The sequence below is a fragment of the Mastacembelus armatus genome, chromosome 11 (assembly GCF_900324485.2).
Source record: "Mastacembelus armatus chromosome 11, fMasArm1.2, whole genome shotgun sequence".
In the NCBI taxonomy this organism is placed as follows: Eukaryota; Metazoa; Chordata; class Actinopteri; order Synbranchiformes; family Mastacembelidae; genus Mastacembelus; species Mastacembelus armatus.
Genome location: NC_046643.1, coordinates 2,780,794 through 2,852,418, shown reverse-complemented (window position 1 = coordinate 2,852,418; position 71,625 = coordinate 2,780,794). Strand labels below are relative to the sequence as shown.

The 71,625-nt window shown below is 39.8% G+C and overlaps 4 protein-coding genes across 10 annotated transcripts in view; all 4 read left to right on the top strand.

The window, feature by feature from the left end:
* septin7a (septin 7a) overlaps nt 1-23,346 on the top strand; it is a 35,138-nt gene extending 11,792 nt beyond the window's left edge. For 3 of the 4 annotated variants that reach the window (XM_026299763.2, XM_026299760.2, XM_026299761.1), the window contains 12 exons: nt 1,136-1,242; nt 13,304-13,404; nt 13,490-13,624; nt 15,427-15,544; nt 17,249-17,341; nt 17,526-17,622; nt 19,682-19,733; nt 20,052-20,177; nt 20,611-20,631; nt 21,917-22,052; nt 22,143-22,288; nt 22,417-23,346. In XM_026299763.2, the coding sequence (XP_026155548.1) occupies nt 1,136-1,242; nt 13,304-13,404; nt 13,490-13,624; nt 15,427-15,544; nt 17,249-17,341; nt 17,526-17,622; nt 19,682-19,733; nt 20,052-20,177; nt 20,611-20,631; nt 21,917-22,052; nt 22,143-22,288; nt 22,417-22,453 (1,169 nt within the window). In that variant the 3' untranslated portion in view covers nt 22,454-23,346. The remainder of the gene's footprint in view (nt 1-1,135; nt 1,243-13,303; nt 13,405-13,489; nt 13,625-15,426; nt 15,545-17,248; nt 17,342-17,525; nt 17,623-19,681; nt 19,734-20,051; nt 20,178-20,610; nt 20,632-21,916; nt 22,053-22,142; nt 22,289-22,416) is intronic. The other variant, XM_026299762.2, reaches the window with a different exon arrangement.
* A 3,193-nt stretch (nt 23,347-26,539) lies between these two features.
* On the top strand, nt 26,540-48,832 carry eepd1 (endonuclease/exonuclease/phosphatase family domain containing 1). 2 transcript variants are annotated; one of them, XM_026300731.1, is made up of 8 exons: nt 26,540-26,818; nt 26,947-27,817; nt 37,072-37,123; nt 45,132-45,242; nt 45,717-45,851; nt 46,586-46,724; nt 46,947-47,141; nt 48,352-48,832. In XM_026300731.1, exons 2-8 carry the CDS (start codon nt 26,970-26,972, stop codon nt 48,540-48,542), a joined length of 1,671 nt encoding a protein of 556 aa, XP_026156516.1. In that variant the 5' UTR covers nt 26,540-26,818; nt 26,947-26,969; the 3' UTR covers nt 48,543-48,832. The 2 variants fall into 2 exon arrangements, with proteins under 2 accessions (XP_026156516.1, XP_026156515.1); XM_026300730.1 differs by having other exon boundaries at nt 26,540-27,817.
* Nucleotides 48,833-51,654: 2,822 nt separating this feature from the next.
* On the top strand, nt 51,655-55,355 carry LOC113126324 (tRNA selenocysteine 1-associated protein 1). Of its 3 annotated transcripts, none has more exons than XM_026300290.2 (9): nt 51,655-51,846; nt 52,380-52,477; nt 52,556-52,655; nt 52,738-52,787; nt 52,977-53,108; nt 53,989-54,105; nt 54,222-54,444; nt 54,533-54,566; nt 54,951-55,355. In XM_026300290.2, exons 1-9 carry the CDS (start codon nt 51,823-51,825, stop codon nt 55,106-55,108), a joined length of 936 nt encoding a protein of 311 aa, XP_026156075.1. In that variant the 5' UTR covers nt 51,655-51,822; the 3' UTR covers nt 55,109-55,355. The 3 variants fall into 3 exon arrangements, with proteins under 3 accessions (XP_026156075.1, XP_026156074.1, XP_026156073.1); XM_026300289.2 differs by having other exon boundaries at nt 52,541-52,655; nt 54,228-54,444; XM_026300288.2 differs by having other exon boundaries at nt 52,541-52,655.
* Nucleotides 55,356-68,425: 13,070 nt separating this feature from the next.
* On the top strand, nt 68,426-69,954 carry tmem200b (transmembrane protein 200B). Its single transcript, XM_026300710.1, has one exon. The coding sequence runs from the start codon at nt 68,426-68,428 to the stop codon at nt 69,677-69,679; it is 1,254 nt and encodes a 417-aa protein (XP_026156495.1). The 3' UTR covers nt 69,680-69,954.
* The last annotated feature ends 1,671 nt before the right edge of the window (nt 69,955-71,625 follow it).

Here is a 71,625-nt window from a genome sequence, read left to right as displayed (position 1 = left end):
TTGGACAGTTGAAATAATTGTACAGCAAAACTTGTTTGTTTCAGCCACTTGTAAAGGTCAAGAGCAGCTCTTTTTGGCTTCAGTGCAAAGTCGGCATATGACTGCCTCTTCTCTCACACTGAAGTTTTTGTTCAGCAACTCCTTGTTGCCCTCCACTCACCCAAACAGACACACTGCTGGTGGTTTTAGGTTACCACAGCAAGGGCTCTGGTTCTTAAAGAGTTTTTGTTGTTTTGGCTCCAAAGGCTTGAAAAACATTGGACTAAACTTTGTGACCATTTCTGCTTTTCACAATACAGCTTAACAATTTCAAATTGATGGCTTTATAAAACTAATAGTCCAAAAGCCCAGCACGAGCAACGTAAAATGATGTAAAACCGAGGTAAGGGAACCAGCAGATGTTTAGTATTTTAGTATTTTTGATTTATATACTGATTAAATGATTATTAAAATTATTTTCTCAATTGATTTTTTTATTTATTTATTTATTTTTTTATAATATAAATTTGGAACAAGCGTCTTTAATTTAAACTCCTAATTGAGTCGGTGCTTCTTGCTGTATAGTATAGCACTGATGACAAGCTCCATGAGCAGTTTTTAAATTAAAGTTAAATTATTTGTGCGTGTGTGTTAAATCAAATTTATATGGTCAAAGATAAAGCCAACAACATCATGAATATGGGTGGAGATATGATACCCAATATTTGATCTGACTTTTACTGTTACTGTGAGAATTCATGACTATAGAGAGTTAAACTGTTTTTTCCCCCTCTCCTCCCTTTCCATGATTCTGTGATTAGGTTCCTGAAATGCAGACAGGAAAAGAATTTGGGAGGACAGAACTTCCACCCTGCTTGTCTCTTCCTTTCTCTCATCTTAATGCTTGCCTCTTAAAAAATAAAAAGTGTGTGTGTGTGAGTGCATGCATATGTGTGTGCTTGCGTGTGTGTTGGGGGAGGCAGTCCTGTGCTGAAAAACATTTTGAATCACAAACACATTGCAATAGTAATGTTGATAATCATCTGGAAATTACTTTATGTTCCGCCTCAGTCTGGTCTGAAAAGGAGGATGGTGTGAAAGGCATCTCTTGAGTTCACTCCCACCCACACACTCTGGCTTTGTCTTTGTCTTTCAGGGGAATCTGGGCTGGGGAAGTCGACACTGATCAACTCCCTTTTTCTGACAGACCTGTACTCTCCTGAATACCCAGGTCCTTCACATAGAATTAAGAAAACTGTACAGGTAATTTTTTATTTTTATTTATTTATTTTTTTTTCCCGGTAGAAGTACACACTTTTAGCAATTTTATCCATTGACACATTGGTACTTTTCTGTGTTCACTGTGAATTTAACCTTTGTATTGATTTCCCTCACCTGCTAACTGAATTTTAATGCCTTAAAAGCCAAGCATTTCTCTATTAGCTGAAACATGATAGGCTACCTTCACCCCGACGCTGTCCGGTTAAAGTGGCACAGCCTGAGGCTGCTGTAACACAGATGTGTCCCAACCTTTTCTTCTCTTAGCATTACAACAAGCAGCTGAATAGTTGCTGTGTGAGATCTTGTTTTGTGAGCTTGCTCCTCCTAGCTGTTGCCACCCATGTGTTTAGACAATGAAACCAGTCTATCTGCTTTAAAAGCAAGCTAGTTTGGTTGCAGAGGATAGAGATGTCTTATAATTTCAAACTAGGCAATGTTACTATATTGTCGTTAGGATTTACAGTTGGAACATATTTAAATGGGAGACCCTAAATGTTTAATGGCATCAACAGAATTCCTGAGGCTAATAACTGGATAAGTTAGTAACCATATTCAACATTAATACATATCTTTCCACCAAAGGTGGAAAGGATTTGGTTATTTTTCAGCTGATAATTTTAATATTTTAAAGATATATTTTTATATCTGGGACCATTTTAGAATTTGATATTGTCCCAGAGTACTCTTGTACACTATAAAATATATGTATATTTGTGTATCTGAATCTGTGTGTCCATCTTTCATTATACATTTACTCCAGTTCAGGGTGGCAGGGGCGCTTGAGCCAATCCCAGCTGGCAGTGGGCGAGAGCTGGGGTACGTCCTGGACAGATTGTCATTTTATCACAGCGGACACACAGAGACAAGCACTCATACTCATATTTGCACCTACAGCAATTAAGTGGTTTGTGTCCAGGATGTGAGCAGTATGCAGAAATCTTTTTTGCCATGAACTCTTTGTGTCATTGCAGCCATTTGCCAAAATCAAAAAAGGTCATTTTATTTCTCATTAATGTACACTCAGAAATATGAAATATCACATGGTCATAAGTATTCAGACCCTGTGTTCAGTATTGAGTAGAAGCACCCTTTTGAGCTAGTACAGCCATGAGTCTTCTTGGGAATGATGCAACAAGTTTTTCATGCCTGGATTTGGGGATCCTCTGCCATTCTTCCTTGCAGATCCTCTCCAGTTCTGTCAGGTTGGATGGTGAACGTTGGTGGACAGCCATTTTCAGGTCTCTCCAGAGATGCTCAATTGGGTTTAGGTCAGGGCTCTGGCTGGGCCAGTCAAGAACGGTCACAGAGTTGTTCCGAAGCCACTCCTTTGTTATTTTAGCTGTGTGCTTAGGGTCATTGTCCTGTTGAAAGGTGAACCTTCGGCCCAGTCTGAGGTCCTGAGCACTCTGGAAGAGGTTTTCTTCCAGGATATCTCTGTACTTGGCCACATTCATCTTTCCTTCAATTGCAACCAGTCGTCCTGTCCCTGCAGCTGAAAAACACCCCCACAACATGATGCTCCCACCACCATGTTTCACTGTAGGGATTGTATTGGGCAGGTGATGAGCAGTGCCTGGTTTTCTCCACACATACCGCTTAGAATTAACGCCAAAAAGTTCAATCTTGGTCTCATCAGACCAGAGAATCTTATTTCTCATAGTCTGGGAGTCCTTCATGTGTTTTTTTGGCAAACTCTATGTGGACTTTCATGTGTCTTGCACTGAGGAGAGGCTTCCGTCGGGCCACTCTGCCATAAAGCCCCGACTGGTGGAGGGCTGCAGTGATAGTTGACTTTGTGGAACTTTCTCCCATCTCCCTACTGCATCTCTGGAGCTCAGCCACAGTGATCTTTGGGTTCTTCTTTACCTCTCTCACCAAGGCTCTTCTCCCACGATTGCTCAGTTTGGCTGGACGGCCAGGTCTAGGAAGAGTTCTGGTCGTCCCTAACTTTTTCCATTTGAGGATTATGGAGGCCATTGTGCTCTTAGGATTCTTGAGTGCTGCAGAAATTCTTTTGTAACCTTGGCCAGATCTGTGCCTTGCCACAATTCTGTCTCTGAGCTCCTTGGGCAGTTCCTTTAACCTCATGATTCTCATTTGCTCTGACATGCACTGTGAGCTGTAAGGTCTTATATAGACAGGTGTGTGCCTTTCCTAATCAAGTCCAATCAGTTTAATCAAACACAGCTGGACTCCAATGAAGGAGCAGAACCATCTCAAGGAGGATCAGAAGAAATGGACAGCATGTGAGTTAAAAATGAGTGTCACTGCAAAGGGTCTGAATACTTATGACCATGTGATATTTCAGTTTTTCTTTTTTAATAAATTTGCAAAAATTTCTACATTTCTGTTTTTTTCTGTCAAGATGGGGTGCTGAGTGTAAATTAATGAGAAATGAAATGAACTTTTTTGATTTTGGCAAATGGCTGCAATGACACAAAGAGTGAAAAATTTAAAGGGGTCTGAATACTTTCCGTACCCACTGTATGTGAGGTGTACAGGCCCTCTATCAAATGTAGATTGGCATGTATAACTCTTTCTGCAGTCTGACGTGTTCCTTTGGAGTCTATCCCTGATGTTTTTGGTTGCTGAACCAAACCACACAGAAGAATGAGCATAGAACGGATTTCGTGATTCCTGAATCTAACACAGTGTTGAGGTTAATGGGTTCTAATTTCCTTAACTAGGACTTTCCTGTATTTAACATGCCACAATCAAATAGATCATTTCACTAGAGATTTCCATTCTGTTGAGCTGTTGAAAAAATGTTTACTTGTGGTTGTGGTGTGATAGTACAGTGTCTTTGGTATAGTACAGTTAGTGTACACTCACGAACAGACAAAGGTGTCATTGTCATTGTTGCAGAATAAAATTAATTAATAAAAAACACAAAACATTCATTAGTTTCTGAGCTTAACAGATCCAGGTAGGTTGCTGACTATGTCAGGTTTCTGGAGAAAAAAAAATCTTCTATAGTATGTAGGCTGGGCTATGGAAATGCATAATGGAGGACATGCAATTTGTGGAGAGCAAAAAACAGTGAAAATGAAACTGTAAAATAAGATCTAGCACAACTGGATCTGATAGTTGAATCTGTTTGGGCTCCTTCTGCTGCTTTATGAATGAATGAGGTTGTGCTGATGGCAGAATGAGGTAATTGCATTTTTAGAACATTTTATCCTTTATTAGTTGATCTGCAGCAATATCTTGTGTTGCAAAGAAGTCCTGTGTGTGTGCGTGTATGCGTGCATGTAAGATATGTAAACAGCATACTGGAAAGGCATGCCAGCTGGAGAGTTTAGTCTAGCTTTTTTTTTTTAATTGACAGCCTCGCTGGTTATTCAAAGTGATCTGAAAGATAAATTACACATTTTTTGTATTATCTGTGCTAGCGAGAACAGACTGCAGTAACTTGCAGAACCTTAACTCTGAATGTGTAGACATCATTAGACTGGCCTTCAACATGATATTAATATTGCTGAAACACTGACATTCCTATCTGTCCATTACGATGTTCAGTGTGGCAATAGAAGCAAGGTCCTATTCTGAATACGCCACTGTATGGCACAACTAGACATGTAAAGATTGTAGCTACCAGCAAATGTGTGACAATTTTCTCTTTTAAGTAAGTCGATGATTAAGTGATTCGATTACCAAAATAGTTGCTGATTAAGTTTTAATGGACTAGTTAAACAGCTGACTGTTGCAGCTTTTAAGCCAAGCATGCAACTTTAGCGCTGTTGTTGAGAGAAGCTGTCTCCTCTCTAACTTGTATGCTTTATAGCTTACAAATTGAAATCTAACCAATTTGCATTTTCAAAAGCATGTAAGCATTTAAGCTGCCTATATTGACTCTCAATTACCATGCTGCTACTATGGAAAAATGTTATGTCATGGTTGGGTTATTGAGTATAGTGTGATGGGCAAAATGGCAATTTTATCAATTTAAAATTAAATGTACATCATAAACTGTTGTGTGTTGCATGAATAGGTGTTCTTAATCAGGGATGGAAACTGATAGAAATCCATATACCTTGAAGAAGTTTAGCTAAAAGATTCCCTGTAAATAACTACACAAAATTCCCCATATAATTTAGAAATACATTATATATATGCAAAGATATATGGTAGGCCTCAGAGCAGTTGCTTGAATTTAAGAGATTAAATTGAAGCAGTCTGCTAACTGGCACTTCATTTCCTGTGTCTCAGTGATAGTAGATCTCATACATAAAAGGGTGTACTGTACGAAGCCCCAAACAAACTTTGATGTACTGATAAAGAGGCACGCGCCTTGGTATATAGTACACTGCCCATCCCCATTCCAAGACATGAAGCTTCCTTTTAACTACATGACAAATCTGTTTAACCTCTGACCACACCTAGCTTCAAAGTTTGTTGCAGTAGTCAGCTACCCAGCACACTTATCCAGATGTCACACAGTGGATCAAACCACAGACATCTAACAGATTTTTTTACAGGCTATTGGTTAGGGCTGTGATAGTCTACATTAAAATCACTTACCTGTATTTGTCTTCGTGTTATGACTTTAAAATGCCTAATAAATGGTACTGGTGGAACTTACTGAAATTTTTGATGAAGATAGAATATCAATGCTAGAGCTAATGCTAAAGCTTTTTTCTTTTATACTGCATGACCATTGCTACTTTATAGTTCACTAGTTACTGTGATTTGAAAATAATTAGTTACATTATAATATTACTGTCTCTGAATTATAATGCGCTACACTACTTGAGTTACTTTTGAGCTACTTTCACCAAAATGACCACAGAAGTATGACTAGGGATTCTAAAATGCTAAAATATATTCATCTATTATTTACCCAGTGGAGGTCGTGCTTTATCTTGATGTAGAGAGTTCCTTCGGTGCCGCACATAGATTGTGATTATTATGTTCTTGTCCTTTTTTGTGACAAACTTAAAATAATGGGACTATATCCATGTTGCTAATGTAGAACCTGTCTCTGAGGTGATCTCAACGGTGAGATGCATGCAGTAAGACATGTTTTGCTCCACTTCTGTATGCATTTTAAATTGAGATTGTCCTCATCCATAACAACTTGCACAGGAGTTTTAACACCCAAATTCATATAAGGCTCAAGCGGACAAATCATCTAAAATTACCCACTTCTATTTATAAATCCCTGTATTAAAAATAAACAGTAAGAACAGTGAATAAAATCATCTGTGACCTCACTAATGGTTCACCTTTAAACATAATGGCTAAAGTCTGATAACACTGTAATCAGCACAAACTGGGCTACAATAATATGTGAGCAGCAAGTTTATACATGGTTGTGTTTTTGAGAAAACAGTGTTTATGCATGGTTAGTGAAAAAAAAATTTAAGCCACTGAAATAAGGCCATAAAACACATACAGAACATTGGTTCACAAGACTTTTGAGAACTGGATCTTGTAGCTTTGTGTTTTTGCTTCAAAATGATGTGAAAATCATCTTGTTCACTCATTCACAGAAAACAATATACTGATTTAAATTTTCTAAGGCACTTTTTGTTTCAAAAGTGCTTCTTCACCCATATAGTGCCTATGATGAAGGTTTTATGCCATTTCTCAGGAGCCTGTACATAATTACCTGGCTCACCTCAGATCATTTTCATATGAACAGTGCACTCAGTGCAAGACGGGATCACATTAGCTATAATGAGGTGAGACAGGAGAAACTGTGCAGCTCCTTATGTTCATACAAATTACATAAAAAGATGATTTGTTTTCGACTTGAATTGTTTCATTTCAAAGGGGACATTTCGGGGGTTCTATACATATATTTCTCATGTCTTTGAGGCAAGTATTTGCTGAGATTCAGATTGTTTTATTTATGTGTCTGTGAAGGAAGAGGTGACGAAGACAGAGCGCACCTTGTCTGCTTTCTTTAGTTTAAAGAAGCACAGGGTTTTGTTGTTATTATGGGTGTATACAAATAAAACTAGACCCTTTACAGATTCGAATGATGTATTGCTTTTATCTGTCAATCAAAACTGACAGAGTAATTTAAGTTCTTTTCTGCAGAATGCAATGATTTGCAAATCTCATAAACTCATACTTGCTCATACACGTCTCAAAAAGTTGGTACACGCCCATATTTACCACAGTGTAGCATCCCCTCTTCTATTAGCAACAGTCAGTAAACATCTGGGAACAGGGAAACCAGTTGAGGGGGTTTGGGAAAAGGAATGTTATCCCATTCTTGTCTGGTATAGGACTCTGACAGTCCTGGGTTTTCTTTGTCATATTTTTTATTTCAAGATGTGCAAAATATTTTCAGTTGGTGAAAGGTCTGGACTGCAGGCAGGCCAGTTCAGCAACTGGGCTCTCTATGAAGCCATGCTTACGATGGCCAACAAGGGCAAACGCGCTACAACAGCTGAATGTTTATAAAAGTACAATATTGTAAAAGACTAAACAGCCAAGTGTTTAAGAAGAAATAAAAGGAAAACATACCTTTTTTATGTCACCTCTCTAAAAGTTAGCCAAACTTTGTTCATTGCATCTCTCGTTTCATGGTCCCCTTAGACGCTTGGCGCATTTCTGTTCCATGAATATGCAGCATTTCTCTTTTGCATGTGTTCTTGGTATTTGCAGCATTTCTGTATTTGCAGCTTTTGGCTATCGCAGCATTTCTCTTAAAGCATTTCTGTATTTGCCGCATTTTGCTGTTGCAGCTTTTCTGGATTTGCAGCGTTTGGCTGTTGTGGCGCGTTTGCCTTGTCGGCCACCGTACATGCTGTTGCCATAAATGCAGTAAACAGTTTAACATTGTCCTGCTGAAATATGCAAGGCCTTCTTTGAAAAATTATGTCATCTGGATGGGAGCACATGCTGCTCTAAAACCTGGAAATATCTTTCAGCATTGATGGTGCCTTTCCAGATGTGCAAGCTGCCCATTGCATAGACACTAATTAACACCCATACTATCAGAGATGCAGGTTTTGTTTTTTTTTTTTTTGTTTTTTTGGAATACTTCCAAAAATCACTGTTTTTAGTGCAGATGCCCAAAGACCCTGGACATCCAGTATTGTGTTTCAGCCTTGTCCCTTGCACAGATTTCCCCAGATTCTCTGAATCTTTTGATGACAATATGTACTGTAGATGATGATACATTTAAAGTCTTTGCAATTTTACATTGAGGAACATTATTCTGAAATGGTTTGACAATTTGTAGATGCAGCTTTTCACAGATTGGTGAACCTCTGCCCATCTTTACTTCTGAAAGACTGACTCTTTTTATAAACAATCATGCTACTGACCTGTTGCCAACCAGCAGTGAATTTTTGTCATTGGAGCTAAGTTTGTCTGCCTACCATTTGGTGCAATATTAGTGTACAGTGGGTTTACCATGGCTATTTTACTCAAAACACCTGTTGGGATTTAACAAAACAAACAAACTTGGTGCTGTAAAACCAAAACAATGAACCAATAAATGCTAAAACACTGTAGAGCTGAGGGAAACAGCAGTTGGTGCTAATTCTCTGTGGGTTTGTCTGTATGAGAAACACCTTTTACATTAGATATAGTCAGTTCATCTGTTGTTTTTATAAATATATTGTATAATGCATTGAATTATTGACAACAGTATACCAAAACTAGTTATTTAATTCAACTACCTTTGCCACTAGTAATTCCCAACTATATGCAGCCATACTAGTTTTCTCTGTGTATTAACAAATCAAAAATGTAGAACACATCACACTGTTTGTGAGGTTGTTTTTCTACCAGACATCTGTTAATTGCACATGTGAAGGCATTCTTGGATCCTCTTGATTGTTGAATCATTGTCATGTTAAATTAAAACAATAGTATGCAAGTAGTGAATCAAACTATCCCCAGCATGAGACTCAAAAGCAGAGCAGTGTGCTCCTCACACACCTCCCTCTCCGTTATACTCCACACATCCCTTTGCCTACATCCTCGCTGTTCGAACAGCTCATGCTGCCTTGAAGCCTCAGTATGTGGGGAGTAGTTGACCAGTAACATTTTGATTGACAGTTATGTGTGCCCATCCTTGACTTGCCTTCTCTGATTGGTCTGATTGGTTATTTTAAAAAAAAATAAATAAAAGAATGGGAATACATATATATTTTTTTTTTTTTTTTTTTTTTAATGAAGGTTGATCTCAGAACTGTCTCACATTAAAAATTATATCCTGAAATGTATTACAGCTAAAACATGGAAAAAAAGTTGCAGACTGTAGCTTTAACTGTATCAAGAATGAAGTTGCTACAAGGACTGATACTGAACGCGAGGCATGTGGTGCATGTCTTTGATGCTGTTTGCACTGACTCTGACTATGCAGAGGATAAGGCTTAGGCAGTTTTCTCAAATATAGCTCACAGCTGCGTAGTTTTACTTAAACTTCCTTTTGAAGAGTGAAAGATGATACTGTTAGTGTGTAGGAGCTCCAGCAGGTTTCTCTCTCCTGTGCTCTGCCAGTTGTACAAGTATTCAGTATGGTTTTGTGTACAGTAGATCAGCTGTATGTTGAGGATCTTGTCTTGTGATCTTTTGCTCTGCTCTAAATCTCCTCTAATCCCTAGCAACACACTGAGGAGGTTGGTCTGCCCTTACTCCCTGCTGCTTCCAATTTGTTTACCTGTCTATTACACTACCTTAGCTCTAGAAGTTTAAATGAATTTAAACCGAATTTTAGTCCATGTCTGTTGCTTCCAGATTACATGTTTGAGGATTCCTCAAGGTTTGCAGTCCCAGGGGAGAATGTACTGTATGTGTGTGTGATTAAATGTATCCTTGAAATAAATACAACAGTATGTGAATGTGCATTACTTGTTGTTTCTCCTTGCAAGGGCCAAAGTGATAAATATGGAGAACACAGAGCCCTTTTTCTCTCTCTCCAGGAACCACACAATAATTACATTTCAAATAATTGTGGCCATGTTTTTTCCTGGTCATGCCAAAGAATGTGATGCAACCTAGAAGAATGCTGTGTGTAATAGAATCCAGTTCATTAAAAGCAAACACAAAGGGAAGATGACCAGGCAGACCAATGGAGTCGGTATTAAATGTTTGAGGCAAGGCAAGGGCAGATGTCTCTGGTGTTCCTGGTTAGTGAAGCTCATGAGGCTGCAGTGTGTGCAAGAACAGGGACTTGGTGACTAGCCAATGAAAGTGCCATGTACACAGGGCTCAGTCTTGTCTTGTTAATGCACAGACATGTCTGGCTTTCTTTATCAGGCACTTGCACTTGCCTATTTGAGCAGAACTTGAAGACTAAAATAAAACAATATAATTGATACGAATGGCAGAAGCAGTATCTCGTTCTCATTCAAGGCTCTACTGAAGTGATCTCATCACTTCATCTAGATTAGTATTTTTGTGACCAAAAGCACTTTTATTTTTCCTAGTAGTGAGAAAAGTGTGTGAAGATACAAAGTGCAGTATACAAATTAAAACAATTTTCAGTCATTCAAATATACAGACTAAAGGTAAATGAAGGCGACCTATGAGCATGCAAGCTGGAGATTGCATCTGAATTGGAAATTGTTGGGTTTGGCAGTCATTTAGGTTGCAGCTGAAGTAAATGAGATAATGTGCAAATATTCACAGGACAAGGTTGCAGTAGCTCTTACAGACTCCATCATTTGTAGTTTGTTTTTCCACTATACATTCATAGTATATTACGTTCAAGTAAGCTTGTAATCCTGTGGTCCAGTCACACACCATCAGTGACAATAGTCACATTTTTGTACATGTGCGATATGATATAGATGGTGGTGTTGTTCCTTTCCCCATGAGATCTCTGTTGTGGGCAGCCTGTGTGATTAATAGGCATGTCTGTATGTTGATTCATCTTGTTATGCAATAGAAGAGACACTGCAGAACCCTTCAGTGTTGTCAACAAAGTAGTCTAACACATTTAACTTAAACTTTGTTGTATAATCTGTATAGTCTTTGACTATCTCAAATAAAAGAGCATTTCACCCATCTGGTTATTATATTGCTGTTTGAGATTGGCATTTCTAATATGACATGACATATTGCAGTATATTCTTCAAACATACTCAGCAAGTTTCAGTGTTGCTAAAATGTGTGCAAAATATTTTGTTTCAAATGGCATTTAAAGCATAATATATGAGTTACACTGGTGATACTGTATGATAGTCATTTGTTAGTGTCAGTGTAAAGTCAGCCAGTCTGTGATTGATTACAGTACCTTATAGGAACCAGTAAGTCATCAGGGGAAGTCACATACAATTTTGTAATGTAGCCATTCAAGTGAAAAATAATATACAGCAAAAATAATACCATGTCTGGCTAATCAAGATGATTACATTCATCCCACTGATAGATAAATAAATCAATCAAAAAAGTGCAGTTGTTTCTCTGAGGAGACAGAGTGCAACATCAAGGGCATGATTCCTTAACCCCACAAACACTAGCAATTGTGTTTGTGTCACTCCCACTGCCAAGCATTGGCACAGTTAGATGAGCAAGTTGGACATGAAATGTGTTTTTGTTAACTCTATTGTTCTAAGAACAATTCATCATTTTTAGTTTGCTGTCTATATGTTCTGCATTATTCCAAAATAATGAAAACTTTCTTTTAATTGAAAAGCCAGACAAAATGCTTTCAATTGACAGAACAGCTTTCAGGGGTGGCCCTCATATCCTTAGAGAGAGTTTACCCCAAGTCAAAGAATTGTACATGTTCTTAATTACATCCTTGTTTAATTTCTTTATTCTTTGTTTAATTTTTATGTAATTTATGTAGTTCTTCTTATTATTATTATAAAAAAACAGATTGAACATCTACGATCGAAAAATCCAGGATAATGATACTGTTTAACTCAACTGGTGCCCAGCATTTTGCACAGTACTGAAACATATTGATATTTAAGAAAAATAAGATTCAAAATTAAAAATCAGATTATGATAAACCAGGTAATATTCATTATTTCACTTAAACACATAAGCATTTCATATAAGGAACTTTTAAAATCTGGTCAATTTTTCAGCTTACCCCTTACATGGAGAAGTGGAATCAAACTAGGCTCAAATGACTATGTTTGAGGTTCAGATAACAGTCTGCAGGTGAATATCACTCTGCACGCACCTTAGGCTTATGTGGCATCTCTGTTGTACTTTTACCGTTGCTTTCAGAGCTCCCTCATATTCAACATCCTGCTTGTTGAGGAGTGTTGTCTGCTGTGGCTACCCAGAGAAACTCCTTATCTTGCTCTATGACTCACTTTTCCTTGTTGGAGGACTTTGTTGTACTATGAAAGCATTGAACGAGCAGTCCAGGCACTCTGTGGTGCTGCTTCTGTGTAAGGTATCACCTCAGGCAAGCTGAGGTTAAACTCAAATGTGGCCTATCCTCAGGAATACTAACTGTCCTCCTTCACTCATTGACTACTAGTATAAAGGCTGTCACTTCTAATTCATATCTTATATCATCACAAAAATATGTGTTCAGACTGCAGTCAAGGAATTACATTGCATGTGTGTTTGCAGTGTCTGTATTTGCCTGGTAATGGCTGTATGGTCTGACCTCCTGAACCTTACTGTTTCTCTTCACTCACCCAGTCTGTAAAACGTCTGCGTCTCTGAAATGTGAGGATGGCAGAAAAGGTCTGGTTTAGATCTTCTGATTAAGTCAAAATTTAATCTGCTCATCAAGGTTCTGCCTCAGCGTCACGTTGCTCAAAGCACTCTCTTTCTCCTTCAAGGGTCCACACAGATCTTTAGTTGTATGTTTAGTGCCTGGAAAATATTGAGACTGACTGGAATGAATTGGTTCTGAAGAGTGGTGTTAATTCTAGGCATTTGTGTTTGAAACATAAACATAATCTTAACAAAAACATGTATTTCTTTCTTCAACCCAACCTCACCATTAATTGATATCTGTGCTGAAATTTTATGATGAGATTCTGTTTTACATATTTTTTTTTTCTATACAATTAGAACATTGAACTTCTCAAGGGGGCCATAGTCTTAATAATTAATCTTGTCATTTCTCAGCTGATTTCTGTACCAACCTTGGTGTTTGCAGGTGGAACAGTCAAAGGTTCTGGTAAAGGAAGGAGGAGTGCAGCTTCTGCTCACCATCGTTGACACGCCTGGCTTTGGTGATGCTGTTGATAACAGTAACTGGTGAGCTCAGCCATCTTTCACTGGCTGTTGAAAGTTACACTGTAACCATAACGCTGTAATGATGTGAATAATGTGTGGTCCTCAGCTGGCAGCCAGTCATTGATTACATCGACAGCAAGTTTGAGGATTACCTCAATGCAGAGTCACGGGTCAACAGAAGACAAATGCCAGACAACAGAGTGCACTGCTGCCTATATTTCATTGCCCCATCTGGACATGGGTAAGTACTAAAGAGATAAGTTGATAATTAAGTTTGTGGACAAGTCATTCTAATGTTTAAGTTGTTCAAACACGTAGTTTTATAAATGAACAATATAGCTTCCTTCACATGTTGTGATTACGTTGGATGCATTGCAATGGATGTTCATTGTAGCTGACTTTGAGTGGAGGAATTTTAACTTGTTCTAGAAACAAAAACAGAAATACTAAATTATTTTTTGAATGATCAAATAATTTCTTATATACTGTCAAAATAAAACTGTCCACACCTCCACAATATTCAAAAGGATCAAATTGAAAATGCTTGTTTTGTTCAACCAAACATTAAACCCAAAGGCTCTCAGTTCACCATTGTCAAGGCTAAGGAAAGCACCAACGTCTCACTGTTGGGCATAGTGTCTGACATACCCAGCCAAGTTTTGGGGCATTGTAATGGTTGCATCTTGAAGGCCAGTAATAACAGTCTCAGACTCTGCTTTGTTCAGCTGGAGGAAGTTTGCTGGCATTCAGTTTGATGAAAGGAAAATCTGTTTTTATGAATGATTTCTCCAAGAGGATGCAAGACCTGGAAAACAAACATGGTCTAGGATGCTTCTATGAGGAACCACACTGTAAAATTGAACCAAACATACACCTAGTCATATGGAAAAAAGCGATATGGAAAAAAATCTTATAATTTTTTTCATATTGGTCAATATTGATATAACCCAAAGCACTATTTTATTCAAACTTAAAGTTTTATTTTTACTCCTAAGTGACATGTAAAGATATAAGGTTAATTTTGACTTATTTATTTTTTAAACTGAACATGGCAACCCCTAACATCGTCATGTGAGCTGCTGCTGGCTGCTCTTCCATGCTGTGTGCTGTGTGCATCAACCTAACTGATGCTCGAACTCACTTCCATCCACATGATTGGTTCAGCGTGGCACTATTTTCATTGTCTTTGACTGTTCATGCTTTCTGTCAAAGCAATAACGGAATGAGTTGTCAGAGCAAAATTATATCACAAGTGGCTGGTAGCTATAAACACGTGCTAAACTTGTGCCTTGCTGCGCAGTCTTACATTTCTGCTGCGTGATTGGCTGGAAGACCTGTCCGTATCGAATAAAAAATGGACACCTCTTATTATCCAGATCAACCTTAATCTTACCACGATGCAACATAAAATTCAGTGTTTGGCACAGCCCTACTAGTCATTGACTTGGAATATTAGGTTATGAAGAAATTTTCCCTTTGTCTCATGTTGGTTCAGCTATTGCATTCTAACTGGTCCAAATCCAGCGTGCTCTGTCTGTGGCATCCTACCAGCCTACCAGGCAGGAATAACATGGTGTAATCTGTCTTGAGTTCACTGACCTGGAGACCTTTTTTCTATCTGTGTCTTGGCTGCGGCTGCTGAAAAGCGTACAAACAAACAAAGACACACAGCTAGACTGGTTTGTGTTCACTTAATAGGCCACACTGCAAGTGTGCTTTTGGATTTGTTATCCTCTCTATCAATAATTCTATCTTGTTTGAATAAAGATTCCTCACTATCCTGCTTTTTGTAATATGACTGATGTTTAGCAAGACTTATTTTGATACCCTGGCAGGCAACAATGTACACAAACTAAATACACACACTCGCACACCAGTAAAACAATGATACACCTCAGATTTACAGTGCTGTCTTGCTCTCCAGATATTCAGTTTGAGGGCAGCTAAGCCCTGAAACATGACTTTCAGTGCAGCATACTATATGACATCATCTCAGTCACACTCTAACCTTTAAATGGTTTCCTCTCTACTTTTTTTTCTCAGACTCAAGCCGCTCGATATTGAATTTATGAAACGGTTACATGAAAAAGTCAACATCATCCCCCTCATCGCCAAAGCAGACACAATGACTCCTGAGGAGTGTCAGCAGTTCAAGAAACAGGTGTGTGTCACTTCTGAGTTAATGTATAATTTTCTATTTTAATGATTTGTTCCAATTATATTAATTGATCAAGACTTGTATTCCAATAATGTGGTTAAATGATTCAATGACAGGTTTCTTTTCCTTTTCCTCCACTGTAAATTATAGTCAGCATTCTGCTCTGCTAAATACAAGTAGTTTCCTGCTCCAGGTGCCCCATCTCTAGCTGTAGCCAATGTTTTTAATATATTGTTGTGAGACTGTGGGGCTGTTTCTGAATAGGTTCCAGTGCCTATATTTAATGAAATGAAGAACTACATCACCCAGTTTAACAGTGTAACTCACTGATGTGTTTTAAGAAGAAGCTAATATACCAGCAATGTTGGCTTATACAATAACAGTGACAGTCGAATAATGACAAGATACACAAAAAGTGAGTACACCTCTGGGCACTTGCATTCAAAATTGCATTACTTCTCAATAAGTGCATAATTTCTAAGTTGACAGAGTATGAACAATAAAAAACAAAAACTTAGACTACGATGAAAATCCAGGCTCCAAAGTAGAAACGTGCAATAAAAGTGAATACACCTGTGATTACTGAAACCAAAGTGAGTACACTTGTGATTTTCCAGTTAGTCTAACTGCATGAACAGGATTATAAAATTACCCGTGAGAACACCAGAACTTTGTCAATTTTGGATCTGTGGAGCTGTGTGTATCTAAGTCTGCACGATGGCCCCACATGGAAACGCAAATTCCAGAGGACTGAAAAATCTGATTGAGAGACTTCCCAAAAGTAGAAAAGCATACAGGGAGACCAGTGACCACCTAAAGATCAATGCACAAGGTCTATTGAGATACAGAACAAGCCTTAATAGCAATAAGCAGAACTGCAGTGGCCATCCTCCTAAAATGATGTTTGCACAGTCCATCTCTACAGAACAGAGGGCAACTGTTGCCTATTCAGGGCAAAACTGCAAAGGTAAATTTTGCTAAAGAACATGAAAAGAGGCCTGATGAATGTTGAGAGCAGGTTCTTTGGTCTGATGAGACAAGACACATTTGTTTGAGTCAGATGGGGCGCAGCATTTTTGGCATAAATCTGGCCAGGGCCACCACAGTGAAAACATACTGGCTGACAAGATGGAGAATATTTCAGCATGGTAATAATCCTCAACTCATTGCCAAAATTATATGAGAATTTCTAAAGAAGAAGAAGTGAAAACTGTGATCTGGCCAAGTATGTCACCTAACTAGAATCTAACACCTCAGGGATATTTCAAAGCGGAAGAGCAACATATAACCCCTTATGCAAAGAGCAGCTGAGAAGAAGAATGGCAGAAAATCTCTCGAGGAATTTATGATCATGAATTATTCATACATACCCCATAAGCCTAATAAACAGAATGCAGAACATTCAAACTAGATTATCCAGCAGTATAGATGACTATTTACTTGCTGTTTGCTTACTTACCTTACTGTAGCTCTAGAAACTGTATAGCAGACTTTATTCATGCAGAAATCAATACTGTCTGCTATACTGTCTGAGCATATGTTATTTTATGGTAGATAAATAGGTTCCTGCTTCTGTCTATATTGATTAACCTCCAGTGTTACTATTGATGTTTTATGACACATAGCACACTCCACTACATTTCCTCTCATGTTGATTTTTCCCTGTTTTAACTTGCCTTTGGCCTGTTTCACATCTGCTTTGTGCAGATCATGAAAGAAATCCAAGAACACAAAATCAAAATCTACGAGTTCCCAGAGACAGACGACGAGGAGGAGATGAAGATGGTCAGGAAAATCAAGGTCTGTTTTTCTAAAGTAATCCTCCATTAAACCTTAAATAAAGTATGAGTATTTATTGGTTTCTTTAATTCAGTGTCTTTTGATTTGTGTCGTACGTTACTGCCCATAGACACAGCCCACAGTGTATTTTTAGCCATTATGCGTGAGCAATGCAACAGTTGTGGCCCCTCCCTCCTCTCTGCAGGATCGTTTACCCTTGGCTGTAGTTGGCAGTAACACTATCATTGAGGTCAACGGAAAGCGAGTGCGGGGAAGGCAGTACCCCTGGGGTGTGGCTGAAGGTGAGAGGTCATAGGTCAACTCATCTGAGCCTGTAAATTGATCAAGTGGAATCACTGTCTCACACACACCCAGTCACACATAAATACACCATTACTTCCACAAGTTTACTGGTTATACATGTCTAGATGGTTTGCAAAGCAGTAACACAGTCTATGGGTTCTTGTTTTGCTCTCATCCCAGGGTTGAGTCCACACATAAACAATGTATGACCATGTTACTGTCTAGCACTGTTTATGAAATAAAGGCTAGTATGCAAAAAAGAGATTGTGCCTGCTTGAGGAGCACTGGACCAAATCATTACACATGCTTATTTCATATTTTATATTGAATTCTGATAGATTTTATTCACGCAATTATCCTTTTGACGCAGAGCATCTTGTACTATAAGATACCAGGAAACATTCTGTATGACCTGTGAGCTGATTTGTTCTTTAAATTCTAAAGAGAACAAGCTTCTGGCTAAACATCAGTTTTTTGGAGTAAAGTCTGAGCTGCACAACTGTCTAATCAGAAGTGCTTCTGCTGCTTTGAAAGTATTTTTGCTTGTAGGTTTCAGTGAGAACATCTGAATTTAAACACAACTGTTTGATTACAAGAAAATTACTTCACAGGGAACCTTGAATACATCTACCTAATCATCCAGAATGACAAACAAAATGTCAACTAATGAACATAGTACAAGTTAATATAGTCTTTTGAGTCATATTGTGTAGGAATTTGTGGTTTCTGTTTGTTATATTGGTAATTGATTTAAAAAAATATGCATACTTGAACCTCCAGGGAGAAGGTAGACATTTTTCTCTTCAGTGCTGTTCCGTCCTCTTTGACCTTATACAGGAAGTTACTGTCACATTCTGGTGAGCCATAGGAAACATGACAACATGCTCAGCTTTCAGTGAGGACACCACCACTATGTGAATGTGGCTGACATATTACCTGTAGTCTAGCAAATCCACTGGAGGCAGTGAAGAGAACATTCCACATTATATAGATTCTGTTGTCTCATTGTAAAAACAACTGAGCACAGTCCAGCCTGGTGAGTTTTGAAATACCAGAAATGTTTTTGGCTTCATGTCAGCATAAATAGAGAGAGAAAAAAAAGCAAGGTCCCTGAGAAGGTATGCAAGTCACTTTTCAACAGCAACCCAAAGAAACCTCAGTGGAGTGTGGGGAAGTTTCACTATAGGACGGACTACAGTAAAGCAGCACACAATGCCGTCTGCTGATGGTTTCTGGTACTACAACCATCTGTACTCATGCTGCTTAAGTGTACGTGGGTCTGTTGATAAACCTGATGGAGTCTTGAGATAAATTAGATAAAAGTCCTTAATGTAAGGAAATTGGAAATATGGTAAGTAAGCAAATGCAGCATGGGAAAATTAGGGAAAAGAAAATAAATGTGTGCAAAGTCCAACACAGACTGTGCAAAATGGGGAAAAAATCCTTAAACCACTCAAAGGAAAAGGGAAAAAAGCCTCTTTTTCACCGACTAATTTGAAGTTAAGGGAAAAGAGTTAACTTTTATTTTATTCCATCACTAAACAGAGTCCAGAAGTCGAATAAGGTATGGCACATTCAGACAGAATGTTAACAAACCCCATGGTCAGTCAAATGTATTTGAAAGAGAGAGGAAAAAAAGGTTATTACTACCCAAATGCCCCACTGCAGGATTCTACTTTGACCTGCCATACTTCTAGTAGTTGTGAGCATACAGTTTTCCTGAGCACAATTGAATTGGTCTAGATCATCTGTCTGATAGCTTGTCTTAGCATAACTCCTAAAGATTGTTACTCAGTGTTACCTTGTTTTTAGTGCATTCTAAGATCTTAGCAATTAAAACTGTGTTATCATACCTTGTAAAACCAAACTTTTAAAAACCAAGAGGTTACAACTTGTCATTTTTCTTTCATCTGTAATTGAAGTTGTCCGCTGCATTGTTAAACACAACTTGCTATATGGTATTCTTTATTTTTCTTTGCTATGATTATAACTGCTACAGGGATTGTTTATGTGTTATGTTAGAATACAACTCACTCCTCCATTTGTCTTGTCATGCAGTGGAAAATGGAGAGCACTGTGACTTTACAATTCTGCGAAACATGCTCATCAGGTGAGCAAAAACACAGCACATCATGCTTAATATGGTCTTGGTTCCTTTAGGACTTTTACGTTGACATGTATTAAAGATTACCAGTATATGTCAGTTTTATTAGCTTTTATTGTTTTTGGTGAAACATTAGAAAAGTTGGTTGTGATATTGTGTCTGGTACTTATTTTATTTATTAAATTCTCTTTTTAAGTTTTTCTTTTTGTCCACAGAGTAAATATGTTTTTTGTCAAAAGTATAAAAGTATAATTTAACAATAACTCAAACGCACAAAAACTCGCTCACTCAAGTGACTCTTGTTTTATTGGCTTTGTTTTCCAGGACCCATATGCAGGACCTTAAGGATGTTACCAACAATGTCCACTATGAAAATTACCGCAGCAAGAAACTAGCAGCAGTCACCTACAATGGTGTGGACAACAATAAGAACAAAGGGCAGCTTACCAAGTGAGTTCATCAGTACAGTGTGCACTTTACAAACATCAATATAATAACCATTGTTATGTTGATGTTTGTAAAGTGCACATTACCTGTTACCTGATAGCATCACATTGCTGATGCCCATTGTACTGAGCATGGTATGACAGACTGTAGAGGAACCTGCAGTTTGGAGGTTGAAGTCTGCAGTGACTGAACTACAGATTAAAACTGGCAAGCTGTCACTGAAGCAGCCCAGGTCTTTAAACCCCAGACAAAGCAGCACTAACCCCCACTAACTGAAAACTAGTATCAGCTGTGTCTAATCTGACGACACTAACTGAGGCGCCATCTGACTCTTAATCCACTGGCTGCAGCCGTCAGTATTCACCAGCACACTCTCACAAGCTAATGCATGATTTATGGCAGCATGCTAAGTGTCTGTGCGTTTGTTTGTTTTTAGACCTGAGACGGCTGATGGCATGTAAGTGTTATCTCACTCCTCTTTCTGACCATTTTTATTTCCCTTGCCTCGTTTCTTTTCTCCTTTTAAACCTGCAACACTCTTCTTTGAAAGGTCATGGTAAATGCAGTGACTGCTTGGCCGCATATTTAGTGATTTTTTTTTTTTTTTAGAGATAGTAGTAGAATCAAAAATGGCATTGTTTTTAAACTTCTCTGACTTGTGTAATATATCGCAGCAATCTCCATCTGAAAAGCCTATTGGCGATCAGTTGGCTTGGCCTCTTGCTTTACCGTGTCATTACACATTTCTTCTTCACCACTGTTGAAGAATTTACTGTGCATCTCCTGCTCAGCTTACAGCTAAATGCAGCACAACTGCTTGCTAATCAATCTTTCAATTAGCTGGAAAGATGGCACTACAGAGGTGCCAAAAAACAGGTTGCTCATTGTATCTTGTATCTGTACTAATTGTATCTGTACTAATAATCAGTTAAGCTACTTCAAATTTAATTTAGTTGTTAGCTAACTGCCACAAAAACATAAGATGACTTTCCGTCTTTCAGTGAGGATAACCCTCAACAAAAAAGACTCAGTGACTTTGACTGTAGTACTAATTGTCTATGTGCTAACATAGTAACATTTGTCATGTTGGCAAACTAATGTTTGTAAATCATCATAGTTTAACCTTTTAGCATACTTTTATTCATTCTTGGTAGGTATTTGACGTTGGTGTCTCTAGACCCATGCAACTAGCATAGCTACTTTAGGCTGAAGCATAACTAAAAGCTCATGATAAAAGGGTTGCTATGTTCTTTCTGAGGACCTATAAACTGTTCCTCCATTAACCTGTTCCATGTCTACACAGCTAATGAGAACAAATGTAGCTTGCCAACGTAACAGGCTAACTTACTGTTAACATTGCATTGTTAAAAGTGTTTTTGTTTTTTTTCAGTTGGACAACAAGGTAGATTGTTAAGATATTAAAGCATGGGTTGTTTCATATTAAGGCTTTGTTCTCTCTCTCACTTGTTCTCCTGGCAAGCTGCTGTAACCTTCTTGCTGCAGCCCTCGCTGGGAGCCGTCCATTCCAGATGGCTTCCAGGGAAGGCAAGCAAGCCAGCCTTTTCCTCCTTCCCTGGCCTACTTCTTTTATTCATTACTCTACAATCAGAAATATTTTTATAGATGTGAGAGGGGCACATTTCTACTTAACACTGACAGGAAATGTTTGCCTGGGATGTCACGAATGTGTGACTACCTATGTACATGCCACTGTTTGTGTGAACATGGTTTGTGGCCCTCAGGAGTCCTCTAGCCCAGATGGAGGAGGAGCGACGGGAGCACGTGGCCAAGATGAAGAAGATGGAACAAGAAATGGAACAAGTATTTGAGATGAAAGTCAAGGAGAAGCTCCAAAAGCTCAGAGACTCTGAGGCTGAGGTAAACTAATGAGGCTTTTTTTTAATATATTTATATATTTGGTTTGTAGTTTATCAGCAGACCTTTGACTGTACATCTGTGCCCCTGCAGCTCCAGAGGCGTCATGAGCAAATGAAAAAGAACCTTGAGGCCCAGCACAGAGAACTGGAGGAGAAACGTCACCAACATGAGGAAGAAAAGGCCGGCTGGGAGGCTCAACAGAGGATTCTGGAACAGCAGAAACTAGATGCCTCCAGGTAAACACAGCTTCACACATGATGATTTTATAGATTTATTACAGCTGTAACCTAAAGATTTCATATAAGCTAGTAACTTGAGTTTGAACCCAATGCTTCATTATTCTTCTCTCCTCTTGTTTTAACAGGACCTTGGAAAAGAACAAAAAGAAGAAGATATTTTAATAGCTCCGGAGGACCTTTCTGATGTTACAGCTATTATTTTTGACAAACCTGCCAGCCTTTATTTTAAGGACACCTGTCAATCAACTGCATCCACAGTTTGAACATAGCACTGTGTAATAAGCAAATGAAAGCCAGGGGGCAGTATTGTCTGGATTTTGAATTTAACCGCTCTCGTCATCCCCTAGTCCCTCCCTAAACAGTTATTTCTGTGTTGATTCAGTTTACAGTCCATATTTTGGGGGCAGAGTTTGGACTCACTTTCCCACTGAAGTGAATGAGAAAGGATGTCCAGGCTTTTAACTAGTAGTTTCTATTCACATAGAAAATACAGCAAATGTTCTGTTCAGTCTTTCATTCCTCACGTTTGATTTCTCTCAAGTTGTTATGCTCCTCCTTTTCCTGTAATGTAAACTGTATAACGATTAACTGCAGTGTTTAACTTCAATTTTCTTACTTTTTCTTCTTCATGTTTTTTTCTTTTGTATTGGCCCTGCTACAGAAATGTGTTTCCAGTACCATATCCCATGTTTCCTAGCCGTGGTCTTGGAAACCAACTATATATTCCTGACCTCACTCATGCTGAGTGTAGCAAAGTAAAGAAACAGCTCATGAAATGCTTCTACGTGAATTCATGTCTGTAGATTCTAGATAAAATGTTTTCCCACAGATACAAATCTATCCAGGGGCATGATGGGGAAAGTCTGTTAGATGTTGGTGGATGGGAAAGTTGAAGCTGAGATACTTCAGTCAGACAACAGTCAACTCAGTAACTGTATCAAGTTGGCTTTCTTTACATGACATTTAGCATTGTTTGTATTTTGCATCTTTATTTTGTAATGTCTTGTTTTTACTGTACAAAGTCACATAATAAAGTTGTGATGGGGCTCTGTACAGGTCAGTCATGTTCTTTCACACCAAACTGGAGAAACCATCTGTGTGTAAAATATAATTTTGTGCATTTCTATTTTACCTTATTGGGGCCAAACATGTCCCAGTTTTTTACAATTTACCAAATCTAAGAAGGTTTTGAGTATGGTGTCATAGCAGAGGGAGCACTAGATAGAAAGATGCAGCTGCACCATGCTGCCTACAGGTGGCAGGCTCAGGACCAGCTTGTTCACCTCTGAACTTGAACATGACCCAGCAGTTTTTGTACTGATGTACTTACAGCCTCAGTTGTGGCATTAATTAATGCTGTGATAGTTTTTCTCTCATCTGCTGAACAGGCCTTCCTTTCAACTCTGCTGCATATTTAACTGAGATTCTGCTCAAGAAGGTTAGGTAATAGGTTTTATCAAGAGTCACACTATGTTTTACGGTGCATCTCTGTCTGAAAGTCAGTGAGGTAATATCTGCTCACTTGTCAGTCATGACTCTGAAGGTTTTAGTGTTAATGTGTTTGTTTTATTTCATTAAGGGTTTTAATACTTTGGAACTTAAAGCTGAGGATGCTGAGACCTCTGTAGAGTCTGTATGAGGTTCTGGCAGTCATTCAACCATGAAGTCCCAGAGGTTGTTTAGGGGATTCTAGAGGTCCTTGGGGGAGTGTCTGGGTTGGCAGCATAGGGCACGTTTTAAAAATGTTGGATTTGAATCAGACCAAACGCAGGCATTCCCACAGCTAATGTATTGATATCTTCCATAATACCTAATATCTAATTCATCAGTCTGTATTGTTTCCATTTCAGTATTTATGGATACAGCCTTATATTTATCTTCCCTGGCTTATTCAAATAAAAGCTGGACCCTTTGGACTCCCAGCTGCTGTGTGGAGTATAAAACACACAAAATGCTGTACTGCAGCATCACGCCACAGCCCTCCCAGCCTGACAGGTAGTCTGCTTTGCCTCTCTGCTTGCTGATTAGCTGGCTGCAATCTCAGGTCACCCAGGTGAAGAAACCCTCAGCCAACTGCTGTGGTGCATACTAAAACATGAAATATCAGCCCACATGACAATACCAGAACAGTCATAAATCTGTTTAGGGCCCCCACAAAGCCAAGAGCCAGCCTTCTCTGCATTACAAGAATCTGTACCCACATATGGTCATGCTGTTGCTCAACATTTTCAGACTGAATCTGCCAATATTTGGCCTGATATTTAAAGCCACCTTACATGTATGGGAGTGTGACCATTTTCATGCAAAAATAAGCCTACTTTTTTTCATACATATTTGGAGTAGATTTGCATCATGTAGAATATTAAGATAAGTGAAATTACTTTTAACACATTTGTCTGCTACTGCTATTATAACAAGTAATAATTACTGGACAGGGCCACCTTTAAATGAACCATTGAGCATGTCAGATGGTCATCAAACATATGTTTAAAAAAAGTTACCAGCCAGTCAGTTATTTTATTTTCCTGGAGCTTTCCAGGACTTTCCAGACTCAGGGTTAGTGATGTTAGACAACAGGCAGAATGACCAAAACCATCATTGTGTTCTTCAGCTTTATATCACTGTGAAGCCTACACCTCTTTAGGTTGTATTATTTTATTTGGATCACAGTAGATTCTTTGCTTATCTTTGTTGCCTAATTGGTGAGGCCAGGCAGCGTTGGCAATGCATGGTATTCATACCATGGGGCATCCTGGCTGTAAATAGAGCTGTGAAAGTGGCTTATCCTTTCACTACTAGAGAATCCTGTTACACAGCTGGCTGTGTGACATAACATGTTTGTCAGCGAGATCCATGTCACTGGATGCTAACTAAAGATTACACCTATTTCATGAGGCAAACAGAATGCCATGTGACAGAATTTGCATTTGGCAGATAAGAGCTTCCATATAACTGGAGCAGGAAACAATGCTGAGCATCCTTTTTGAGAGGCAGCCCTTTGTGGTTTAGTGTAAAACATTCAGATTAATAAAATCATATTGAAACAAACTTACAGAGGGACCAGCTTGATCAAACATGTTGCAATGTGCTTGTGTGGCATATTTACAATAACTAAGACTGTACTTTAGCACAAATTCAGGTATTCATTAGACTGATAATGGTGTGACTGATTCCTATTTCCCCTGGAATCAGTGCATTTAAAGCAATTGCATTTATGAGTGGTCAAAATTATATGAATGAATAATCAATGAATGGGTGCTTTTGGCACCATTACAGAAGAGAAAAGGCATAAGATCAATAGATAATCACAGGCTTTGTAGAAAAAGAATGAAACCAAAGCCTGGCCCTTATCAGAAATTATAATTCAATCAGGCAGGATCAGAGCAGAGGGAGTTGACCTGGAGGCTGCAGAGACACAGTGAATCTTTCGATCTGCTCCTTCACTTCATGTATGAACTTCTTGACATCTGTGTCAATGACAATGTCTTTAGTTTTTCCTAACACAAGAACATGTTTGTTATGATTCCACAGCACACTAAATACTGCGGTGGGAAGTTCCTCTTCCAAAGTCATGTTTTGAACTGGCTGAATAATGGGTGGATGACTGCAGAAGCCGCCTGTTACAACTTGTCCGTCCTGCTCCCTTTAAAAGTGAAATCGTCATGTCAAATGTTGTTCAGCTTATGAGTTAGTATTAAAGGACAAACCCACATACTGACAGGCACCCTGAGCATATGACCCAAACCCATGTCACCCTGGTTTACTCTAAATAATTTAGGGTCAGACATTAATGGACAATTATTTTATATATATATATATATATATAATAATTGTCCTGAGGACATTATATATATATATATATATATATATATATATATATACATGGCCTTTATAAAAATGTGCATTGTAGACCTATGTAATCAGCTCTGCTTCCCCAGGGTGAAGGAAACATTTGGTTCTCATGTCTGGAGCCACGCCTTCTGTTGCAAACAAAAAGGACAGTGCCTGGCTTCAAAATAAAAGACTACTTGACAAAGACACTTAATAACCCGTGATTGTGAATTCTCGTTATCTCTTCTTGAGGGCCAAAATAGACATTAGAAAAAAATATGCGCATTTATTTGTTCAGTTATCTGTGTGAATTGGTTCGCATGTTTAGATTTCGTCCTTAGTCTACTTTTATTGTGAAGATAAATGCTAAAATTTCCGGGTCTGGCTGTTTGAACTTGTGCGTCTTGACGCGTTGGGAGCAATGGTTCCTATTGATGAGCTCGCTGGCGTCTCCCTGTCAGATGAGTGCGTGTGGAGGCCGACCTGTGGCCAGTCACACGACAGGCTGTTAGAGGGCAAAGTTGACGGTGGAGGCTGTATATCCAGCTCGTCTGTCCCGCCGAAGACTCACAGAGACGCTTCAGTAGCGCGGAGAGACCTGAGGACCGAAGCCGGAGAGCCTGTACCTGCAGCATGTAACCGGGACTGAGGACAGCTGACGTCTTTTACCATTTTTAACGAAGCCGTCTGTTTGAGGTGTGTGTGTGTGTGTGTGTGTGTGTGTATTGGGATGTGGAAACCTGTGTGACTGTGTGTGTGCTGCGTGTGTTTCAGCCTCTCTGTACCGTGACCCTCTGTCTGCTCCCGTCCACTGTTCTGAACAGAGTCCCGGTCACCCGCCTGAGCCATGGGTGGGAGTCTGGGCTGCCACCGCTCCATCCCCAAGGACCCCACAGACTTCAGCTGCGGAAAGCGCAAATTCAGCGCAGCGTGTAACTTCGGCCACATCCTGGTGAACCAGGAGCGACTCAACATCAACACAGCCACCGAGGAGGAACTCATGACCCTACCGGGAGTCAACCGCATTGTTGCGCAGAATATCGTAGAGTACCGGGACTGTATCGGGGGGTTTAAAAAGGTGGAGGACTTGGCTCTAGTGAGCGGAATCGGGGCCACCAAACTGGAGGTGATCAAACTGGAAATTTGCGTCTCCAGCAGAACCAGTTCGTCCCAGCACTCCCCGTCCTCTTTGCGCAAAGACCCAGATCACCAGTCCTGCACCGGGATGAACATTAACACCGCCACTCCGGCGCAGCTCATGAGCATCAGAGGCATCACAGAAAAGATAGCTAAGAACATCGTGGTCTACCGGGTGGAACACGGCCCCTTCAAAAGCATCGAGGACCTGGTGCGCGTCAACAACATTAACAGCTCCTTGCTGGACAAAATACGCTTCCAGGTGTTTGTGGAGCGCTCCAGGGCGCCGTCAACCAACACCAACGGAGGGCTGACCTGCACCACCAAGTCCCACCCCAGCCCGACTTCATTCAGCCTCAGGAGCGAAGACCTGGACCTCCCTCCCGGAGGGCCGACCCAGATCATTTCTGTGCGGCCTAATGTGGAGCCCCCTTCCGGACTGCGAGACGGGAAGCCTGTGGTGCGTGTGGCCACCTGGAACTTGGACGGCTGTTCCTGTGACAAGGCCAACAACCCTGGAGTCAAAGATGTGGTGTGCATGACCCTGCTGGAGAATGAGTGAGTACATCTTTCAGCGCTCCTTCTCAAACTGAAACTGTGAGAGGTGGTTGAAGAAAATCATAATTAAACACATCCTTTTGCAGTAATATCACAGTATATGAATCCAAAATGTGGAGACTTTTCATGTTGTAGGAACCAAAAAGAATGTAATATCCACTAAGAACTGTGTGTATGTGCCTTTGGAGTTATAGTTTGACTATAGTACTTTGCAAAAACAGCAGTATTTTGTGCTGATTTGGTTCTGTATGGATGTTGAAATATTATCCAGAGGTGTGACTTTTGGCCAGATCAGTAGACTTGTTAGGGACTTTGCACCTCTAAAGTACAGTATCACCTAAAGCAGGTAATTGTCACCTAATCCTGTGAGTCTGTCTTGCTGAGTAGATCTGTCTCAAAATCTAATTTGAAGTGCATACTGCAGGTATAGCTTTCCTCAAGCCAGTCTATACACAGAAAACCTTCGGTCAAGTAGTTTCATTTCACCAAATATGAGTACTGTGGTTTTTAGGTCTTTGTGGCTCAGGGTGACTCACTCTCATGTATGGATGAAGCATGCCCAGGGGCCCTAACAAGTTCACCGGCCTATGAGTTAATAGTTTTGAAATCAAATTTGCAACCACAGTGAACTATAAGTAAAACTACTGGATGAAAAAAGCAAAAAACAAAAATACATAAGTTCAAGTGAAAATATCTGTTCAGCACCTTGACAGAATTGTCAAACATGAAAAAAGTAATCATTTTTGCTCGTGTGGGCCCACTGGTGGTCACTGAGACCTGCAAAGATTCATTTCACAAAATGAAGATTTTTAAACTGAAAAAGCTACAGACTAAACCTGGCACAACTGCTTTCTCACATTCAGTTTACCCAGTTATAACTGACCTAGCTCAGGCTGTCTGGGAATGGTATTTCTTACTGTAACCTGCTTGTGAAACCTCCATGACTAGAATAAATACATACACAACACATTAGAATCACAGTTCCATTGTAGTCTCTCCACAACAACCCAACAATACCAAAGCAGCAGGTTTCTGGGCCCAGGTTGTTCCACTATGAGCTTTGAGTGTGACACACTACCTCTGACCTCAGCCATGCTGTTTGACAACATGTCACTTATAGAGAACAGACAGAACATCACAGTCTGTACTCTGCCGTTTAAAGTGACCATGTTCCTTTGCCCCGAGTGCAACATTTGTGTAGATAATGGAAAAATGGGCCTCTGCAAAGTCTGGTTAAGCTACTCATATAAACTGTTTCAGCGTCAGGTTACACAGTCAAAGAATAATGAGATTATTTCAGTAGGATTTTATGTTATTGCTTGAAAACAAGCTGTTCATCTCACCTTGTTTCTGAGTTCTTTTAACTCAAGCCTATGATGACCTGGTCTGAAATGTCACACAAAATATTTACTCTGTTCCACTCACATGACTACCCACATGGCCTGGATATCTATAACAATACACACTGCTTGAGCAGGGTGTGACCAGACTTTCTCAGCTGGCTAGGTTGCCACTAGAAGTGCCCAGAGCTGAGCAGCGTGCTGCTGCCTGGGTGCTAAGTCCTGACCTGCTTGGAAGGGTGTGGAAGAAGGGGGAGCTTGGGGCTGAGCGGGCTTTTCTAGCATACATTTTTGTTACATCTGACAAAATCCCTTACTGCTAGTGAAATTTGTATTGTCTGATTGCCTCAGAACTGTCTCAGGCTTCCTAGACAGAATTTGATTCCTGTAACATCGTCCAATCACCAAGTGGTACCAACATGGCTATGTACAGTAGCTAGAAGAGGCATGATCATCACAAAGCTCCTGTTCTCAGTAACTGTTCTCTCTGAAGCTTTTGTGTCACAGATACGATGGGCTCAGTCTGTTGGAAATAGATACATCAAATGTCATTTTTAAAAAATCTTGTTTCTGACACTTGTTAGTGATCCTTAAGTTTAGTTCATGCTTGGCCTGAGTGAAAAGGTATTAATCTCACATATCTGCACACCAGGCCAGTCATACCATGGAGGGAAAAAGGTTGGATTTAGCCTTGTTGTGAAAATGAATAGCTGCAGTGCTGGATATTCAGAAATGTGTGTGCAGACACTATTAGACAATCCCACAAGTAGTTTGTTTGACGAAAACAGTTTGTCTACTTTGTCTTTGTAGTTTGTCTGACTCCCAGTTTCTGATTGGCTGAACACACCTGATCCAGGGAATCAGCTGTTGGTAGGGCAGGGATAGTTGGAAAACAAGCAGGACAGTGTTAACCTATAAAGCTCACCAACACCTAATTCAGACTGCCTCGGGTAAAGCCTGGAGGTTCACGACAGATCCATTTGAACAACTGATTGACTGTGGCACGTGTTTTAATATGAACTGTCACATTACCATTGGGTCCGTCTTTTATTTTCCCTGGTATCTGCCTTCCATCCCACTAAACCCACCTCCCTCCAATAAATCTCCACCACTTCCCTTATACAAGCCTTCCACTTCCTGTGTTCCCAAGCCTTTGGTCAGAGCCATAATGGTGATACTGTAGGGATCATTGTTATGGGAGATGACACTGTAGAGGAGATATGGTGTGTTTGCACAATGCTTGGGCTCGCTGTGTGAGCAATCACAAGATCCAGGCTGAGTTTACACACTTCCTGGCTCACCTCCAGGCACAAGCAAAGAGCTTCTAAAGTTCAATGAACTCATGCTTACGAGAGGCACTCCACAGCCTGCTGAGCCGACTGATATTAGTAGTTTTCCAGCCATTAGTCAGCCATGCACGCTTTGGCTGGAGGGAAGTGAAAGAGCTGCTACTAGGTCTTACAAGAGAGGCTAACCTGAATCACAGTATAGATGTGACCAGAAATTGCCTCACTTGACCTGGTGAAAATGCAGCTATGGTGGTAAAAAGCTGTGTTTGAGTCTGGATGACTGTAAGAATTCTCGCTTATAGACTTTTTGTGCTTCAACAGTCTGCGTTTCATTTCTATTGTCACACACTGGAATTCAGCTGTTTTGAAACATTTCCATGACATCTAATGTGCCTTATAGTGCTGTGCCACAAACAATATCCATCCTCTCTGTGCATATTCTAAAAAGAGAAGAACTTTCCAGTTCAGTGTGACACCGCACATTGATCCAACACTTTACAAAAAACAAACAAAATAACTGGCTGCAGTAAACATTCTGTATATGGTGTGTTTTACATTTCCTGGTTTTCTACAGTATGTGGATTAATCAGTTGGACGGCCATGTGAGGAACTTCCTGCAGCCACTTTTATTTGAAACATAATTGCATTACTTCTCCCTTGCACAATAGGCACATAGTCACACAAAGAGCCATGGATTTTGAACAACCCATGTTACCTTCCTAGATCATGTCTTCTCCTCATCTGCTGTAAGGACACTCACCTTGTGTTGCAGCCAGTTTACAGTCTACATAGCCAGCTGTAGCTGACCTACTGTATTACCCCTTTCTGGGGTTAAGCAGCTTCACCATCAAATTCAGAGGGGACACACACCTATTTAGAGACTTGAGATACAAGACACAGTTTCACTGTCACCCAAGAACTTCCTTATTAAAAAAAACAACAAAATGGTTTGTTTTGTTAGTGATACAGACAGTGCACATCTCTGCCTGCAGTTGTGAGGTTGCAATTCTGCCTGTTGCCTGCAGCCTAGATGAAGCCAAATGCAGCTGCTGGGAGGATGTATCTAACATCTGTGGTCTGTACAGTAGGCCTGGATTATGAGATAGAGGGGCACAGAGTTTGGTAGCAGCATCACACACTGCTTTAATCCCTTCAGAGACAAAAATATCAGAAACGCACAGACAAACATGCCGAGTATTTGCAGTGTCAGTGAGGTTAGAGAAATAGAGGTTGAAACCAGCATGAGTACTGAGGTCATGACAATAGGGTGCTGCAAAGGAGGCCTGTGCTGAGCTAATGCAGGGATGTTGGGTGCTCATGTGGAAATTTCCACTAGCACAGCATTTTTTGTGGGTGGACAGTGAGTTAGGTTAGTGCCCTGTGAGACCTGCCAGCCTGCAGTGACTCTGGCCAATAGTGTGCTCCCAACCCTGTTTCTTTAGCTGCACAGCGCTGATCTTTTTGCAGTAGGAACTTTAACTCTGAGCAGCAAATCAACCTGGCTTTCTCCGACTCCCTTTTAATCAGTGGGATTGAAGCAAAAGACACATACACTTAGAAGTATTGAATTAATTATGAAAAAAAGTGAATACTTGGTCTGAGCAGCAAATCTTAAAAAACACTCCTCTGTAAACCTGTATTTTGAATATCAAACCTATAAGTCCTATAATGTTGTTTGCTGCCATGAGAGACATCAGGGGATTCCTGCAGTTAATAAACTACAAAGCAAATCTGTGTAACTGTAAATGCCCAAAAAACTATTGTTATTTTGAGGCTAATTTTGTCTTGGTGTGAAACTATGCCAAAATTCCATTAAAGCTGCTTCAAATATTTTTTTGACCACTGGGACAGAGGTGGCCAAACCTGGTCCTCGAGGACCACTGTCCTGCTGTTTTCCAACTATCCCTACCCTACCCACTGCTGATTACCTGGATCAGGTGTGTTTAGCTAATCAGAAGCTAGAAGAGGAAGGAATTAAAAAAACAGCAGGATAGTGGCCCTGAGGACTGAAGTTCGCTAGCCCTGCTAGGAGAAAAAGGCATCAGAATAAGCTGACATATACACAGCTACAGTACCACCATATCACTAGCTCATAAAAGTGTTATGAGCTAGTGATATTTTCCAGTTTTTTTTTTTTTTTTGAAGACATTCTTAAGACAGAATTCCTTCTGCTTTGGTCTCCATCAACATCTGAGAAGGATATCTGGGTCATTAAACTGAAACACTCTGCTATGCTGGTACATTGGTGCTGGACAGTGCACAGTGAGTATGTTAGAGCTTTCACTGCCTCCTGCAGCTATAACCAAGGTGGAAGACTGAACTACATGGCAAATGTGTTTTAAAACCAAGACACTGAGCTAAAAAAGGCTAAAAAGCTTCTTAGACATGTGGCTTTCATGATAATTCTCTTTGGGCCCAGGTCTAAAAGCTTTCTTCAGCATTCAGTTCTTTGAGTTATTGTTAATAGAAATGATGAAACTACTCTGTAACATATATTATGATAGGATAATCTGTACTGAAAAGGAATTGTTCCTGAAAACCTGACATTTCAGAGATTTTGACCTGACACATTACAGGAAGTAGGAAGTAGCAGCCAGTATAGGAATGATATCCACTTTAAGCTGATGTTAAACTTGAAAACCACAGAGTAACAGTTTTACAGGGTGACATGACTAAACAGTGATTTAAAGTGAAACAGTAAATTCTCAGCATTCAGACTATGTGCTATTGAATGTCCGTGCCGTTGTGAACTTCAGCCTGGAGCCATTTCTTCATTCAGGGCCTGAAAATCCTCAGAGGCATTATTTATGTTCAAGGTCATCTCTGCTGCTGCTGCTGCTGCTTGTCACTTCTGATTAAACAACCTCCTGTGTGTCCTTTGATTTGCCTTAATCAGACAAATGTTGAAGCAGGCGCTCATTGTTTTGCTTCATCACGTCGTGTTTGTGTCTGTGTAGCAGCAGGAGATAGAGAGGCCAGAAATCCACTGACACTGCAGACAGTTTCTGTTGTCACACTGACACTGAAGGATTAGACCTAATGTCAGCCTCTCTCTGCAGCAACCTTTGTATTTGCCTGTGTGTCTCTGGCTTATTTTCACGTCTTCTTTATTTGCGTCAGGATTATCTCTTACAGACACAGCACATTCTGGCCTCTGAAAGTACAGCCAAAGCACTGCCTACATCACTGACTCAGCACTGTCCACCGTGTCCTGAAGACACGGCTGAACCTCAGGTCAGCTCAGGGTGAGCTGGGATTGAACCTGTGCCAGTGGAAACTGGAGTTTCAGGCTTTTAACCACTAGGAGTGGAGCGTGGACTCCGTGTGAGTCCCTTTCATTGTGTCGAACGATCAGACCTACAGGAGAGGAAAGGGGTATTGTCTCTGTGCCTGTAGGCTTGTTTGTTCAGAAAACAGGATCTGTGGACTCAGAGGTGACAAAGTCTGTGCTTATGATATCACCAGTTCTCAGTGTTATGTAATGTCAGGCTGTTCATTTGGGTGAGGCAGGATGGCTCTGGAGGAAAACTGAATAAGTCTCATTGATACTGGTGATCCATTTGTAAACTCTGACTGTTGTAACAGTGCTATAGTTCCGTTAAAGCGTTTCTGTCCTGATCTTACATTGGTTCATGCTGTGTCTGGATACTGGGGATAAACTAAGGCCAGCATTTCACAGTCACACTGTATTGTGGCACATTGCAATGATTTCCAGCTAATTTTCTGTTATTCCAAACTTTTTAAACACAATCTCAGTATGTACAAAAGTGAGTGGTCCACTTCCTTATTTGAAGAATATGTCAGAAAAACAGGACAAGGTACTATTTCCCAGTTTTAGACAAACTGTCTAAGCCTTGTAACACAAAGCTGCAAACCAAGCATGTTTTTGTTTATCATTACTCTTGGTAGTCAGTGATTGTTTACTTTTGCCATTGATGCATTTCAGACACAAACCCTCATGTAAGGTTAAAGAGCTGGAATATGTTTATTTGGAGCAGAAAGCCATCTTAAACTAAGAAAGCTACGTTAAGATGAACTCTGGTGTTTTCATATATGCAACCGCAGTGTTGTGACCACTAACTGTGTGTGGTATAGCAGGAACCTTCAGTGGTCAGTCCACAAATGCAGAAGGGGTCTCCTCATGGTTGAATTTAACCATGACAGCTTCACAGCCTTTACAAGGTGCAGAAGATTTGCGTTATAACTTGTTTGCGTCCTCCTTGCTGACTGATTAGATTACACATGATGCAGGTCTCTGGGCCTCAGCAGAACTACTGCACTCTGCTCAGCAAATGTGAGTCAGTCTGGAGTAGTAACAGAGCTCCTGTAATACCCAGTACTGCAGCAGCAGGAGCACTTCACTAATAGAAAAGACAGTTATGCAACGTGATTATCTATAGTCCTGATTTCAGATTAGCAGGTTAGAGATGCGTAGGGTCAAATCATTGCCATCAAATTCATCTCATTATGTTTCACCACATGGTACAGATATTAATCCAAAGGAAATACTGAGGTGCCTTTCCTCATTTCTGTCACAAATTCCATTGCAAAGCAGCTCCTCTTCAGGGCCAACTAAAGGCAGGAGGAAAGTCACTCTTAAAGAGTTTATTACTTTTTATTGTGCCAACAGTTGGTCTGAAAAGTCATTTTAAAGGTAAACAGATACATGTTTATTGTGCTGTAAAAGCCTCTCCTCTGCTGTTCAGTAATGTGTTGGCAGATAGAATTTAGGACAGCAGTCCAAACTCCCTCAGCAAGACTTAGATTTCCTCAGCACTCTGCCAGCTTCAAAACAAGAGTTTGCTTGCTGTTGATTATACCAGTCTTAGTGGGGCCACGTTTATCTCTTTATCTGCACGTTCTCACTCTCACTGTATCCAGGATTTCCAGCTTTTTTACTGTAAGCAGAATAAATGTGTATAGACATAGAAAACCTTGGGTGGACTTACCCATAAGGACTGATTTAAAGGCAAGACTACTGACCTTGATTGTTTCCTTAAAGGCTCAGTTGAGTTGGTTACACAATTTATTCAATGGAAAGTAGTTCCTCTGAAACAGTTCACAGTAAATTGAGTAAACATATTCAGAGAAGCATAAACCTGTTTCTGGAAACACATTCCTGTTGATTTTTTAAATGTAAATTATATTCCACAGGAAGTAAGTGAGGAATGGTCTTGCGATTTTGATGAACCAACCATTTAAAGTTGGTTTGTAAGAGCCTCAGTATTTCGCCATCTTTGGTACAGAGCACTTATTGCTGCTGTGTCTCAGATCAACATTTCCTAGAAACCATCTGTGACAGAAAACCTGTGGGTGGTACTGACACATTTTCTTGAATTTTCTGAATTTTAATGTTGTTTGAGTGTATCTGTGTGAATTCTGCTATTATGTTAGTGGTTGTGTTTAGAGATGTCAGTAGTTATTTATGGAATTTTGAAAACAAGCTGCAAAACCAATAGCAAGTAGCTTATGCTTAACCAATTTTAGCAAAGGTCAAATACTGTAGATCTCTTGACTTTGTTTACTGTGACACTAGGGTTTCTTGTGTAAAACGTAAATGTTTAAGATGCTTTATTACAAAAGTAAAATTAGAAATAAACACACCACCAGGACATTTGTCTTTTGCTCAGTCAGGTCTCCTAATAATGCCTTTAAATCGATCACTATTTGTCTAGTTTGATAATATATATGCACAGACATACATATATATATATATATATATATATATATATATATATATATATTATATTTTATATATATATATAATATATATATTATATATATAATATATTATATTGTTATATATATATAATATATATATATATAAATATACAGAAATAACTAATACTGCTAATACTCATGAAACCGTCAAACACCAGTTTGAATATGAACCAACAAGCTGCTGAATGCGCCTAAAGATCTAAATGTTTAATAAATCTGAAAACATACAAAAGATGTAACGAGCCAGAACAGGAATAGAAGCATGAGATTAATTCAGACTCAGATGCAGCTAATCTGTGAGCAGTCAATAAAACCTGGTAATATTTCTGAATTCTCCTCATGGTTGTGTTTTCCTGTTATTTCTGTGATATATATATATATATATATATATATACATATATATACATATATATATATTTAACCAGAAAGTTTTCAAAAGCGAATGCAGATGTGTGTTTTTATGTAATATCAGTGAGAATAATAGCCAAATCAACAAACAGTTGGTTACACTAATTCTTCAGTTCAGAGAATGAGGATGAGACTAGATGGTAAAATTATTTCTTATTAAATTTCAAAGAATTGAGAACAACAATAAAATGCGATGGAATATGACATTTATGTTTGTTTTATATATTATTAGGTTATGGGTTCTTCAATGTTGCACACGGGTCAGATGTTTTCATCTGCCAACATTTTCCATAGCATGTTGCATTTCACCTAACTAGTCTTTTTAAAGTCTCATTTTAAAGCCACTATATGAAGATTTTTAAATTGCTGGTTTTGGCACCCCCCACTGGTAGCACAGCACACTCTTAAAAGAAAAAGATACTGTGGTAACAGTTATTTCACAGCACAATCTCTGTCATTCTTATTGTCCTCTTGTGTCCTTTGTCTCCATTTCCAGCATCAAGCTACTGGCAGTCCAGGACCTGTTAGAACGGGAGGCTCTTGACAAGGTAAAGTTGAGCTGTGCACCCCACTCCACTCTGACTAGGTTACACTGGTTGATTGGGAGAATTTCTACTGTGGGTGTAACCTGACACGCCAGATCTTTTGTTACACAGACCCTGACGGCTTGTTACAAAGAACCATCTGGGAGGGCACCCTATGACACCGTTTGGAAAGGGCAGGCACTTTCAAACAGTTACCTGGCAGGTGATTGAGTAAGCCGTCGGTCGGTCAGGCTAACACCAAGTAATTTCACCCAATCACAGCAACAAGTCACATGACATAGTAACTGCGCGCCGAACATTAAACAACAAATCACCGAGGAGCTGTGGACTCTGAGCTACAGTTGCTACCTGGTATTTATCAGTGAACATGTTGGTTTATGATGGTTTAAATATGCACATAAAACACAAAACGTTGTTGACACCTTTGTTGTGTGAAACAGTCGTTTCTCGCCGTCGTCAGCCTAGGCCATTGTCACACCCCGGACTGATGCTGTGTCCTCAGGGGATGCTGATTGGTCTGAACCACTGGTGCATCGGTGAAATTACAATAGTCGAGTCTTGCGAGATGGAAGAATCCAGAAGCTGTGCAACTAGATTTGACTTCAAAATTAAATATATAGTTTATTTATATAAAAGATATTTGGGTATAAAGTTGGGTATGGCTGCGTCCGAAATCGCATACTACCATATGTCTGTACCTCCCAACCGTTAAAACAGTACTTTCTATATAGTATGAATGGAATTCGGACGTACTACAGCCGCCATGTTGATGTTGTCACGTCATGTGGCTGGCAGCTGTGGCTCAGGAGGTACAGCAGGTCGACCATGAACAGAGTGTTGGTGGTTTGATCCTTGGCTTCCCTGGTCCACAGGCCGAAGTGTCCTTGGGCAAGACACTGAACCCCAACTTATGGGGTTATGTTGGCAGGCAGCTGCTATTGCCAGATTTCCTGGTACATGCATGAGAGAAACACAGTAAATTATTACAGAAGTTGGAGCCTTCCAGGTTGTTCAACATTAGAGAAGATTTGTGCACTGCTGCCTTCTAGTTCACCATGTTAAACAACATGAGTTGCATATATCTACCTCGTCCCCAAAAAGAAAATCCACTGGTTGTAGTAGTTCAAATAAAATGAACCGATTTCATGACCAAACTTTGTATGAAATATCACCATTGCTTAGTATGAAAATCAGTGTAGCAGCTCGCAGATGGAACCAATAATATAGCCTGTATGTAGGTATCCTCTGCAGCCAGATCACCTTACTGCACAGGAATGTAGGGTACCTGTATTTATGCACCCATTTTTGTACATCCATAAAGTTCCAACAAACCCACTCTGAGCTACTTTATGTGTTGCTGCTCAGCCTACACACAACTTTTTAGTAAAGTGTAATGTCACTTTCTGTTCTGGCAATGGATCCTTGGCAGAGAAATCAGAGCGCCATAGAAAAGGAAGTAGGTCAGCAGCAGAATATTTTGGACACAGAGCGGGAGGTGGTGGGAGGATGAGTTACCTCTGGACAAGTAGTAGCCCACAGTGCAGTGTTTTCACTCTGCTCACCTCCCACCTCCACTTTTTTTTTTTTTTTTTTTTTTGTCTGTATTCCCATCTTTTCTGCCTTTTCTTAGTCATTAGCGCTCTTTCCTTACAATTCAATTTTTATTTAATTTTCAGTTCAATTTGTATAGTGCCAATTGACAATAAAAAGATCAGAGGCTGCAGTACTATCAACAAGATAATCAAGTTGTGTGGGAGTACAGTTGAGGTGGCTGGCCTCCACTGTGTTGGAACATGGCATCGAATAAATCAGTGTTTCTCAAACTGTGGGGTGGCACGACATCGCTCCTGGGTGGTTTTTTCCCCTTTCATGTCAGAATATGTAGCAGGTAGAACTATTGTTTTGGGTCTGAGCGCCCCGAACCCATTTTAGGGACATACAACAACAAATCCGCTGCCATGGTGATTTCTCACCGGTCTCTTTCTCACTGACTAGACAATGTGTAGGTTTGAACAATGAACAAGTATCTCACTGGGGCGAAAAATTAAACATGCAATGTTTCCGTAACTAACAAGACAATGACGGCCAGTATGCACAATGCCACCAAAACCCAATGATGAGAAAACATGACAATGTGTACCTTAGTCTTGGATTCACAGCAAATGTGGTAGGAGATGAAGAAAGATCCACTTGCAGTGGACAGTATGAAAGCTAATGAACTGAAGAGACCAATATGTGCAATATATAAAGGGCTCATTGCAGTCACAGATACTGTTAAAATATTCATCTTTATTTGCTAAAAATCTCTTTTTTTGTTTTTGAAAATATTTAACTTTGTTATAATCATCAGATTAATTGCACTTTTCATATTTTTACTTGTAAAATATTGTCTCAGGGAACAATAGGCAAAAATTTGCTTTTTAATTTGCACAACAAATTATTCACAGAAAAGTGAAAAGAAAGGTTATAATTTTGATGTTTCTTTCAGTAAAAGTTAGATTTGACCTTTTGTTGCAATTTTGCTGGGGTTGAGGGGCCCACAAATTTTTCTTTCTCCAAAGGGGGGCCCGACAGAAACAGTTTGAGAACCACTAGAATAAATAATGACTTATTAACAGCATTGTCAAACAAAGAGTGGAGTTTTCTCCCAAATGCTGCATGATCCATCATTGTAAATTCAAATACTAATAAATGTTCAATTTTAATGCAATACAGTATGTGTGATCACCAGAAATATTTTCCATATATTATATTTTCTGCACTCTGTGGAGAGCAGCTTTCTAAAATGTATTTTTCTAAATTTAATTTCACAGTTTGTCCAGGAATTAGTTTGGGGAGGGTCTGAAAAGTCACAACTCAAATTAAACTTTAAAAAGTTATGCATTATTTTGGACGGTAGTATGTTCCCTACCCCTATGATTTGATTGCATAGGAGTAACATTAGGGTTCTGGGTAAACCTACATTAACAATGTCTTGAGTTTGTGTTTACAGGATAGAGATATTGACACATAGGTGAGGAGAGTGAAGACAGGACCTAGGTGCAGAACCCTCAGGCAGTCTAGGCCTATAGCAGCATAACTAAGTGATGTTCAGGGTCACTTTTGGAAACTGGGAACGACAAGTAGACCTGCACACTGAGAGCGAAGTGCTCTACTGGGATGATATGGTACTATGAGCAGTGGCGGCTGGTGAAAAATGTTTTAGGTGGGGCTGTGCCACATTTACTTAGTTCAGTAATGATCCCAATACAATTAAAGAACTGCAGGGATATAACATAACTCATGGTCTTGGAAATGTTCAGCAGGTATTTAATGTCAACATTAAAATGTCTGGCCATTACACAAAGGCAAAATATACATAAACCACATATCAATTAATAATATGATATTAGGCTCCAGGAAACTGACCCTAAATAGGAATAAGTGGGTATAGATAATGGATGGATGGATAATATAAATATGTTTAATACAAATATTTAACGATACAGGTCAATTTAATCTGTTTAGGGAATATATTGCTATATAAGTTGTATTTTGTCGCTGTAATTCTATGGCCGTTTTAGAAAGTAATAGCAAGGGAAGCAAAACCTGGAGTTAACTAGCCGAGCCCTTCTGCTGTACCAATTACAGTGAAACCTCTCACATACGTTTTACCTTTTTCGCTAGCTTGTTGTTTGACCATGATGTCGCGTTGATCTGGACCAAGCTCTTTAACCTGTAATTTCTTGCTTGAGCTGCTGCAGTGTTTTTTTATCACAAATACTAATTTCTATTTAATATATTACATGTTCGTTCCAGAATACTTCATTTAACTGCAGCAGTAAAATGCTGCTTAGACGCCAACATGCAGTATTTAAATCTGACAATATCATATACTGTCTGTGGAGGTTCTCAGTCTAGACCCATAGACTCATTAGGTGAGCCAATATTACCATTACTGATGTAATAGCTGTGACATCACCCACTGATTTGGATTTGAGTTTTTTTTATTATTGACATTCGTTATTGAAGCCACATAATCAAAACCTGAACACGAGGTAGTGGAGCTGAAGAGAGAGAGACCTATAAAATACCTAACATTACTGATAAAACCTAATCTGGAAATGCTTTGATGCATTATGTCATAACTGAATGTTGGCTTTAACAAACTGTCAAACTGTCCCTCCACTGTTTCCCCTATTGTCAATGTCCATTTATTACAAGACATTTCTCAAACACTCATTGTGGATGCATTTTACTGTAACGTTGGAAAACATGTTGGCTGGACATGTTGTGATTAGTCACACAGTAAGCGTGTGCCAGTTTTAGACTGTTATCCTCTGTGTGTTTTGTTGCTAAGGAACTCTCTCTCTCTGGTTAGGTTTCACTCATGTTATAAATCAGACTATAAAGGTCTAACGGGGGAACTTTCAAAAGGCCTTTCTACAAATAAACTAATAAGAATAATGCCAAGAGCTTTTTACCACTGGAATCTGTCAAACTCATGCATTTATCTGACGATCCACCTGAGATTAATTTTTCTATGCTGCTAAATGTCTTCCTTTGATGATCATGATTTTAAAAGGCAGTTCAGTTTCTTTATTCATTTCAGACAGACATTTTTACTTGGGGGAAGTGAAAGAGCCTGCACTTTGTATTGTATGTGTAGGTTTCACCAGGGGGTTGATTGTGTCCATCTTATCTATCTGTCTGTCTGTATCAATCAATCAATCAATCAATCTATCTATCAATCAATCAATCAATCAATCATAGTCAGATCCTGAGCATGGTCCCTGGGTGTATTCGTGCATTAACTTGCCCTGCCAAATGTCACATTCATTACCAGCAAAGGGTTTGGGATGGGACTATTAAAATGTGAATATGCAAAAGTAATGTTGCTCAAATTAATATTTCAAATATAACATTGCTTAAATGCCTATTTTCACTATGAAAAGTGTTGTTCAGCTCGGTGGCAAATGTTAGTGTCTTTATTCTTATTGTTGTTCTTATTGCAAATTACGTGTGTCATTTTCAGCATTCCAATGATCTTTTTTTCAGCATAAGGCAGCTGTTATCAGTGAACAGCTTTATTTCAGTGAGTAAAAAATTGTAGTTTTTCACTAACCATGCATAAACACTGTTTTCTCAAAAACACAATCATGTATAAACATGCTGCTCACATATTATTGTAGCCCAGTTTGTGCTGATAACAGTGTTATCAGACTTTAGCCATTAATATGTTTAAAAGACACTGAAAAAAGCACAAATGTCAGGGCATGTCAAAATTTGTCCAGGGCCCCAAAACCCCCTTAGACCCCAGCGGGTTAATAAACGTATAAGCTACTGTTCCAGGGCCAGCAAACAGACAAAATTAATGACTAACTAGCAAACATAGCAGAGCATTTGGCAGCTGCAGAGCCAGATATTTGTTGCAGCAGTTGGTGGAGATCAAACTAGTGCTATGTGCAGTAGAAAGAAATGATAAACCAAATGAATAGTCTTAGTCTGCAATCAATCATCAATTGGTGGGGCAGAGTGAATAGCCACTCTCAATACCACGACCGAGGCGAGACCCCTGAGCAAGGCACCGAACCCCGAACTGTTCCCCGGGTGCCACAGCAATAGCTGCCCACCGCTCCGGGTGTGTGTTCACGGTGTATGTGTTCACTTTGGGTGGGTAATGCAATTTCCCCATTGTGGGACTAATAAGGGCAAATAACTTAACTTCTAGTCATGAGCTACTTTTAAACAATATAAACTATTTTACTTTAAGTGTCCTGTGATCAGCATTTTTACAGGGCCTCTCCATTAATGCAGACCAAAAAGTGAATGATCACACATGATGTAGCCGAAGAAGAGCTACCTTAAATTTCAGTCCTGAGCTGAATCAAAATTTTAAAACAGTGGTTACACTACCCCTAATGCAATTCAGCAGCAACTTTGGTTAGACCTTGGCTGGTGAACATGCATGTCTTTCAAACTTTCATACCTATAGTTTGTAACGAAGGCTCCCTCTGGCTCTGCCAGGTGAGTCCTCCAGTCCCTGGGCTCTCTGCCAGGACCTTGACTCTGTACTTTAGCACCCTTTGGTCCTCACAGTCTGAATTATGAGTGTGCTTTGTGTTTGAGCTAATTCACCCTTGTATGCCTTACAGGCTCTATGTCCCCTTTGCACTGTGACTGAAAGAAAATTCTGTTGGCATTTTCTAACCTGGTATTTTAAAATAGCTTCATTATTAAAATCATTATTTACTCACCAATGAGCCAAGGGAAGCAGACAGTACTTCAGTCTTACTGTACAGCTGTTTAAATCACCACAGCCTGATAGAGCTGTGGTAGCACTGAAAGACCTGGCAGATTTTGCAATGATGGTGTTAATGAGCACTGTGTGACTTTTTGCTACCTTTGTTAAAGCATTATGTCAATGCATTTCACTCCTTTTTAGCAATGAATGATTTAAGCACTCAAGTTTTTCCCTTATTTGTCATTAAAATAGAAACTAAGCTACTTCTCAACCATAAAAGAAATTCTAATGTTTTTCACTAGTTGCATTCAGATACAAAACACTGTTTACTCTGTGTGTTCATTAAATACTAATTTACACTTAAGAAGTACAATGTCAACCCTGGTCCTAATTTTGTGGCCTTGTCTTGCAGCACATTAAACCAAGTCTGTACAGTGTACATTACATATGCAGCCAGCAACTAAGCTGAAACTGTCAAATAACATATCACAGCTGAATAAAACCTACTGTATGACACTGGGCACTTCTGCCTAACTGCAACAGCCCAACTTCAGTTCCTACTGTACAGTATCTACATTATAATAATAATGCATTTTATTTTTAATGCACTTTCCATTTGAAAGACAAATCTCAAAGTGCTACAATAAAAGAGATAAAAACAGACATTAGGAACACACATACAATAATGCATACAGATACTTATACAGTTGCACATAAATTCACATTAAAACAGCCGACAGTCCATAAGCTTTCTTAAATAAAAATACTTTACGTGCTTTTTAAAAAGTCTCAGCAGACTGTGGTGCCCTGAGGTGGTCAGGGAGTGTATTCCAGATCTGTGGATTGACCTGGGAGCCTATCCCAGCTCTCTTTGGGTGCTCATCCTTACTTTAAAGCAAGTCATCACTCTAAGATTCAATTACTTACATGGTGGTGATCAGCATGTGGTCCGCACAAGGAAGTCAGAGGTTGTGGTCCCCAAAATATAGCTTATAAACGCAGCTGGTGCAGCCATAGACTGTATTATAAATAATATATAAATGCTAATTTTATAACACCTCTGCTTTACTGTGTTTGATAATAAATGTTGCATTTATCACTATAATTATTAATTGGTGTCCTTCCAGGCTGGGCCTCATGTGGAGAGGTCATGTATGTATGTATGTATGTATGTATGTAGGTAGGTGGAGTTCCTCTAACTCTCCTGTGTCCCACGGGCAGCACCTCAGTTTAAATTTAGAGCCATTAGTGGGTCACTGTGAACAGCAACCTGAGCCTTCATGAGCATGTTCTCCTATAAAAAAAAACTGGATTAGCTTTTCCTGTTGGCCTGACCATTACAACACTAGTGGTGTAGCTGTCTATCAGTCCTGCCAACATATGGTAAGAGACTTCCTTTTTCTCCTTGTGAGAAAAGTGAGGCTAATGAAGTTCATTGAACTAAGGTTATCTTGAACCAAATTTCTGCAGCAATGTTTTAGCCCATTTTTACTTTATTTAAGCAATTACTTTTTCTCTAACATGTGTCCCTGGTACAACAAATAACCCTAATTTAACCAGGAGATTCTCACATATGTCCTCATGACCTTTAATGTAGAATGTACATGCAAACTCCACACAAAAAGGCCCCAGTCAGGCGGCAGGTTCAACCCAGCACCTTCTTGCTGTGCCCCCCCTGCTAAGATGCACCACATTTCTAAATGATGAAGTGTAAATAATAACCAGTCTGGACTCTGTGCTTATTAGTTCAGTGCTAATAATATCTTCTCTCTTTGTGATGTCTTTCAGTTCTGTGTAGAATTAAATCAGGGAACACTGGCCAGTGTACGGAAGTGGAAATGGCCACGAGGGCTGTGGAAAAGTGTTGTGTCTGAAAAACCCACTGGGCACTCTAGCAAGGTATGGAAGCCATTTTTGCACTAATTCTCTTTAGTTGCTTTGTAGGCTCCAAATGGATAGCATCAATCCCCACAACAGGTTCATTTCTATCATCTAAAAATGTTGACAGTTAAGTGTTTTTGGTCTGTAAAAGTATCCACTAAAATACATATTTCAAGATTAGGGCAAATACATTTTTTTTAATGTGCTCTTTTCTCATCTCTGTAACAGAGGTGATTTAGTGCTTCATCTTTAATTCAGTCATACGTGTTTGTGGTTGTTGCTCACAGTGAATAAAACAGTGCCCCCTGTCTTCTGAGTTACACTTCTTTAAGTCTAGAGCCACTTCCTACTGATAGACTTACCATGAACTATGTGACACAAAGAGCTACGTAATAAACACTTCTGAGCTGTTCATTTAAGATTGTTACAATAGGTCAGCAAGATCCTCTTAAAAACAGTCTAACTCCACTTCCTGTTATGCTCTGTTTTCAGGGAGAGAGCTACTCTGGTTTTCTATGGGACAGCTCATCTGGTATTGACCTGAAGGATGCTGCAGTTCTGGAGTCTCCTGTTGTCATTGGCAATGGGAATCATACCTACCCTCGAATCTACCTGGCTCACTTTTTTGTAAGTAGTGATTTATTCCAAAAACAGACTGAGGTTGCAAAAATATCATTTTTATGAAGTAAATTATCCTCGGTGTGATGTGATTCACTTCTGCAATAAAAAATATTCAGTATGTAAGTGCTTCATATGCAAACACATGGACTTATTCCACAATCCTCCACTTATGAACTTCCTGTTTATATTGTATGAAGAGGTCTCCTAAAAGCTCAACCAGCAGTTTGATGTAAACATTTCTAACTTTCTGTCAACCTATAAGCTTTCAAGCATATTTGATATTATATTAATATTATTTAAATGAAAATTATCAGTATCATCAAAGACTAAACTCAGAAAGTTGAATGGGAAAGAAATCGGAAAAGAATATGACTGAAATAATGGCAAAATAAGAAGAAAGAAGTACATTTAAAAAATAATGAATAATAATGAAAATGACTAATTATTTATTTAATGTTCAATTATAACCTCTACAAAAGCAACTACACTGTTTTTTAAACAAATTCAGCATGTGTTCAGTCACCAGCTGTTGAGGGATTACTTGGTCACTATTTTGGGTTTTGTCCAAAGCTTCAAAATATTTTTGTTAGAAATACAAAGTTTGTCTTCTCAAACTACAAACTTAGTCATCTTAAAGTTAGCTTCACATCTCATGTATATGTATATCTCTGTGTTTTGGAGCATATGATTTTAGATAGTTTGCTATAGGGCAGATCTAATGAGTTGTTTTTTTCCTTTAGGTTGGTTCAGACAAGCTGACGGTGGTGAATGTTCACATGCAGGCCACAGCTTCATCAGGACAGTCCAACGGCAAGAACCACAACACTGATGAAACCAAGAGTCAGCGCCTCTCCCCCAGTATGCAGGAAATACTCAAAGGTGAGTCAAGCAAAGGTCAGCTAAAGGTCAGACTTCCCATTATACTGTATGAGTCAGAAAGTACAAATGGATTCACACCATTGCTCCCAAAACAGTGATGGATCAAAATTTAAGCAATAAAGACAGAACCTCACATCCTGTGTGTCCTCCATCTCTGTGTAAAGGTAAATTGTGAGAATTTCATGATCTTATTAATCATCTCATCCTCATGTTTCTGTGCAGGTGAGAAGGAGTTAGTGGTGCTGGGAGATTTTGGTATGCCTCCTCAGAGCTTGGAGCTGGAAATATTGAGGAAAGAGAAGCTCTTTGCTCTAGTACCATCCACCCAGTTCACTAACATCAGCACCCGCCTACCACAGGGCACCCACTGTCTGGATAACATCTGGGTCAGCCGCTCCCTCAAGAAGATCTTTTCTGGTGGGTGTACAGTTTGGGTGTTTTTGAAGTGAGGCAAACTTTGTCTCAAGCAATTTTCAAGTTATGTACGGTACTTTATGTATACGATGTATATATGAGCAATACATATACATACTGTGTATTCAAACTGAAAATTAGCACCCTTACTCCCAGGCAATGCAGCCTATGCAACAGGTAAAATTTGTTGTAGAATCAAAGGCACATTGTTCTCCGCTCTCTGTTGTCACATCTGTAATCTTAGCTCTCACACTCAAGTGAAGGAGCAGTACAGCGGAGCTGACATTAGCATATGTAACATGCCTCAAAATTATTTGTTTTGTTGCCCTGTGTATACATCAACTGACAAAACCACAACCCTTGAGTCATGTTAGTTGGGTTATTTGACTTTGATGTAACTTGACTCTAAATATAGTTTAGGTACAGAAGCATAATGTTACTGCTAACACTAGCTCTGTGGTTTTGTTAGCTCCACTCAGTTTAATGGTACTTTTATGCTTCCATTCCAAGTGCCAAAAAAAGTTGGTCATGGTCTCAGCTTGAGTCATTTGTGACAAGTCAAGTCTCAAGTCAAAGTCAGTAGAGACATGTTTAAGACAAGTTCAAGTTAAGTTTCAAATCAAAATCAATTGAGACATGTCTAAATCTAGTTTCAACTTTTTAAAAACAAGTTCTAGCAAGTTTTTAGCCATTTAAGACAGGTCCAAGTCAATTCTCAATTTATAAGAAAATTGTGACAAGTCCAAGTCAATTCTGAAGTCTGTTACGTCTGACTCAACATGGCAATGTCTTGGTTTTATGATAAAGCCCAGCTGCAATCTCAGCTAATGTTCTCTACCAACTTCGATGAGCTTCTTGAGCTTCTTAATGGTTAGAAATAAGCTCCCAGCCAGCATGTTCATGTGGGCCCCATAAGGGTTAAGTTTGCGCTACAAATATAGGTCCCACAAGAAACCCAGTCAGAACCCACTTGAACCCATATGGGCAAATACAGGTGGAGTCATCATGGCAACCATGCACAAACCCACGTGGGACCTATATCTGCAGCCCAAACTTAACCCTTATGGGGCCCACATGTACAAGCTGGCTGGGCTGTAGAAGCTTTTGTCAAATAAAACTTCACTTTGGAGTATAAATTCTTTGTGCAAGTAGCAGTAGATCAGTTGTACATTTCTGCTGACTTCCCATCTGTCTGTGTCTTTTGCTCTGACAGGCCACTGCATGGTAGTGAGAGAGGGCTTGACTAATCCCTGGATCCCAGATAACTGGTCATGGGGCGGTGTGGCATCAGGTCACTGCCCTGTGGTGGCTGAGTTTTATGCAGATGTATCCTGTAAGGAGCTGAGCAGGCCTGGTATGACAGTGGTTGACAGAGGAGACATTATACCTAAACATGAGCGGTGACGACATCTGCTGCCACGGAGTACAGACAGTGGTGGAGAACGTCAGAATGACTCTTTTTTTTTTTTTGCCTGGATCCTATTTTATCTTGCTTTGCCATGGAGCAGAGTTTCAAGATGAATGTGACGAAGTGCCAAGGTTGTTTTGGGGGTTTTAGTTTATTGATCTAAACTACTAACTGCTAAGTCATAGAGCCATACAAATGTTTTGACAAATTATATATAATGTACTTCAAAATTAAATGTGCCAAACATTTTATATATGTATATAAAATAAATGTAAATTAAAACATATTTCATCTGTGTCTTAATGTGAAACAAGTGTAGCGGACATTTAGAAGCGTCTGAATGACGAGGCTCTGCTCTAATGCTCATCTGTTATGTCGGTCGTGATGAAGGTAAATCCTCAGCTCTACAATTCCTGTGTTCGTTCATGAGCTGACATGTTCCTCTGTGAAGAAATGAAATACCAGGAGCATCAGCAGAGAACAGTGCTGCTGTCACAGCTGCTCATTGACCAGCACCACAGAGATGCTTTTAAATAACTTTTATTTATTTATTGCTTTTTATATAAATGTATAAATAAGCTATGATGTAAACATATTAAAAGTATGTATGTACATCACAGTGCATACAGTATAACTACTGGAAATGATTTTATCCTAAGAATATATAAATCATTTATTGGTAATGTGACACAAAGCTTGAATTACTCCCAAATCTAAATCATAATTCAATACAAAGGTAAGATCATGACCATACTAGGTCTCCAATGTTACCAAAACAAATGGTCTAGGTATTAACACATGCAGAAGGAATAACATGAGAATCAAATGTTAGTCTACTTTTAACCCTCTCCATGTCAAAAGCCAAACCAATGTTAACTTTGGTTTTTGCTCTTTCTTTGTCCTGCTGAGCTGAGCTGAACTGAGCTGAGCTTGCTTTCAGGTAATAAATCTTTGATACCTTTGATAGATTTAAAGGCTTTATTTAAATTAGATGTTTACCCAATTGTCATCTTCCATAGGAATGATACCATGTCAAAGCACAGTGTTTCCTGTAAAGAGGAAACAATGCTTTTGCTGTTTGTGTAGCGCTGCAGAGTCGACTCACCTCGCTGCACTGTGGTATGGCACAATAATATAATATACAATATGATACACTCTTACCTTATTTTAGAAAACAGGTAATACCACTATTCATGCATGGTGAATGATGGTTCTCAAGGTTCACAAAACAGCAGGATCTGGGGTAGAGCTGTAACAGTATACTTTCTCTAGCATCAAAATCAACATACTGCATACTGTGGTGGAAGACATGCCCTGCAACTCTGATGAAGTCACGTGTGCCTTTATCGTTATCCAATGGCCAATGCTTGGAAGCTAAAAAACTAAAAAATATTCTATGGAGAATATTCGGTGTTTTAAATGTGTAAGGTTTGTTAAATCGGTGGAGAACTGACAGTAAGCCATGGTTTTCTTTACATGTATTTCTAACATTTTGATTATATAAAGTTACATTTGACGTACAGTGACTGTCTGAAAATGGATTATTTGAAATGTGTCGGCGATGCCCCTGTGAGCCCCTGTCACTGTATATAAAAGTAGGTGATTTAAATGCTTGTAACCTATTATAGGGTAGTCAGGAAAGAGAAATGAACAGTACTATGATTAAGGAATTTTTAGATATGGTAGATTATGGTAAATTGAGTAGTGATGATTTTGCTGTTTTGATCCAGTTTGGGGGATCCCTGTATATAGACAGAGTTGAAAGATTAGATTCTTCTCTGCTTAGGGGGGGGAGGACCATGAATGTGTTTTTTTTTCTTTTCTTTTTAGCACCTGATCAGGATACCATGCCAGCGGGGATGGAGTCTCTTGTAAACTATTTAAACTCATAGGTGATCATCTTTTTAACTCTATCTAAGAGGTGGGTATACTACCAACCAAATGGAAGTGTGTCCAGGTGATTCCATTCCTGAAACTAAAAAACAATCCATCAAGTCCAGTGAGTTACTGTCATATCTCTGTAATTTTACTTTTGTGCTACTTAATGGAAAGGATGGTATGAATCTGTTTTCTGAAGCTAATGCCTTGCTTTATGACATATCAAAATGGTTTGAGAATTAGGAAAAGCACAATGGAGTCTATTGCAGTATTGCGCCAACATATGTTAATAGTTTTAACACCTTGGGTGGGGTATACAGTACCTGGGCACTCAAAAAGCTATATGATTTTATTCCTTAATCATCGATTATTCCATTGAGAGCTTAGGGAGTTTTGTCCTTTTTTCTAAAATTGTTCTTATAACTATTTAAAAAGGTCCATGTGCAAAAACGTTTTTGGAATGTCCTTGTTGCAGATGATGACACCAGGGAAAATACTGATTTTCTGTTTCCTTAAAATTAAATGGGGTTTGAATCAGCTTCAATGAGCAGATTTATAGTTATTTAAGGATGTAGAATATCTACTGTACCTCTCTATATGATTATCAATGTCCTATAGTGAGACTTAAGTTCTTCAAAATTCTGTGTGTCAAATGATGAAAAGCTCAAATGAAGCACTAATATAAATAACAAGCAACCTTAATGTAACTTGAAGTGACTGGGGGTCTGAGAGGAAGTCATTGCATGTGATATTTAGGAGATTATAAAATCTTTATTAGGTGCATATGTTGTCTAGGTGGATAGGGGAAGGCCCTGTGCATCAGAGCTTTTAGGGCAACATACATTCAGCTTTGTTTCTGGAAGAATCCCAGTGAGAGTCCAGAGAAATGTCGTTAATTTAGTTCAGTGGTCTTAGGTACAGCTTCACAGCAATTTTTCCATCTTATGAAACAGATGCATGAAACTTTGGTCTTTGGAAGAAGGAAAGGGAAAAACAGGAATTGCATTCAGGTAATAATAACAATTTAATAACTTTAATAATAATGATAATAAGAATAAGAAGTTATGAAGAGAAATATAATGTTTTCTTCATTCATGTCCAAGGAGATTGGATTTGACAGTGAGAGCACAACCCACTGTCTTTCTAGTCGTTATTAGTATTAGACGATATACCCTCCAGTCCAGTTGGTGGCGGTAGTGCGACATTACGTTGTTTGCAGGTTGTCATAAAAACATGCAGAAAAAGAAAGAATAAGACGAAGAAGAGGAATGTAACGTTATGTGCTAGTCTTTTATTGTGCTGTGCTAGTTAGCATGTGTATATTTGGACGTCTGGCGTAATTTACAGTTTATACTCTCATTAAATTGACACTGGGCAGTTCACAGCGTCGGCAGCACCATGAGCACGTTATGGATGGGGAACGTGAGTTGTTTACACTTCTTCCTGTGCTCTTTGTGTGGGCACTGTGTTAGCTATTTGGACCTGCACCAGCCCGCAAGTATTCAAAACTCCCATTAGATCAGCCGTAACGTTACTTTAATGCTGGTTTTTGTGGACCCTCCAGTACTGTGTCATTGTGGATGTACACCAGTAGTGCACCATGTTGAACTCCATTCCAGCTAAGCTGAAGGTCTCGTGATTTAGAGTCATTTCCACTGCGGTGAAAAGACGGAGCAACCAGTTTAGATGCAGCTTCAGTGAAACCCCCTATTCCAGCTGTGAAGACAGAACAAAGGCGATAATCATTTTAAATCACATCAGACCAGGCCTACATTAAACCCCTCTGCGATTGTGTTTGTCTGGAGACTAAAGGCTGTATAAGTGACAGGGCACATTGTCTCAGCTTTATCTGGTGTAGCGATGGAGTATCGACTTTCCACTTTGAAACGTGTTACCTGAAAGTCAGCCCCAGCCTTCTTTTACTGACTTCCTCTTTCCATCGTGTTTCCCTGCAGCTGGAGTCCTACATGGACGAGAAGTTTATCACCAGAGCCTTTTCCACCATGGGTGAGCAGGTGGTTAATGTGCGGATCATACGCAACAAGATGACAGGGTGAGAACTACATCCACAAACACGTGTCGTTTTTGCAGTAGTTCTATTCTGACGTTAAAACAGTGTGTCGTCACCCAGGGGTGCTCTGGGATACTGTTTCGTGGAGATGACAGATGAGGCCACCGCTGAGAGGTGTCTCCGCAAAATCAACGGAAAAGCTTTACCAGGAGCCAATCCGGTATGAAGAGCAGTCATTGTTCAGTATTATTGTTTCTTTTATTTATTGATGGCACAGTGAACTTCAGTGTCTTTTCTTGCAGCCCACAAGATTCAAGTTAAACCGAGCCACCTTTGGGAAACAAGACAGTGGGTGAGTCCAAATGGAGAAGCAGGATATCCACTGAATGACAAAGTTATTGTTAAATTGGTTTTGCTTTTGAATGCATTTTTATTATGTTTTTTATTCTGAAGCACTTTGCAACTGTGGTGCTTTATAAAGTATGCTGTTATTGGCTCTGTTTGATTGAAACAAAGCTCCTGTTTTGTCCTCTTGTTACAGTCAGATGTATTCTCTGTTTGTGGGGGATCTAACTCCTGAAGTGGATGATGGGATGCTTTATGAGTTCTTTTACAACCGCTACCCTTCCTGTCGTGGTGGGAAAGTGGTACTGGACAGCATGGGCAACTCCAAGTAAGTATTAATACGTCACCACTATATGATCTGGCGAAAGTATGTAAAGTAGGTATATACAGTATTTTTTCCTGCATTGGTGTAAATGCAGACCAGACAGTCTGTGAACAATTACACTGGTTTGTGTTGTAGTCCACCTCTACTCCTGAAAGTCTCTTTTAAGTGTATGTATAGGATTATCCTTCTAATAATGAAATGTGGTACGGTAAGTTTGGATATCCTGCAGCTTCATCAGCAGTAAAATCATCAGTTTATGTTATACACACTAGCTATTTTATAATGTGCTATGTGTTGCCACTTTCCATATCGCAGTTAAGTGGGTTGGTTTCCATGGAACAGTCTTAATTCACACACTTCACTTTACACCATCTGTCAGTTCAATTAAAGCCCTTCTGACTGTGACTGAAGAGTCTGAAGAAATAATCAAGTTTCTTTCAACAAAATAGTGGCAGGAAATGATAACAAAGCATTTTGTTCATCTGCTCTACAAAAGTTATGGCAACTTGTAAAGTGCATCTTCTTCATTTACTGCTAGGACACTTTGTAACTGGTGCTGAGAGCAGCTTTTACTAAGGAATTGGGATAACTCATAAGGACAGTATAGAAAATTGGATCAGTATCAGTGCATCAGAATCAAAGTCTTGTTTTCCTTCTACACAGTCTTCCTCCTTGTCAAGACCTGGCCCTAAGAGACCAGCTCTAAAAAAATCTAAATCAAAAGTCAGGGGTAGCCCCCTCCAGTGTCTGCTGAGATTGTGAGCACTATAAATAATGGATAGATTCTTTCTTAAAGTCTGTTACTGCAGCATTGAAAAACCTGTAAGATGATGGTTGTGGAGACATTTCCATATTTGCCCTCTCACTGGGTGTCTTTCTATAGGGGCTGTGGCTTTGTTCAGTTCCCAGATGAGCGACTGCAGAAGCGGGCGTTGGAAGAGTGTCAGGGTGCTGTAGGACTGGGCGGTAAACCTCTGAGACTAAGCCTGGCTGCTAACAAGTGAGTTTTTCCTCAAAAGTCTTTCCCCTGTTGTCAGCAAGCTGATTTATTTATGCCTGAAGCGCAAGCCAAATAATTGGTGGAGTTCAGCAGTGTGTTCATTCCTCTCTCATGAGTTTAAGGAACAGGCAACAACAGCAGCAGCAGCAGCAGCAGTCAGACAAATCATGGCAGTCCAGTTCAGGATACAGACACAGCTATGACCAGTACAACCAATACAACCAGTACCAGCAGCAGGGCTATCCGGGGTATTACTCCTCATGGGGCTATGACCAGACTGGAGCAGGGTATGGCTACAACTACCAGCAGTATGATTATACACAGTATGTCCCGCCGCAGGTCAGTGTGCTCTCTGTGTTGTCATCAATCATGTGATCATTGTTGATAGACATGAATTAATATGACATCTGTCAATTTTTATTTTTAGGAAAGTGAAGCTGTTCAGGATGATGGACTTGAAGGTTGGTATTCATCTTGGGGGCTGAAAATGCAAATGTTATTTTCCTTATTAACCTCTCTATCAGTATTATTCATCTGTTTAATTTAAATGAATCTTTTAGGTTGTTCATCTGTGCACAGAGCAGGCCAGAGTCTCAAAGGCTTTTTTTGCATAATTTAACAGATTTGTACTCAGTATTTGAAAAAAGTTTGTGGTTGTTGGTGGAGTTATTTATTAATTTTACTACATGCTTCGATAGCTCTATTAAAGCTGTATTCCTACAAAATAACTAAGGTTTTATCCAGTGCTTATTATATCAGGACACCATGACTACTTCCTCCAGCTTTTTTGACTTGTGCTCACTGCTGTGTACTAACCACGTCTGTTTTTTTGTTTTTTTTTTTAGATCCCAGTCCGGAGCTAGATGTGGTGGAGGCAAACAGGAAGTTCATGGCGCTCAGTGAGGAGCTGTATGATGCTCTAATCGAGTGTCACTGGCAGCCAGTTGAGTTCTCTATAGAAGAAGACTATGTGACTTCCAGCTTACCAGAGTCCATCTACTGATGAAAATGAACACATTTTCTTCTCTGCTCATTACCCTCTCCAGGGTATTTTATTTTCAGTCACCTTTTGAATTTTGACTATGGATTATTTTTTAAGGACACAAAGGAAATAAGTCAGAAATCGGCTTTATGCAAGTGTATAGTTCAGTAAAGTGTACTGTGAGCACAATCTGTTTAATTTTAGTCAATTCAATTCAATTGACTTTTTTTGTACAGCACAAAATCACAATAAAAATCTTGAGACACAACCAGGCTCAGTTTGGGCGGCCATCTGCCTCGACCGGTTGGGGTGAGTGGATAGAGGAGAGAGAAAAGAACAGCAACAATAAACAACAAATAGACACTGCAGGTTGGTGGGACCAGTAACTGCACATCAGTGATATACAGCTCCAGGACCAGGGACACCTGCAGAAGGTACAGAGAGAACAGAGAGAGAGAGAGCACAAACTAGGGGGTAGAGAGAGAGCACGACGTTAGTGACATTTAATGGTGGAATATACATGTGAGGGGAGAGGAGAGGAGCTAGGTGCATAATGGGAAGTCCTCAGGCAGTCTAGGCCTATAGCAGCATAACTAAGGGATGGTTCAGGGTTGCCTGAAGCCAGCCCTAACTATACGCTTTGTCAAAGAGGAAGGTTTTAAGTCTAGCCTTAAAAGTACAGAGAGTGTCTGCCTCCTGAACCCAGACTGGGAGCTGGTTCCATAGGAGAGGAGCTTGATAGCTAAAGGCTCTGCCTCCCATTCTGCTTCTGGAAACTCTGGGAACCACAAGTAGACCTGCACTCTGAGAGCAAAGTGGTCTATTGGGATAATATGGTACTATGAGGTCTGTAAGGTATGAAGGAGCTTGATCATGAAGGGCTTTTGTATGTGAGAAGAAGGATTTTAAATCCTTTCTATGATAGTAATGAGATGCACTAATCTAGCCTTGAGGTAACAAATGCATGGACTAGTTTTTCTGCATCATTTTCAGACAGGATGTTCCTAATTTTGGAAATGTTGCGCAAGTGAAAGAATGCAGTTCTAGAGATTTGTTTTATGTTTGAATTAAAGGTGGGTTTTTCTTTCTCCAGTGGAAGGATACCAACAATTTTGTCCACATGTGTATGGGAGAGAAGCAGTCTAAACATAACTGAGGTCTTACAGATGATTCAAGAGCTACTGTAGTAGAAGATCCATCTGTGGCAGCTACAGGAAGCCTGCGATGAATTTTATCTCTAATGGTTAGAATTTTATTTGTAAACAAAACTTTTTGTCAGCCTGGCGACAGTGCTGAAAAGAAACCTGGCATTGTGCCTGTTTCCCTCAATTAATTCTAAATAGTGTTTTGGCTTTTTTATATGTTATTAGACTGTTTTTCCAGACTCTGTAAAATTCTTCTAAGTTTGTGGAACGTCACTTCCTTTCCAGCCTTTGCAATGCTGTTTTAAGATACAGATGTGTGAACTGTATCATAGAGCTAATCTCCTCTGATTCACTAACATCTTTTTCAGAAGGGCTACAATATCACGTGTTTCATGCAGGTGGCTGCCTTATTTAAATAAGATTTTTCCTATACCAGTGTTTATGCTCAGGATTTATATTGGTTGATCCTGCTACTCATGCAGCTGCTGCTGTTTATTTGCTCCAGCAGTGCTCTGCCAAACTGATATAGCATTAAGCTGGTTAAAAGTGAACCCTTCATATCGACCCAATCCTGTGTGGAAAAAATCGTATGGAGACCAGCTGAATTCATGGTGGTCCACAGTTATATGAGGCAGTGAGAGTTGTCCATGGCAAACCGTTTCATCATGTAAAGCAACCACACTACTGCATGTAAATACAATTTAGATATCCATAATGTCATTTCTCCCGGTCATATCAGCATTTTCACTAGGCAGAATGGTAATTAAAGATATTTATCTACAATAACATTTTTACTAGTATAAACTGTATGTGATGTGATGTTTACAGGGTAGTTAAACTGAACAGTCAGGCATGAGTCATGCTGTTTGAACTGTAATATGCTAATTATATGCAGAACAGGTAGTTAACACATCCCTTAGCTCCACTTTTCAAAGCCCTCCCCTCCATGCCAAAACAGTGACACAAATCTGAAACTGAAAAATATGGCACTGAAAAACACTGACATTGACTGAAAATCAGAAGATTGTCACTGAAAAAAAGTTCCATCAACAAAAACTGATTATTTTCAGTATTAACCATTTTTTCAATGCCAGTATTTTTCTTTTCATTTATGATTTTGTTTTCAGTGCCAAGCGTTATTTTTCATTTCCATAGTTCAGTTGTCACTGTTCTGGCTCCATACTGATTAATACAGTATGGAGTGATTGCACAGTGTTATCGCACTGGCCAGTTCCTACTACTCATGTTCTGTCAAGGACAGTAGAGTACAGTACCAAAAAGTACCAAAATAATTTGCCATGGTGGACATCATATCAAATTGTTTTGGTACTTTTTGGAAGGGTCTGTCACTTTACAATGCAACAACCTGCTGCATCATTAATGTCTTTCCCAAATGAAAGTGCACTGTTGTGTCAGTTTGTGCACTTCAGTAGCTTCATTTTAAATTGACTGTTGTGCTTGGATGGATGAGATGCAGGATGATTTTTTTAGGCTCCTTTAGTATGTTCATAAAAAAGCAAACTAACATCAATACAAAATTATGTTTTCATCAGAACAACAATAGATTAAAAGAAACAGATGCTGAATTTAGACCTAGTCACTGCTGGTTGACTGCAAATCGTCAGTATAAAGTTTTGGTTTCCATTGTGTGAAATCACTTGCTACCCACTAGGTGGAGACAAAAAGCTATGTCTGTTTTTTCTGTTTGTTTTGGTTTTATCCACTGATGTGTATCATCTAGAACAAAAGAGTTGGCCGACCGAAGACATAACACAGTCAATGTGAATGTTAAAATGTTCAGAATTATATTATTTTGACTCCGTAGACCATAATGTGATTGTTATGTTGAGTTTTAATCATATCAGAAATAACAGCAATTAATTGCTTCATAAATTGGTCCGCCATCTTGGCCAGGACTCCCTTGAAAAAGAGATCAGTGACTCTCATTGGGACTTTCCTGTTTAAATAAAGATTAAATTAAAAAAATTAAAAAATTAGCTGTAAACTGGCTAGATACAGAACCCCCTCCAAACGAACATATTTGCAAGTGTCTGTTATGATGCAAAAGATGACATGTTAGTCCAAATAACAAAACAAATACAAGCTAAGATTTGGGTGAATTTGAAGTCACTGCAAAAGTTTACTGTTCAGCCTGTCGTCCTTATTGGAAAAGATATAGGGCCAAAACTAACCACCAGACCTGTGCCCAATCTGCATTATTGTATGGGAGCACCTGTACCTTGTTGCAGGTGTTATGCCAAATTCTGTGCCAGCTGCCAGGTGTATATATGTATATAGTTATGTATATGTATATAATTAGGGCTTTGTACATGTTATAATCTCGTGGTTAAATAAAACACACGTTAACCTAAATGCTGCCTCTTCATATACATGGGGTTATTATAAAATTGCTTATAACAATTTCATGCATGTAGTGTCTTTCCTGTCTGAAATAGGGGTGCATGCAGATTCTGGCAGAGTAGGTCTGCCACATAATGCATGCCCCTGGTAAGTCTGCTGTATAACACAGTGGGACAGTGTTAACGTGTAGTTATTTGATTTTATTTATTTTAGCTTTGTTTTAATTAGTTATTTGTTTTTTCTTCAGATGAAGCTAAATACCTAAATAAATAAATGCACCCACACTAATGAATCTTATGGTTTTAATAATAATTGGGTCTATTTGGTCATGACTTCATTTCATACATTTGATAATATCCAGCCTCATATCAACAATCTGTCCTGCATCCACCTCTCGCACTTAAACTGAACAAGTCACATGTTTCATGAGCAGATATTTACATGCAAATTTAACACAAAACATTCAGTGGCCATCCCTAAAAACCTCATTCTACCATAACGATCAGTCTAGTTGTTTCTTAACAACAAGCAGCCTTTGGAAAGCGAGCAGATTTCTTGCATATCTTGAGTTCTTAATGCGGAAACACTACTTAAAACAGAGTTTAGCCTAATAAGACACAGATGACATTAAACATTCAGAAACTATAGTTAGGCTGGGATCTGTTATCATTGCTGATAAACCCGAAAAAATCAACTTATGCCTTTAAAAAGTCCTTTGCCTCAGAATTTATTGGTTGGGAGTTTTCGTTTTGGTCAAGCGCGCTCCCGCGAGGCTCAGGCAGGCAGCACTCGGCAAAACACCTGCAGGCCAGTTCTATATATACCAGCGCCGCTCTTCACCTCATCGCCGGATCGTACTGTGTTCATGGGACTGTATCTGTGTCTCTGTGGTAAGATCCCCGTGACAGCAGGGGTCCATCTTGGGACCCCTTGTGTTCACTCTTTACATGTTTCCTTTAGGCCAGTTAAACCGCAGCAACATGTCTGACCATAACTATTGAGATGGCACTCAGATTTACATAGCACTCACAGCAGGTGAATATGGACCAGTTGATTCAGTGTGTCACTGCATTGAACAGATCACTGAGTGGATGCAAAACAACTTTCTCCAAATAAACAGAGACAAGACTGAAGTAATCATCTTTGGGCCACAGAAACAAAGAGAAAGTGTCAGCAGTCACCTGGAGTCTCTTTCTCTAAAATCTAAAAATCAGGTTAGAAATCTAGGAGTAATCGTGGACTCAGAATTGAATTTTAACAGCCGCATTAAATTAATAACATCATCAGCATTTTACCATCTCAAAAACATTGTCAGAATTAAAGGGATCGTGTCTAAACCAGACTTGGAGAGACTCATCCATGCATTTATCTGTAGCAGGTTAGGTAAGGCAGCTGCAGTACATTCAGAACACTGCTGCTCGGGTCCTGACTAGAACCATGAAGTACAACCCTGTTCTCAGATCTCTGCACTGGCTTCCTGTCTCTCAGAGAATAGACTTTAAAACAGCACTGCTTGTGTATAAGTCTCTTCATGGCTCAGCACCACAGTACAACCATAACCATCTCAGACTCTGAGAACATCAGGGTCAGGCCTTCTGCTCGTGCCCAGAGTCAGGACTAAACATGGAGAAGCAGCATTTCAGTTTTATGCAGCTAAAATCTGGAATAGTCTTCCTGATGATGTTTGACAATCCTCATCTCTGACAATGTTTAAGTCCAAGCTAAAAACTTTTCTTTTTATCTCAGAATATGACAACTGAAAGTGTTTTATCTGCACTCATTCTTTTCTAATTTGATTTAAGTTAACTTTCTATACTATTTGCTGTTTTTTTCATTCATGCCTATGAACTTTTAACTTGTCTTTTATTTCTGTAAAGCACTTTGAATTACTCTGTGCATGAATTGTGCCTTGCCTAAAAAAATTCTACTTTCATTTTTAGAATCTAAATATTCTTACATTATATTATTAAACACTTCCCCAGATATTCTCAACCTTAATCTTAAGGAATGAATGGTCTGTGATCTGCTCTCAGGTTCCTGATGTTGTGTGTCTTCACTTCTTCCCATTTACTCGTCCAGTATGTGCTTTCAGTGGGTCTGCTCTGACTGTGCTATAGCGCTGCAGCTGGGAGTACAGCTTGGATGATTCTTTGGAGAACAGGGCATTTATCCTTTTATTTACCTGCTAAGCATAGCATGTAATAATAAAGGTCAAGTACATAAGTTAAACATAGAGTGGTTATGGGTTTAAAGGCTGTCAAAGTCTATTTTTTACTGCCAAATAAAAATCCTTAAGAGGCAATCAGCTATTGATTCAAACTTAAGACTAACATATGTTTTAAGGGAGATAAAAGTGCCTAAAAGTACTACTTCTGGGATCACACTAGGACTGGGGTTACTCACTCTTGGGATTACAGAGTGCTGCTAATGCTGCTCCACTGAAAAACTGTAAATATCACTAGAATGAAGTTTGTTATTTAAATTTTGTTGTATTTGTTGTTTGCGTTTAGATTTATTTATTTATTTATTTAATTAAATTTTTTTTTTTTTAACATTAGTCAAATTAGCTGTTATTCTAAAATGTTGAAAAACAGTGGAAAATACAACCTAAAAAATGCATCACAGAACTGAGTCAACATACAGTGGGTACGGAAAGTATTCAGACCCCTTTAAATTTTTCACTCTTTGTGTCATTGCAGCCATTTGCCAAAATCAAAAAAGTTCATTTTATTTCTCATTAATGTACACTCAGCACCCCATCTTGACAGAAAAAAACAGAAATGTAGACATTTTTGCAAATTTATTAAAAAAGAAAAACTGAAATATCACATGGTCATAAGTATTCAGACCCTGTGCTCAGTATTGAGTAGAAGCACCCTTTTGAGCTAGTACAGCCATGAGTCTTCTTGGGAATGATGCAACAAGTTTTTCACACCTGGATTTGGGGATCCTCTGCCAGTCTTCCTGGGGATCCTCTCCAGTTCTGTCAGGTTGGATGGTGAACGTTGGTGGACAGCCATTTTCAGGTCTCTCCAGAGATGCTCAATTGGGTTTAGGTCAGGGCTCTGGCTGGGCCAGTCAAGAACGGTCACAGAGTTGTTCCGAAGCCACTCCTTTGTTATTTTAGCTGTGTGCTTAGGGTCATTGTCCTGTTGAAAGATGAACCTTCGGCCCAGTCTGAGGTCCTGAGCACTCTGGAAGAGGTTTTCTTCCAGGATATCTCTGTACTTGGCCACATTCATCTTTCCTTCAATTGCAACCAGTCGTCCTGTCCCTGCAGCTGAAAAACACCCCCACAACATGATGCTCCCATCACCATGTTTCACTGTAGGGATTGTATTGGGCAGGTGATGAGCAGTGCCTGGTTTTCTCCACACATACCGCTTAGAATTAACGGAAAAAAGTTCAATGTTGGTCTCATCAGACCAGAGAATCTTATTTCTCATAGTCTGGGAGTCCTTCATGTGTTTTCTGGCAAACTCTATGCAGGCTTTCATGTGTCTTCCAGTGAGGAGAGGCTTCCGTCGGGCCACTCTGCCATAAAGCCCCGACTGGTGGAGGGCTGCAGTGATAGTTGACTTTGTGGAACTTTCTCCCATCTCCCTACAGCATCTCTGGAGCTCAGCCACAGTGATCTTTGGGTTCTTCTTTACCGCTCTCACCAAGGCTCTTCTCCCACGATTGCTCAGTTTGGCTGGACGGCCAGGTCTAGGAAGAGTTCTGGTCGTCTTAAACTTTTTCCATTTGAGGATTATGGAGGCCACTGTGCTCTTAGGAACCTTGAGTGCTGCAGAAATTCTTTTGTAACCTTGGCCAGATCTGTGCCTTGCCACAATTCTGTCTCTGAGCTCCTTGGGTAGTTCCTTCGACCTCATGATTCTCATTTGCTCTGACATGCACTGTGAGCTGTAAGGTCTTATATAGACAGGTGTGTGCCTTTCCTAATCAAGTCCAATCAGTTTAATTAAACACAGCTGGACTCCAATGAAGGAGCAGAACCATCTCAAGGAGGATCAGAAGAAATGGACAGCATGTGAGTTAAATATGAGTGTCACTGCAAAGGGTCTGAATACTTATGACCATGTGATATTTCAGTTTTTCGTTTTTAATAAATTTGCAAAAATTTCTACATTTCTGTTTTTTTCTGTCAAGATGGGGTGCTGAGTGTACATTAATGAGAAATAAAATGAACTTTTTTGATTTTGGCAAATGGCTGCAATGACACAAAGAGTGAAAAATTTAAAGGGGTCTGAATACTTTCCGTACCCACTGTATAAACCACTAATGTAATTACAGGTACAAATTATCTTAAGATGTGACTTATTGTGGGGCACTGCATAGGATTTTATTTTATACATACACTTTTATATTTATTTATACTTAACATTACATTCACTTTATGAATTTATGTGTTTTGTAAAATTATAAAATTCATAAAATTAATTCAGTAATAGACAGTTTGATGGTCACCAGCAGGAATAAATTCCTGTGGCACTCTGTGTTGCATCATGGGGGGATGAGGCTGAATGTGCTTCTGTGACTGAGCAGCACGTCATAGAGAGGATGTGAAGAGTTTGCCATCCCTGATCTTATCTTGGACAACATTCTCCTCTCTGTTCTCAGAGAGTCCAACTCCTCTTCCACAACAGGGCTAGCCTTGCGGATGAGTTTATTGAGTCTGTTGGCATCCTTCACCCTCAGTCTACTGTCCCAGTGCACAACAGCATAGATGATGGCTCTGGTACCAAAGACTCATAAAACATCCTCAGCATCATCTGGCAGATGTTGAATTCAGCTGTCTTAGGAGAAAGAGCCTGCTCTGGCCCTTACTATACAGGTAGTCTCTGTTTTTGACCCAGTCCAGTTTATTGTCCAAATACAGCCCTAAGTATTTGTACTCCTCCACAATGTCCACACTGACCCTATGGATAGAAACAAGGATCACCTGGGCCCTAGTCTTTTTCATGTCCACCGCCAGTTCCCTTGTACCTGTCACATAGAGCTAACAGGTGGTTCTGCTCACACCAAGTTCCCAAGTTGTCCAACACAACTCTGTACTCACTCTCCTCACCTTTGCTGATACATCCAACTAGTGCAGCAGCTGTTGGACAGGGATAGCCAACTATTTATTTAACTATGTATAGACGAGAAGGCAAACTGTAAACGCCATGTACAGAACAAGACTACAAACATATCTGTAAAAGTTGAATTCAGTTAGTTTCGACTGCGCAGCTCTGACTGTGCGACTCGGTGCATTTACTTTGAAAGCAACGGGAGCTTATTCCTCCTCCTCGATCTGCTTCCTGCTTTGTAAATGAATATAGACACTTAGTACAGGGACCGCAAAGACTAACGTGAACAGCCCAACTAAGAGTCCAACAAAGACATAACAGCCCAATAGTCCTAAACTCCAATTCATTATAGACATTTACAAAAAACTGTCGAGAAAATATTTCTGTTAAACTTCTTCACCATGAACATGATATTTAGTCTTTTTATTAGTGATTAGACAGGTTGTAATCATGGTTTGGACTTCGACTTATTTATTTACATAGTAAAATAAAGTGGAGATCATTTGAACAGCCTAATGTGCTATTGTACAAGAACAAAGTACAGCTCCCTCAAACTGATTTAGCCTATATAAACTGGTTATACTCATGTAGTTGATTAAATGTGCTCGCGTCTATTTACCACCAGTGAATGTGGATAACATCTGGCAGTTTATGATTTGTCCAGAAACGGAGACACTGTTCTCGGTGTTTGTTGCCCTGGGAATGCTTTTATTTTGAAAACCACAGCATGCAGTGAAGCGGAGGTAGGTGCTGGCCGTCTGAACTGTCTGACTGTGCCGTACCACGGGCAGCGGAGCAGGATGCCAGCAGTGTCCCCATCTGAAAGAAGCTTTGTCTCACACGGTCCGGAAGAGTTGGTGTCCTTTTCCAGCTCTCAGCTGCTGTCAATATGCCAGAATAGGCTTAGCCGCTGGTTGTGTGCAGCCTGGAGTCTGTTCATCCCAAGTGATTAGGATGTTATGTGTCTTCAAACTATGAACGAGCTGCAACAGGATCCGAGAAAAACAGGCAAGTTTCCCAAAGTCAGCACAGCTGGAGAGGGTCGGTGCTGCAGGCAGAGCAGCTGGAGGAAACGCACTCGGTTACTGTGACTTTGTTTCATAAGCGACGGTGTGTATGGTGAGCTGCTGTGCGCGTGTGTGCGTGTGTGTGTGTTCGTGCGTCGTAGAGGAATGCAGCAGCACGGTCAGTCAGACACATTCCTGTCCGCCTCTAACCTCCATACAGCAGCAGGGGCTATAGTCCGGCACGGCACGGCGCGGCACGGCACGGCGCGGCAGGCTGTCGTTAAGGTAAAGATAAAACGCTTTATCCCTGTCGGTGGAAGAAGACAGACACCGGTTTTCCAGAAGTGGATACTTGGGATAGGGTGGTTTGGGCGGATTCCTAGGCTCTTTGTTAAGCTTGCTTTTTGCATCAGAGAAGATGAGGCGCTGCGCACACCCTGCGATAAACCTGTCTGCTTCAGGCGATACGCACAACTTGTGGCTTCCCAGGAGCGAACTGGATCTGTCGCTGCTTCCTCTGTAGATCGGACAAACAGCAGATGAACAGTATGGTGATGGGTCTGCATGTTTCCTGTGGCTCGGTAAAAGTGCGTTCCAACACGCACTGCTGCTCCCTTGGTACCGGCTAGTTCCCGTGTAATAAAACGAGATAAGAGTAGCCTGGATGTCTGAGCATCCTGGGCTTCGGATGTGGATTTAATAAGCCTCGCTGCTCTATCAACAGAAACTTGTGTTGGAGCTGGACAGTGCAGTCCAGCATTTAGCAGTCCTCATTCAGCTGCTCTTAAAGCTTCTGTGCTTTTCGCATTACTGCAGCCATAACCCAAATGGAAAGGGGCATAAAAATGACACACTCTTTCATGGACAACATCAAATCCAGGCCATGAATGAGTCCCATTTCATTTAAATTGATCTGATTTTTTGTAAACACAGTGAACATTGTGTAGCATATTCAAGGTGATTATGTCACCTTGAATATGTTCTGAATTGTTGAACAAATAAAGGTCCACTATTGTTTTTACAGTTACTAAAGACAGAAAATGGATGATATTCACCTGAGACAAGCTGACCTCAGAATTATTTACTGTTGAGAAATAAGAAATCAATCAACTAATTGCTTCAGCTCTATTAAATAATAAGCATGACAGATATTTCGGTACTTAGTTTACTCTGAGAATTTGAGTGTGACTTCTGAGTACAGTGTAGGAGATCAGTATATAAGCTCAGTAATGCCTGAGTACCAGGTCAAATGTTTGGACATGTTAAGCATCAACGTTCTTAGACTTGTTTAACCAGGCAGCTTTTCTAAGCTGCATCAGTATCATATTTACATCTTTTAAAATGTAACCTTAGATAACATGTGCCTGTTTTCCCATTTGTTTGGGGTATGGTTGTTTTCACCAAATGAATCTAAGTCAAGTTGCTGTCTTTAGCTTTGGTTTGTTCTTCGCAACTCCTGAGAAGGTCAGTATCTCTCTATTTAGTTGCTAAATGCTCCACTATGCGCAGTTAGTCAGCTAATCAGAAGGTATATGAGGTGATACGAGCAGTAAGCAGTTCCATCCGTTCATTTACCATACCTGCTTAGCCTTTGCCAGTCCAGACAAATGCTAATGCTCAGATTCATTTCACCAATCAACCTAACCTGCTTTGGACTGTGGGGAAAACCCACATAGACATGGTGAGAGCATGGGCTCAGAACCTTCTAGCTGTGAGATGACAGTGCTAACCACTGCAGCACTGTGCTGCCCAACATGGACGTTGTGACTAAAACAATAGGCTTAATCAAATTTTTTATTATGAACAACACCTTTCTTATAGACATCTACATGACTGTTTCGAGCTTTATTCTGAAATGGAAGGTGCATTAAAAAACCATAAAGAGCTTTGAAGAGCTGGTCCAGCCCCATCTGTACGTGAATAAAATGGGGTGATGTAGATAGCACGCCCGTCCATGAACGTGGAGACGCTGGTTCAATTCCTGCACCAGCTGTCACATACACTGCATGTCCCTCCTTGTGTCCCCTGTCACCCTCCATCCTCCCATCAATAAAGGCAAAACTGGCCAAAAAGATAACTTTAAAAAAATAAAGCAGAAGGTGAAATGACTTCACTGTGAGGTGTCAGTATGGTGAGAACATTTTATACTCACTGTAGCATGCTCAGGACCTTGCCATAATTGCAGTGTTTGAGGCTGTTTTTCCATCTCACTCCACTTATGACCATGTGGGAGCTCGAGACGAACAGCACATGTGTGAGTGTTTCTCTACTTTTACAGGCTCCCCACAGACATGTAGGGTTTGGAACAGTTCGAGGAGTTTCACTCCAATTGTTTTCAGTGGCGATTAACATTAAAAAAAGGGCTGTGCATGGTAAACAACCATTGAGTAATGGCTGACCAAAGAGAGTTGAGGCAGGGCTAAAGATGGTGTGTGTGGATTCAAGGGATCCGTTCTGATGTCTAATGTCTCTGTCAAGTTGACGGATAAAATGCACTTCAAAAGCAAAGTATTTAGTTGTATTTACAGCACAGGCCTACTCTGAAGCCAGATGTTGATTCTTAAAGGCTCTGAAACTCTGCCAGGGAAACCACCAGGGAAGACATATACTTTCTCAAGAACTTAGCTGCACGCTGAGGCTTGGGTGCTTATAGATACAACATGGAGATCACAAGAACTGTGGCTGTAGAGAATGCTGTTACTGAAGACAACATGTCGAAAGTTCTATATTTTGTAACCTAGCAAAGCCATTTCCAGTGCACATTCCTTGACAGAGTAGCAGAAATGTGTGTAATGTCATAATGCAGTAAGATGTATTTGGCAAATTACATCAAAATTATAATTAATTACTGGCTGTTTATTACGAATTGAAGAATGCTTTTACTGTTCTAATTAAGCAACAGCAAAGTTAATTTATTTCTTTATAAGTAACATTATCTTTTGTCAATCAGGACAGCATTTTTTTTGTTTTCTTCATTTAGAAGTACATGTTTAACATACAATGACACATACTGTCATTAAAAACCGGTCCAAGTATTACAGAGGAAATAGAGGCATGATTCTTTTCTCTGACATCTTTGAGCCACTGAGAGACAGTTAAGGCCAATTCCTCAGAAGTAGAAAACAGATTATGGGGAAGAAGATGTGACAGGTAAACTGGTAAACACAGGGCTTTAGAGGTACTTTACAGCTCTACAGCCTCTCCACCCACAGGTCTCATTTTCTGCATTTAAGAAGCATGTGACAACTGGAATCTTGCTACACAACAAAACATTTTTAGTTTTCACAGATACTTCCACTAGTATTTTTAAAATATGTTTTTCATTATTTTCCTTGTTTTATAGTTTCTGTTTTGCAGTCTTTGTATTACCTTTAGGCTATGTCCCCAAGTTTGTTATGTTGGCTTCCACAAAATCTAGTGTGCACTGTTCAGAAATTTTACAGTTGTAATCAAAGTGGCTTTAAATGTATTCATAATTGCTGAGTAATTTGCACTTTTGAATAGAAATTGCATACTGTGTGTAATTATATTTCCTTTTAATCAGGATTTGAACCATCAACATATTCAATTTTGTGATCTATTAGTTCACAAAGATAACTTGACTGATGCAGCCCTAGACACCATTTCATATGTATTTGAATTATTAGATTCACCAGGCAGATACACCGTTGTATTAACTCTTGAAATGTCCTCACTCCTTCAGGCCCCTGACAGGTTGTGACCTTGAGCAAAAGCTCTGGACTGATCTGTGCCATGAAGACCCAGAAGGTCCGAGGTGTTACATCAAATTCACCTTCCTACCGACAGAAGTCTCGCTTCGCCTTACGTAGCAGAAAGAAGAAAGATGGGGTAATCCAAGGCAAGCTTCGCATCCGCTCCATGCCTGGAGCCTTCCTGGTGTTGGGGGTAGTTGTGGTGGTTGTTGGCACTGCTCTGGCTGTGGCAGGATACTGGCCTTACCGGATATCAAGATCATCTATCCTGGGAACTACAGAGGAGGAAAGCATCTCTGAATCACAGACCTCTGGATGGAATCTGGGAGCTAAAGGCCTCCTGTCCACAACCAGTCTCATCCACAGTGAACGAATGAAGCTGCTGGGGCCTGTCATCATGGGGGTGGGACTCTTCATCCTTATATGTGCCAACACAGTGCTGTATGAGAACAGGGACAGAGAAACTCAGATGCTGCTGGCACAGATGCGCAGTGTGATATGCTCTGTGTCTGCAGCTGTGCCCTCAGCGGACCTTAAAGAAATAGCAGCAGCCAACTCGATGGCCAAACACTACCAGTGGGTGAGCAGTTTACCAGCTGCCCATCTCAACATCCTTTGTTTGCAGCAGCTGGCCAGCTCTGAACCCCTGCTCCAAACTAGACAAAGAGACCAGGATGCAAGTGTGGGGGGCATCTATGAGCAAGAGGTTCTCCAGACCGAAGCCCTTCACCACCAGGAATCAGAGCCTCCATCGTCCCTCCATTCCTCACACTCTAACTCTTGCAATTCCAGTCAGACAGACTTTAACACACAGTCACGTGCTGAGCATGGGGGCATCGACAGTTTCAATCTGCAGGCTGCCCCACTCATCAAGCTCAACAATTGTTTGGTGTCTGCCATTTCCATGTCCACCCTGTCGGTGGATGAAGTGGTTGTCCCAGCTACTAGGCCGAGGCGCTGCCAGAGCATCAGCTACAGGACTAACACTCGCATAGCTCGGACTGGTATGTGTCTGGAGGAAGGACTCCACACACCCAGAGTGGACAGTCAAATAAATAAGCTAGTTGTCACGAGGAGAGACACCAATTCACAAGTTTGCGTCAATATACCTGGGCAGGTTGTGGACGCTATGGAGGACCAGACTCACCGAAGCTGGCCTCGGCTAGACCTGGGAGGTGGAAGACGGTACCTGAAACTAGAGAACAAAGAGGACTCAGTGGACAAACTGTTGGATCAGTTAGAGCAGCAGTGTTCTCAGTGGGATAAGAGTTTTGGCTCTGGGCCTTTCCAGTGATGAGTGCTTTAATGTCAGTGTATTGAGGGTACATCTGGATAAACACCTGACAAGCAAGAAGTAATGATCTTATTCCCTGGATTCTAAAACTGCAATATATATACATATCTATATTTTTTAAATTCTGTGTGGGGCAGAGAGCAACCAAGCCCTGGATCATTTGAAGTGCAGTATTTCTTACAGGGGTCTTCCAAAACTTGAGCCTGTTATCACTTTTCAGTGGAATATTCATACACAAGGGTCATGGCCTTTGCTTTGCTGGATTTGAAGATCTTTTATATAGTTGAACAATATATAGACCCCACACTGTAGTTTGGGTTTGCAGCAGTGCCAGAAATGAACTTGTATGCCAAAATGAGGTTGCCAGTTTCCACGACAGGGTGTGCACAACCCAGTGAAGATGAGAGGAGGATGAGGAAGTGTTTTCACTGTGCAATCATTTTTGAACCAAACCACCTGGACTACTGAGCCTATAAAGTGCTGACAGCTATTGACAAATGCAACTAGTATGTAAAAATGGGAGTTTTTCCTCGGTCCCATACTTAAAGTGCAATGCATGGCAGTGGTGTACAGTATGTTACATCTTAATACATATGCAGAGTAATGTCAGTCTTGGTGTTATGTGTATACGAAGTAATGGTAGTTAGGGTAATTCTGGTTTAATACAATTTGGGTCTTATTGGCAGTTGCCATTATTTCAAAAGTATAAGTTAGGATGAAATTATATTCACCAGCATAATTGTTGAGATCTGGACACATGATAACACTGTCTGTCTCTAAACTCTAAACAGTTATATGGTTTCCCTTTGTTTTGTGTTTTTTTATGACAAATGTGTCTACAGCTCCATTTTTTTCTTCTTTCTTTCCTTCTTGCAACCATAAGTTATATATGATAGCCTCCAATAGGTGGAGGCTACTGTACAAATAATTAAGGAATAACAATATCATACAATATCGAACAATATCATAGCATAATTGCCGGCATACACGTCGCTCAAAACTATGAAAATATGACCCAAGTTGTAAAACCAAATCCTCCTAATAATGAAGGAGAATTTCTCCTTGTTGTCCTGGTTGTCTCCAATATTAGCTTGTAATGAAAGCAGGGATGCCTCCTCCTGCTGGTCTCCTGTAAGGATGCTTCCTTCGATCAGATGGACAGGGCAGATTTTATGGATGATGTAAGCCTGCAGCTCCTCTTCGATTTAGTGAGTGGTCAGTGTTATTGCATACAGATTGGAGTGTGTCATAATTAATCAATGACCCATCCTTGTTTGAATCAACAGTCTTACTCTGGTTCTCTTTCTGTCTGTGCTGCCTGTTTGAAGTGTGACCCTTTGTGCTCTAAATGTATACTAAGCAATATGAGTGGCCTGACAGTACAATACAATGGCTATGTCTTGCCCTGTGTCGACCACTAAATTAAACAACATTGCCATGACTTTGTTGCAGATATAAAGCAAAATCAAAATCAGCTTCTGTTTGCAGTAGTCTCACTTATTTCAAACTGAAAACCACCAAGGTCTGGTTGAATATATATGCAGCATGTAATTATCTCTCTACACTCGCTGACAACCCCATTCCTCACCTTAAAGGAGTCTTGCATTTCATTCATCTTTCTGAGGTTGAAGGCATCCAACGGGGATATAGGCCTGTGAAGCCCACAGTCAGTGTATCACCTGATGAATAAAAATGCGAGAGATGGATTTTTTCCCCTCTCTTCCACACAGTACCAGCTTGGCATTTGAGGCAGTCCTGAGTAGGGATGGGGTGTAGTGGTAGGGGACCTACCCAGCTCCAATTATCCTCAGCAGAGCCTTCTGCATACTTCAAGATTTTCCCTTCTTATTAGATTTTATGGTTCCTTCCAGGCAGGTGTGCAGTCCCTTGCAATCTCATCATTTAATTGGTCTTTTATAAGATGGCCTCTAGCAGCTCATAAAGCA

Bases quoted from the DNA above. Each gene is read 5' to 3' on its own strand.
- eepd1 (XM_026300731.1), top strand. From the start codon at position 26,970: ATGGGTGGGAGTCTGGGCTGCCACCGCTCCATCCCCAAGGACCCCACA. The intron at 37,124-45,131 runs GTAAAGTTGAGC...GATGTCTTTCAG, and splicing joins AACGGGAGGCTCTTGACAAG to TTCTGTGTAGAATTAAATCA. The intron at 45,852-46,585 runs GTAAGTAGTGAT...TTTTTCCTTTAG, and splicing joins TCTACCTGGCTCACTTTTTT to GTTGGTTCAGACAAGCTGAC.
- LOC113126324 (XM_026300288.2), top strand. From the start codon at position 51,823: ATGAGCACGTTATGGATGGGGAAC. The intron at 52,478-52,540 runs GTGAGAACTACA...ACGTTAAAACAG, and splicing joins ATACGCAACAAGATGACAGG to TGTGTCGTCACCCAGGGGTG. The intron at 54,567-54,950 runs GTTGGTATTCAT...TTTTTTTTTTAG, and splicing joins TCAGGATGATGGACTTGAAG to ATCCCAGTCCGGAGCTAGAT.
- tmem200b (XM_026300710.1), top strand. From the start codon at position 68,426: ATGAAGACCCAGAAGGTCCGAGGTGTTACATCAAATTCACCTTCCTAC.